The sequence below is a fragment of the Podarcis muralis genome, chromosome 7 (assembly GCF_964188315.1).
Source record: "Podarcis muralis chromosome 7, rPodMur119.hap1.1, whole genome shotgun sequence".
Taxonomy (NCBI): Eukaryota; Metazoa; Chordata; class Lepidosauria; order Squamata; family Lacertidae; genus Podarcis; species Podarcis muralis.
This window is the reverse complement of record NC_135661.1, coordinates 81,808-153,529: the sequence shown is the minus strand read 5'-3', so window position 1 is coordinate 153,529 and position 71,722 is coordinate 81,808. Positions and strand designations below refer to the sequence as shown.

Below are 71,722 nucleotides of genomic sequence, written 5' to 3'. Positions count from 1 at the left end.
GGAAATATGGGATAGACTAAAGTTGTCAATAAGTGGAAGAATGTCAGCGATTGAAATGAACATATTATCAAAGATGCTATTTTTATTTCAAACGATTCCTATAATTAGAGGCACAGGACAATTCAGAGAATGGCAGAAGGTTCTCTCACGTTTTACCGTATATGGCAAGGGAGAAAACCAAGGATTACATTTAAAATACTGACGGATAGAAAGGAAAGAGGTGGTTTTTCGATACCTGATTTAAAACTTTACCATGAAGTGGCTTGCTTATGTTGGATAAAATATTGGATAATTTTAGAAAACACAGACCTGTTAGATTTGGAGGCATACAATAACAGATATGGGTGGCACTCCTATCTCTGGTATGCTAAAGTGAAAGTGCACAGAGGATTTACAAACCATGTGATACGGAGTGCCTTGTATGAGGTATGGGATAGAAACAAGAATCTGTTAGAAAGGAAAACACCGAAGGTTGTTGAAAAACGCTGCTCTAATTGGTTCCAACCCAATTTCTTTTGCAGGCCAGAGATGCTGGATGCTGCAAGGAACAAAGCCCGAGTTAAGGCCTGTTACATTATGATTGCCCTGACAATCATGGCTTGCTTTGCTGTGATTGCCTCTGATAAAAGGGCTGTTGAATGCCATGAATCCTTCACAAGCTGGAACTTAGCAAAGAAAGCCAAGTGGCGTGAAGAGGCTGCAACAAGAGCAGAGGAAAAGGCAAAATAAGAGTAATCTGCTCTTGAAACTGGAGCTGTGCTGGGAACGAAGAAAACACACAAAATTAGCAAGTTAGCAAAAGAGATACCCTCCAGGGGAAAACACTGAAGTTGAACACAACTTTCATTTCTACTTGTGTAACAAATACTGTGAGAGAATTATTTTTTTCTGTCACAAGTGAATAAATAAATCAAGTTCAGTAAAAAAAAATTAAAAAAAGGAAAAGAAAGGAAATCACCGTGGTGGGTCTCACAGTTGAAATGTTAACAGTAAAGAAATTGAACATGGAGGGGAGGTGAGCCACATATGAGGAGATTCTGATGAAAACAGAGAAAGGATGGAAACTGAAGCCCTATAATTGCATTGAGGAGAAATTTACAGGATGGCTGCAATACCATCAAGTGAACGTGTTTAAGGATGATAAAAAATCAGGATTCGATGATAAAAAAAATTCTAAATTTCAAATTGATATACTAGAAAGTAGGACCAAATAACCTTTACAAATGTACAATTTCTTACTAGAATGGAACACAAAAGATGAACTGATAAAAGAGGCAATGATAAAATGGGCAATAGATTTTAGGCACAACATTGAATATGATGCATGGATGAAACTTTGGAATGAGAATTTAAAATTTACTGCATGCATTACTCTAAAAGAGAATGTAATGAAAATGATATATCGCTGGTATTTAACACCTGTCAAACTAGCAAAAATGTATAGGACGAGTAGTAAAATTTGTTGGAAATGCAAAGAAAAGGATGGTGATTTCTACCACATGTGGTGGACATGTGACAAAATGAAAAAAAAATGGGAACTGATCTATAACAAATTAAAAAAGATACCCGAAGCTTTTTTGCTAGGTTTGATGGAGGAGGATATCAAGAAGGCAGACCAAAGATTATGCAACGGCTGCTGCCAGTATCTTGATAGCCCAAAAATGGAAAACACAGGAATTACCAACTGGAGTGGCAGACGAAGATGTTCGAATATGCGGAATTAGCAAAACTGATCCATAGGATCCGCAATCAGGAGGAAACAAAGTACCAAAAAGAATGGAGTAAATTTATGGATTATATAAGTGAGAACTGTTGAAGTTTGAGGACGTTAGCAGGACTGAAATAAATCTTATGTCATGGTTCAGATACTACTCAGGAACTGTGGATTAGAGATTGGAATAAGAAAACCTGCAGAAGGGAAGGAGGGAAGTCAATGCTCTACGGGGAGTAAGGAAAGATATGAAATTGTGTATTTTGTTTGTGTATTTGAAATGAAAATGTAATAAAAAACATATTTTTTTTTAAAATCTGCTGATGAATCAGGAGACTAGTCACCTGCAGTTTCTGCTATGGCATTCTGCATGTCTCTGTGGTATGCAACACCTAGAGCCCAGCTCATGTAACATGTGGTAAGATGACATGCAAGAGGATGGGGATGGGGCAATGGACAGGCGAGCCAAAGATGCATAGTGACTGCTAAACACAGAAAAATGTCAATACTTAACTGAAAAGAGTTAGCAGAGCTGCAATTCTGGGCGTTGCATCTCCCATTTGTCCCTGGCCACTGAGCATGCTGGCTGAAGCTGATGGGAGTCCTAGTCCTGCGACTTTTGGAGGACCCCAGGTTCCCCACCCCAGCCAGCCAGAGCGAGGTGGCAGGTGCAGGTAGCTTGATTCTGGACTGTGTCACTTCCATGGGTAGGCATGACATCATATTTTTTGAATGCTCTAACAAAATACCTCCCTTCCTGTGTAAGCATATACAGTATGAGATGCGCAGAACTCTATGTGCACGCAGAGTCGCTCTCTCCTGCGAGGGAGAAGGCCGGCCCCCACCTTCGCGCGTGTTGCTGTTGTGGTCGCGCGTGAGGCAGGGGCGGCAAGCTGCAGTTCCTCGCCCACGAGAGGCTCCGTTTGGCTTCCGCAGCCCACCCGCACCATCCCTCCACAAAGGGGCACGAGAGGAAGGGGGAGAAAGGCAGGTGAGGGCGGGGCGGGGGGCAGGGCTGCCCCCTGGGGAGAGCGGGGTCGAGAGAGAGCGGCTGGGAGAAAGAGAGAGGGCCAGCCTGGCTCGGCACGTCTCTGCTGGCCCAGCGTCGCAGCGCCTCTCCCCCCCTTTCCCCTCCCCTTCCTTTCCGCTCGTCTCTCCTCTGGTTGGAACCTCCTTCCGGTATCCCTGCCCTCGCCCGTTTCCCTCCCCTTCCTGTCCTCTTGCCTCTCCTCCGCTGGCACCTCCTTCCGGTACTCCTGCCCTCGCCCAACATGGCGGCAGCACAGCCTCTTCCGCCCAGTTCCCTCTCCTTCCTGTCCTCTTGCCTCTCCTATGGCACCTCCTTCCGGTACCCCTGCCCTCGCCCAACATGGCGGCAGCACAGCCCAAAATGGCGGCACTAGAAGAAAGCCACTGGGGGAGAAAGGCAGGTGAGGGCGGGGCGGGGGGCAGGGCTGCCCCCTGGGGAGAGCGGGGTCGAGAGAGAGCGGCTGGGAGAAAGAGAGGGCCAGCCTGGCTCGGCACGTCTCTGCTGGCCCAGCGTCGCAGCGCCTCTTCCGCCCTTCCGAGCTAGGAGTGCAGAAAAAGGTGAAACTGCCATGAAAAGGAGGAGTGAGTGTGTGAGTGAGCGAGAGAGAGAGAGACAGGGAGCATCCTAGAATGGTAGCGATGGAATGGTAGAGATGGAAGGGAACCCAAGGGTCATCTAGTCCAACCCTCTGTAAAGAAGCTCAGAGCTACAATTCCCAGGTCTTCTTTGGGAATTCTATGGGAATTGAGAGTTTCTAAATTCATGAGTGTCAGAGCTGCATCCGCTCATGTTTTTACCTTTTATTGAAAGCGGCCACAAGTGACTTGGGAAACGCAGCCAGATGGGTGGAGTATAAATAATATAATTATATTGCTCCTGCTGCTGTTCTTCTCTTACTCAAACCCAACCCTATCCCAAACCTTAACCTTAATGCTCACCCTAACTCAAACCTAACCCTCACCCTAGCACTCACTAATATTAACTTAAACCCAACCCTATCCCGAACCTTAACCCTAACCCAAACTTAAGCCTAAACCTAAACCTAAACCTAAGCCAAATTTAACCCTATACCTAACCTTAACCCTAATTCTAATTTAAACCTCTTAACTTAACTCTTTGTCCCTCCTCTTAACTTAACTCTTAACTTAACCCTAACCCTGACCCTGGCCCTAACCCTAACTCAAACCCAACCCTAACCCTAAAGGTGCAAGAAGTATCTGTGGGTTAGGGGGTAAGGGGTGTCCTACGGTTTAGGAGTTAGGGTCAGGTTGTGGGTAGGGTTTAGGGTTACGGTATAAGGTTAGGGTGGACTGGGACATGGATGGTGCTGTGGTCTAAACCACAGGGTCTAGGGCTTGCCAATCAGAAGGTCCGTGGTTCATATCCCCACGACAGGGTGAGCTCCCGTTGCTCGGTCCCTGCTCCTGCCAACCTAGCAGTTTGAAAGCACGTCAAGTGCAAGTAGATAAATAGGTACCACTCCGGCAGGAAGGTAAATGGCGTTTCCATGTGCTGCTCTGGTTCGCCAGAAGCGGCTTTGTCATGCTGTCCACATGACTCGGAAGCTGTCTGCAGGCAAACGCTGGCTCCCTCAGCCAGTAAAGCGAGATGGGTGCCGCAACCCCAGAGTCAGGGGCCAGGGCCACAGCAAGGTCCTCCTATATGCTCAATTTGCAAACTAAATCAGGAACTCTGCATCTGCAGTTTGTGAAGGGATGAAGAAAAGAAACCTGCACAGAACTATGCAGTTAAGGTCAACTGTTATCTGGCCCTCAGTTGACTATTGGTATGGGATAGAGCATTCCATTCCGGTCACTGAATGGGCAAAGTGCTTTGATGGGCGTATGATGGGCTGCTTTGTGTGGAGGGAATTGGAGCTTAGATTTGTCATGGAACCCTTATCAGGGAAGGTAGATCTGTGCCTTGAACTGGTTTGATTGAGTTTGGGATTTGACCAAATTTGGTATGCAGCTCTACTGCATACTGCTAGCTATATCTATATATTTGCACTTTATTATTATAATAAAGTATTATTATACTTGGAACATTATCCTTTTTTAAATGAAAACATATTTTTATTAAGTTTTACATAACAAATTTAAATCCAGACATTAATCATCATTTAGGATTCCCTGAATCCTTCGACTCCCCTCCACCCTTCCATGGTTCCCATTATCAATCTCCCTCCCCAGCTGCTTCCCTTATTTTATTTCTTTTTTTAATATAAAAATAATCTTTCTACCATTTTTTTTGTACATTACAAGCATTTCTCAAATCCTGCTAAAGTTTTTAGTAGCTTATACAATATAATTTTTTCCTATTCTTTCTTAAATTTATTCTCTTCCTGGTTTCTGATTTTCCCAGTCAATTTCCAATTTCGCCATATCAACCATTCAAAGTCCTCTGCTCAGGACTTTATCTTCTTTGCAATAGTATCCACACTGCTGTCATCGCGTACATAAATAGTCATTTCTGCTCCTTTGGAATTTCTGCACCTAAAAAACCTGGTGTTATGTATTGAAGTTCTCACCCTGGCCACCCGGAGTATCGTGTATAGTATATAGTTTTCACACAGGTCCACATCAGTTACTTTAGGCGGGAAACCCTGGGTTGTTGTTGCTACAATGTTGACAGCCGGCTGCCTATAAAAGCAGGCCGGCTGAGCTGTTTGCTATTCTGTTCTGTTCCAGCTTACAAATAAAGAGCTGCTTTGGAGAAATTGCTGTGTTGTCTGCTATGTCTACCCACTATTTAACACCTAATAAAAGACTCTGGATTTTTTGCAAACATTACTTTAAACATTTTTTTCAATTCATTATAAATCATTTCTCAGAATGCTTTTGTCCACCACATTTCTTTCTCTTTGCATTTCCAACAAACATTTGAAGCAGTTCTAACCCTCCATAATTTTTCCCAAGATGAAAATTGGATATTATGCCCAATATCTTGTGCCAAATGTATCATTACTGTCAGAGCTGCCCTAGGTCCCAGCTCACAAAGGACCAACGCCAGTTCGTTGTTATATAAAACAGTCTTTATTGAAGCTCAGTTTCGCTTTCACAGCCGCGGCGCGCAGCTCTACATCTCAAACTCTAGACCGCTGAAGCTCCGTCTGAATCTCGGTTGACCCTCCCGGAAGGTTCCAGAATGCACCCGGTCTTTCATAGGTCGGTGCTCACGCCCTACAAGGCCCCACACAGATTTCAGGAGTCGGGGACGGCACCAGAACCACGCAGAGAGTCACCAAGGGGGAGGGAAGTCACCGAGGGCCACGCCACTCAACGAGGTCACAGAAATTCTGGACTCGAGATGGGGGGAAGAGGGAGTAGAATATCTTCTCGCCAGAGAAGGTACCCCGGCCAGCGCCAACAGTTGGGTGCCGGACTACGCTCTGGAGGAACCTCTTCTCAAAGACGAGTTCCATGCCCTTTTCCCACACAGGCCCATGCCAGCCGAGTATTTCGACGACTGGCTTTTTACGCCCACATTTTCAGCCAGCACTTTCCGGGGGTTCTCCTCCGCAGAGGAGACGACGCCAGAATCGAGCCCTCCAAGGGGATCGTGCTCGGGGGTGGACACCGACCCCTCTTACTGGTGGGACGATCAACCAGAAGAAGACTGGCGCAGGAGGTGGCTGAGGGGGCCTTGGCAAACAGCACCAGGGGGAGAGGAGGACGCGGACAAGTTGGGGGATGAACTCGAGTTCGAGCACACATACACTGAACTGGAAGCAGAGGAGATCGACGTCGACGACCAGTGCCCAGCATCTACCCCCGCAACGACGGAGCTCCCAGAACCTGCGCCCGAGCGGCGGGAGGGGGGAAGGGGGGGCTTCGAGGGGGGGATGGATGTCAGGGGTTCAGGGACAGAGGCACAGGTGAGGGGGGAGACGGAGAGCGAGGGGGAAGAATCCCAGGACAGCGAGGAAGAGGATGACAATGATTTGAGGGATTCCATGAGTCTTTCAAGTGAATCGGAGGATTCCCAGAAGGGGGCGCCTGTGGTAAGGCGAGTCACAGGGAGGACTCGTCAGGAGCAGGGGAGCAGCAGGGGAACCCAAAGTGGGAGCTGGGAGTCGGGACCGGTTTCTCCGCCAGAGCGCAGTGAAGGGGGTGGAGATTCCAGTGTGACAGGAGAAGCAGATCCGAAAGCAGAGAGGGAGGGAAGATCGGAGCAAGACATCCTCCCGGAAAGGGAGGGGAGTAGTGCAGGGAGTAGTGTAACTGTCAAGAGGAAGGTTGGAGGTTGCGAACGCACGCCAAGTTCAAATGTGGAGGCGCGCGGAAGAACAGGGAGCCCGGGGGAGGAGCCAGGTCCCAAAGCACGCAGGAGGGGGGAAGAGCTGTCTGAGGATTCAGCGTCAGGGGAATCCAGGAGGGGCGAAACCCCAGGGGGCAGGAAGACCCTGCGGAAAAGGAAAGAAAGGAAGAGGTGGAGCAGCACAGCCCTCTTAAACTGGTGCAGAGGAGGGACTGACTCAGAGGGGACTTCAGCGGTCTAAGCGTAACAGACGTGGGGCTGCGCGCCTCGGCTGTGGAGCGTACAATGAACTTCAATAAACATTTTTGTATATAAACTGGACCTGGCGTTGGTCTCTTGTGAGCTGGGACCTGAGGCAGCCCTGACAATAGGTGTTTTGGTTCCATCTCAAAAGAAAGAGGACGAATAAGCTTTGATTGTTCTTTCGGTATTCATTCACCCACATATAAAAGCGCTGTGTAATGAACCTAAACACAGCAAAACAGGTTGTTTTGGGTTCCATCTACTTAGAAAGAAGAATCTTGGATTGCGCTTATTTCAATTCGTGTTCTTTGGTGTTAATGCAACATTAACCCAGAAATGGCAAAGTGTATGTAATGAGACCAAAATAACAAAACACCATTTTTTCGCTTCCATATGTGTAGAAAGAGGACGAATAAGCTTTGATTGCACTTATTTCAATTCGCATGGTGTTTTTTGGATGTGCACCAGAATCACCCCCAACCAAAGCAAAAAGGAGTTTTGGGTTCCATCTACATAAAAAGATGATGATAAAGCTCTGATTGTGCTTATTTCCAATTGCTGTTTTAGGGGTTAGAATGCACTCTAACCCAAAACTCAAAATGAAATGTATGTTATCAGCCCAAATTAAGGATAGGTGTTTTGGTTCCATCTCAAAAGCAAGAGGACGAATAAGCTTTGATACCTCTTTGGTTGTTCATTCACTCAAATATAGCAAAGCGTAGTGTAATCAGTCTAAAGAAGGCAAAACAGGTTGTTTTGCGTTCCATCTACATAGAAAGAAGAATCTTGGATTGCGCTTATTTCAAATCGTGTTCCTTGGTGTAAATGCAATTGACCCTGAAATCGCAAAGTGTATTTAATGAGACCTAAATAACAAAGCACCGTCTTTTCGCTTCCATATGCGTAGAAAGAAGACGAATGAACTAGGATTGGGCTTATTTCAATTCCCATGGTGTTTTTTGGGTGTGCACCAGAATCACCCCTAAACAAATAAAATTGGCGTTTTGCGTTGTATCTGCATAAAAAGAAGATGATGAATCACCCCTAACCAAATAAAATTGGCGTTTTGCGTTCTATCTGCATAAAAAGAAGAAGATAAAGCTCTCGGTGGGCTTATTTCCAATTGTTGTTTTTCGGGTTAGAATGCACATTCACCCAAAAATCGCAGAGTGAAATGTTTGTTATCAGCCCAAATTAAGCATAGGTGTTTTGGTTCCATCTCAAAAGAAAGAGGACGAATAAGCTTTGATTGTTCTTTCGGTATTCATTAACCCACATATAAAAGCGATGTGTAATGAACCTAAACACAGCAAAACAGGTTGTTTTGGGTTCCATCTACCTAGAAAGAAGAATCTTGGATTGCCCTTATTTCAATTCGTGTTCTTTGGTGTTAATGCAACATTAACCCAGAAATGGCAAAGTGTATGTAATGAGACCAAAATAACAAAACACCATTTTTTCGCTTCCATATGCGTAGAAAGAAGACGAATAAGCTTTGATTGTTCTTTCGGTATTCATTCACCCACATATAAAAGCGATGTGTAATGAACCTAAACACAGCAAAACAGGTTGTTTTGGGTTCCATCTATTCGTCCTCTTTCTTTTGAGATGGAACCAAAACACCTATGCTTAATTTGGGCTGATAACAAACATTTCACTCTGCGATTTTTGGGTGAATGTGCATTCTAACCCGAAAAACAACAATTGGAAATAAGCCCACCGAGAGCTGTATCATCTTCTTTTTATGCAGATAGAACGCAAAACGCCAATTTTATTTGGTTAGGGGTGATTCTGGTGCACATCCAAAAACACCATGGGAATTGAACTAAGCCCAATCCAAGTTTATTCGTCTTCTTTCTACGCATATGGAAGCGAAAGGACGGTGCTTTGTTATTTAGGTCTCATTAAATACACTTTGCGATTTCAGGGTCAATTGCATTTACACCAAAGAACACGAATTGAAATAAGCGCAATCCAAGATTCTTCTTTCTATGTAGATGGAACGCAAAACAACCTGTTTTGCCTTCGTTAGACTGATTACACTATGCTTTGCTATATTTGAGTGAATGAACAACGAAAGAGGTATCAAAGCTTATTCGTCCTCTTTCTATTGAGATGGAACTAAAACACCTATGCTTGATTTGGGCTGATAACATACATTTCATTTTGAGTTTTGGGTTAGTGTGCATTCTAACCCCTAAAACAGCAATTGGAAATAAGCACAATCAGAGCTTTATCATCATCTTTTTATGTAGATGGAACCCAAAACTCCTTTTTGCTTTGGTTGGGGGTGATTCTGGTGCACATCCAAAAAACACCATGCGAATTGAAATAAGTGCAATCAAAGCTTATTCGTCCTCTTTCTACACATATGGAAGCGAAAAAATGGTGTTTTGTTATTTTGGTCTCATTACATACACTTTGCCATTTCTGGGTTAATGTTGCATTAACACCAAAGAACACGAATTGAAATAAGCGCAATCCAAGATTCTTCTTTCTAAGTAGATGGAACCCAAAACAACCTGCTTTGCTGTGTTTAGGTTCATTACACATCGCTTTTACATCTGGGTGAATGAATACCGAAAGAACAATCAAAGCTTATTCGTCCTCTTTCTTTTGAGATGGAACCAAAACACCTATGCTTAATTTGGGCGGATAACAAACATTTCACTCTGCGATTTTTGGGTGAATGTGCATTCTAACCCGAAAAACAACAATTGGAAATAAGCCCACCGAGAGCTTTATCTTCTTCTTTTTATGCAGATAGAACGCAAAACGCCAATTTTATTTGGTTAGGGGTGATTCATCATCTTTTTATGCAGATACAACGCAAAACGCCAATTTTATTTGGTTAGGGGTGATTCTGGTGCACACCCAAAAAACACCATGGGAATTGAAATAAGCCCAATCCTAGTTTATTCTTCTTTCTACGCATATGGAAGCGAAAAGACGGTGCTTTGTTATTTAGGTCTCATTAAATACACTTTGCGATTTCAGGGTCAATTGCATTTACACCAAAGAACACGAATTGAAATAAGCGCAATCCAAGATTCTTCTTTCTATGTAGATGGAACGCAAAACAACCTGTTTTGCCTTCTTTAGACTGATTACACTACGCTTTGCTATATTTGAGTGAATGAACAACGAAAGAGGTATCAAAGCTTATTCGTCCTCTTTCTATTGAGATGGAACTAAAACACCTATGCTTGATTTGGGCTGATAACATACATTTCATTTTGAGTTTTGGGTTCCTGTGCATTCTAACCGCTAAAACAGCAATTGGAAATAAGCACAATCAGAGCTTTATCATCATCTTTTTATGTAGATGGAACCCAAAACTCCTTTTTGCTTTGGTTGGGGGTGATTCTGGTGCACATCCAAAAAACACCATGCGAATTGAAATAAGTGCAATCAAAGCTTATTCGTCCTCTTTCTACACATATGGAAGCGAAAAAATGGTGTTTTGTTATTTTGGTCTCATTACATACACTTTGCCATTTCTGGGTTAATGTTGCATTAACACCAAGGAACACGAATTGAAATAAGCGCAATCCAAGATTCTTCTTTCTAAGTAGATGGAACCCAAAACAACCTGTTTTGCTGTGTTTAGGTTCATTACACATCGCTTTTATATGTGGGTGAATGAATACCGAAAGAACAATCAAAGCTTATTCGTCCTCTTTCTTTTGAGGAACCAAAACACCTATGCTTAATTTGGGCTGATGACAAACATTTCACTCTGCGATTTTTGGGTGAATGTGCATTCTAACCCGAAAAACAACAATTGGAAATAAGCCCACCGAGAGCTTTATCATCTTCTTTTTATGCAGATAGAACGCAAAACGCCAATTTTATTTGGTTAGGGATGATTCTGGTGCACACCCAAAAAACACCATGCGAATTGAACTAAGCCCAATCCAAGTTTATTCGTCTTCTTTCTAAGCATATGGAAGCGAAAAGACGGTGCTTTGTTATTTAGGTCTCATTAAATTCACTTTGCGATTTCAGGGTCAATTGCATTTACACCAAAGAACACGATTTGAAATAAGCGCAATCCAAGATTCTTCTTTCTATGTAGATGGAACGCAAAACAACCTGTTTTGCCTTCTTTAGACTGATTACACTACGCTTTGCTATATTTGAGTGAATGAACAACGAAAGAGGTATCAAAGCTTATTCGTCCTCTTTCTATTGAGATGGAACTAAAACACCTATGCTTGATTTGGGCTGATAACATACATTTCATTTTGAGTTTTGGGTTAGAGTGCATTCTAACCCCTAAAACAGCAATTGGAAATAAGCACAATCAGAGCTTTATCATCATCTTTTTATGTAGATGGAACCCAAAACTCCTTTTTGCTTTGGTTGGGGGTGATTCTGGTGCACATCCAAAAAACACCATGCGAATTGAAATAAGTGCAATCAAAGCTTATTCGTCCTCTTTCTACAGATATGGAAGCGAAAAAATGGTGTTTTGTTATTTTGGTCTCATTACATACACTTTGCCATTTCTGGGTTAATGTTGCATTAACACCAAAGAACACGAATTGAAATAAGCGCAATCCAAGATTCTTCTTTCTAAGTAGATGGAATCCAAAACAACCTGTTTTGCTGTGTTTAGGTTCATTACACATCGCTTATATATGTGGGTGAATGAATACCGAAAGAACAATCAAAGCTTATTCGTCCTCTTTCTTTTGAGATGGAACCAAAACACCTATGCTTAATTTGGGCTGATGACAAACATTTCACTCTGCGATTTTTGGGTGAATGTGCATTCTAACCCGAAAAACAACAATTGGAAATAAGCCCACCGAGAGCTTTATCATCTTCTTTTTATGCAGATAGAACGCAAAACGCCAATTTTATTTGGTTAGGGGTGATTCTGGTGCACACCCAAAAAACACCATGCGAATTGAACTAAGCCCAATCCAAGTTTATTCGTCTTCTTTCTAAGCATATGGAAGCGAAAAGACGGTGCTTTGTTATTTAGGTCTCATTAAATACACTTTGCGATTTCAGGGTCAATTGCATTTACACCAAAGAACACGATTTGAAATAAGCGCAATCCAAGATTCTTCTTTCTATGTAGATGGAACGCAAAACAACCTGTTTTGCCTTCTTTAGACTGATTACACTACGCTTTGCTATATTTGAGTGAATGAACAACGAAAGAGGTATCAAAGCTTATTCGTCCTCTTTCTATTGAGATGGAACTAAAACACCTATGCTTGATTTGGGCTGATAACATACATTTCATTTTGAGTTTTGGGTTAGAGTGCATTCTAACCCCTAAAACAGCAATTGGAAATAAGCACAATCAGAGCTTTATCATCATCTTTTTATGTAGATGGAACCCAAAACTCCTTTTTGCTTTGGTTGGGGGTGATTCTGGTGCACATCCAAAAAACACCATGCGAATTGAAATAAGTGCAATCAAAGCTTATTCGTCCTCTTTCTACAGATATGGAAGCGAAAAAATGGTGTTTTGTTATTTTGGTCTCATTACATACACTTTGCCATTTCTGGGTTAATGTTGCATTAACACCAAAGAACACGAATTGAAATAAGCGCAATCCAAGATTCTTCTTTCTAAGTAGATGGAATCCAAAACAACCTGTTTTGCTGTGTTTAGGTTCATTACACATCGCTTATATATGTGGGTGAATGAATACCGAAAGAACAATCAAAGCTTATTCGTCCTCTTTCTTTTGAGATGGAACCAAAACACCTATGCTTAATTTGGGCTGATGACAAACATTTCACTCTGCGATTTTTGGGTGAATGTGCATTCTAACCCGAAAAACAACAATTGGAAATAAGCCCACCGAGAGCTTTATCATCTTCTTTTTATGCAGATAGAACGCAAAACGCCAATTTTATTTGGTTAGGGATGATTCTGGTGCACACCCAAAAAAACACCATGCGAATTGAACTAAGCCCAATCCAAGTTTATTCGTCTTCTTTCTAAGCATATGGAAGCGAAAAGACGGTGCTTTGTTATTTAGGTCTCATTAAATACACTTTGCGATTTCAGGGTCAATTGCATTTACACCAAAGAACACGATTTGAAATAAGCGCAATCCAAGATTCTTCTTTCTATGTAGATGGAACGCAAAACAACCTGTTTTGCCTTCTTTAGACTGATTACACTACGCTTTGCTATATTTGAGTGAATGAACAACGAAAGAGGTATCAAAGCTTATTCGTCCTCTTTCTATTGAGATGGAACTAAAACACCTATGCTTGATTTGGGCTGATAACATACATTTCATTTTGAGTTTTGGGTTAGAGTGCATTCTAACCCCTAAAACAGCAATTGGAAATAAGCACAATCAGAGCTTTATCATCATCTTTTTATGTAGATGGAACCCAAAACTCCTTTTTGCTTCGGTTGGGGGTGATTCTGGTGCACATCCAAAAAACACCATGCGAATTGAAATAAGTGCAATCAAAGCTTATTCGTCCTCTTTCTACACATATGGAAGCGAAAAAATGGTGTTTTGTTATTTTGGTCTCATTACATACACTTTGCCATTTCTGGGTTAATGTTGCATTAACACCAAAGAACACGAATTGAAATAAGCGCAATCCAAGATTCTTCTTTCTAAGTAGATGGAATCCAAAACAACCTGTTTTGCTGTGTTTAGGTTCATTACACATCGCTTATATATGTGGGTGAATGAATACCGAAAGAACAATCAAAGCTTATTCGTCCTCTTTCTTTTGAGATGGAACCAAAACACCTATGCTTAATTTGGGCTGATAACAAACATTTCACTCTGCGATTTTTGGGTGAATGTGCATTCTAAGCCGAAAAACAACAATTGGAAATAAGCCCACCGAGAGCTTTATCATCTTCTTTTTATGCAGATAGAACGCAAAACGCCAATTTTATTTGGTTAGGGGTGATTCTGGTGCACACCCAAAAAACACCATGCGAATTGAACTAAGCCCAATCCAAGTTTATTCGTCTTCTTTCTAAGCATATGGAAGCGAAAAGACGGTGCTTTGTTATTTAGGTCTCATTAAATACACTTTGCGATTTCAGGGTCAATTGCATTTACACCAAAGAACACGATTTGAAATAAGCGCAATCCAAGATTCTTCTTTCTATGTAGATGGAACGCAAAACAACCTGTTTTGCCTTCTTTAGACTGATTACACTACGCTTTGCTATATTTGAGTGAATGAACAACGAAAGAGGTATCAAAGCTTATTCGTCCTCTTTCTATTGAGATGGAACTAAAACACCTATGCTTGATTTGGGCTGATAACATACATTTCATTTTGAGTTTTGGGTTAGAGTGCATTCTAACCCCTAAAACAGCAATTGGAAATAAGCACAATCAGAGCTTTATCATCATCTTTTTATGTAGATGGAACCCAAAACTCCTTTTTGCTTCGGTTGGGGGTGATTCTGGTGCACATCCAAAAAACACCATGCGAATTGAAATAAGTGCAATCAAAGCTTATTCGTCCTCTTTCTACACATATGGAAGCGAAAAAATGGTGTTTTGTTATTTTGGTCTCATTACATACACTTTGCCATTTCTGGGTTAATGTTGCATTAACACCAAAGAACACGAATTGAAATAAGCGCAATCCAAGATTCTTCTTTCTAAGTAGATGGAATCCAAAACAACCTGTTTTGCTGTGTTTAGGTTCATTACACATCGCTTATATATGTGGGTGAATGAATACCGAAAGAACAATCAAAGCTTATTCGTCCTCTTTCTTTTGAGATGGAACCAAAACACCTATGCTTAATTTGGGCTGATAACAAACATTTCACTCTGCGATTTTTGGGTGAATGTGCATTCTAACCCGAAAAACAACAATTGGAAATAAGCCCACCGAGAGCTTTATCATCTTCTTTTTATGCAGATAGAACGCAAAACGCCAATTTTATTTGGTTAGGGGTGATTCTGGTGCACACCCAAAAAACACCATGCGAATTGAACTAAGCCCAATCCAAGTTTATTCGTCTTCTTTCTAAGCATATGGAAGCGAAAAGACGGTGCTTTGTTATTTAGGTCTCATTAAATACACTTTGCGATTTCAGGGTCAATTGCCTTTACACCAAAGAACACGATTTGAAATAAGCGCAATCCAAGATTCTTCTTTCTATGTAGATGGAACGCAAAACAACCTGTTTTGCCTTCTTTAGACTGATTACACTACGCTTTGCTATATTTGAGTGAATGAACAACGAAAGAGGTATCAAAGCTTATTCGTCCTCTTTCTATTGAGATGGAACTAAAACACCTATGCTTGATTTGGGCTGATAACATACATTTCATTTTGAGTTTTGGGTTAGTGTGCATTCTAACCCCTAAAACAGCAATTGGAAATAAGCACAATCAGAGCTTTATCATCATCTTTTTATGTAGATGGAACCCAAAACTCCTTTTTGCTTTGGTTGGGGGTGATTCTGGTGCACATCCAAAAAACACCATGCGAATTGAAATAAGTGCAATCAAAGCTTATTCGTCATCTTTCTACACATATGGAAGCGAAAAAATGGTGTTTTGTTATTTTGGTCTCATTACATACACTTTGCCATTTCTGGGTTAATGTTGCATTAACACCAAAGAACACGAATTGAAATAAGCGCAATCCAAGATTCTTCTTTCTAAGTAGATGGAACCCAAAACAACCTGTTTTGCTGTGTTTAGGTTCATTACACATCGCTTTTATATGTGGGTGAATGAATACCGAAAGAACAATCAAAGCTTATTCGTCCTCTTTCTTTTGAGGAACCAAAACACCTATGCTTAATTTGGGCTGATGACAAACATTTCACTCTGCGATTTTTGGGTGAATGTGCATTCTAACCCGAAAAACAACAATTGGAAATAAGCCCACCGAGAGCTTTATCATCTTCTTTTTATGCAGATAGAACGCAAAACGCCAATTTTATTTGGTTAGGGGTGATTCTGGTGCACACCCAAAAAACACCATGCGAATTGAACTAAGCCCAATCCAAGTTTATTCGTCTTCTTTCTAAGCATATGGAAGCGAAAAGACGGTGCTTTGTTATTTAGGTCTCATTAAATACACTTTGCGATTTCAGGGTCAATTGCATTTACACCAAAGAACACGAATTGAAATAAGCGCAATCCAAGATTCTTCTTTCTATGTAGATGGAACGCAAAACAACCTGTTTTGCCTTCTTTAGACTGATTACACTACGCTTTGCTATATTTGAGTGAATGAACAACGAAAGAGGTATCAAAGCTTATTCGTCCTCTTTCTATTGAGATGGAACTAAAACACCTATGCTTGATTTGGGCTGATAACATACATTTCATTTTGAGTTTTGGGTTAGAGTGCATTCTAACCCCTAAAACAGCAATTGGAAATAAGCACAATCAGAGCTTTATCATCATCTTTTTATGTAGATGGAACCCAAAACTCCTTTTTGCTTTGGTTGGGGGTGATTCTGGTGCACATCCAAAAAACACCATGCGAATTGAAATAAGTGCAATCAAAGCTTATTCGTCCTCTTTCTACACATATGGAAGCGAAAAAATGGTGTTTTGTTATTTTGGTCTCATTACATACACTTTGCCATTTCTGGGTTAATGTTGCATTAACACCAAAGAACACGAATTGAAATAAGCGCAATCCAAGATTCTTCTTTCTAAGTAGATGGAATCCAAAACAACCTGTTTTGCTGTGTTTAGGTTCATTACACATCGCTTATATATGTGGGTGAATGAATACCGAAAGAACAATCAAAGCTTATTCGTCCTCTTTCTTTTGAGATGGAACCAAAACACCTATGCTTAATTTGGGCTGATAACAAACATTTCACTCTGCGATTTTTGGGTGAATGTGCATTCTAACCCGAAAAACAACAATTGGAAATAAGCCCACCGAGAGCTTTATCATCTTCTTTTTATGCAGATAGAACGCAAAACGCCAATTTTATTTGGTTAGGGGTGATTCTGGTGCACACCCAAAAAACACCATGCGAATTGAACTAAGCCCAATCCAAGTTTATTCGTCTTCTTTCTAAGCATATGGAAGCGAAAAGACGGTGCTTTGTTATTTAGGTCTCATTAAATACACTTTGCGATTTCAGGGTCAATTGCATTTACACCAAAGAACACGATTTGAAATAAGCGCAATCCAAGATTCTTCTTTCTATGTAGATGGAACGCAAAACAACCTGTTTTGCCTTCTTTAGACTGATTACACTACGCTTTGCTATATTTGAGTGAATGAACAACGAAAGAGGTATCAAAGCTTATTCGTCCTCTTTCTATTGAGATGGAACTAAAACACCTATGCTTGATTTGGGCTGATAACATACATTTCATTTTGAGTTTTGGGTTAGAGTGCATTCTAACCCCTAAAACAGCAATTGGAAATAAGCACAATGAGAGCTTTATCATCATCTTTTTATGTAGATGGAACCCAAAACTCCTTTTTGCTTTGGTTGGGGGTGATTCTGGTGCACATCCAAAAAACACCATGCGAATTGAAATAAGTGCAATCAAAGCTTATTCGTCCTCTTTCTACACATATGGAAGCGAAAAAATGGTGTTTTGTTATTTTGGTCTCATTACATACACTTTGCCATTTCTGGGTTAATGTTGCATTAACACCAAAGAACACGAATTGAAATAAGCGCAATCCAAGATTCTTCTTTCTAAGTAGATGGAACCCAAAACAACCTGTTTTGCTGTGTTTAGGTTCATTACACATCGCTTTTATATGTGGGTGAATGAATACCGAAAGAACAATCAAAGCTTATTCGTCCTCTTTCTTTTGAGGAACCAAAACACCTATGCTTAATTTGGGCTGATGACAAACATTTCACTCTGCGATTTTTGGGTGAATGTGCATTCTAACCCGAAAAACAACAATTGGAAATAAGCCCACCGAGAGCTTTATCATCTTCTTTTTATGCAGATAGAACGCAAAACGCCAATTTTATTTGGTTAGGGGTGATTCTGGTGCACACCCAAAAAACACCATGCGAATTGAACTAAGCCCAATCCAAGTTTATTCGTCTTCTTTCTAAGCATATGGAAGCGAAAAGACGGTGCTTTGTTATTTAGGTCTCATTAAATACACTTTGCGATTTCAGGGTCAATTGCATTTACACCAAAGAACACGAATTGAAATAAGCGCAATCCAAGATTCTTCTTTCTATGTAGATGGAACGCAAAACAACCTGTTTTGCCTTCTTTAGACTGATTACACTACGCTTTGCTATATTTGAGTGAATGAACAACGAAAGAGGTATCAAAGCTTATTCGTCCTCTTTCTATTGAGATGGAACTAAAACACCTATGCTTGATTTGGGCTGATAACATACATTTCATTTTGAGTTTTGGGTTAGAGTGCATTCTAACCCCTAAAACAGCAATTGGAAATAAGCACAATCAGAGCTTTATCATCATCTTTTTATGTAGATGGAACCCAAAACTCCTTTTTGCTTTGGTTGGGGGTGATTCTGGTGCACATCCAAAAAACACCATGCGAATTGAAATAAGTGCAATCAAAGCTTATTCGTCCTCTTTCTACACATATGGAAGCGAAAAAATGGTGTTTTGTTATTTTGGTCTCATTACATACACTTTGCCATTTCTGGGTTAATGTTGCATTAACACCAAAGAACACGAATTGAAATAAGCGCAATCCAAGATTCTTCTTTCTAAGTAGATGGAATCCAAAACAACCTGTTTTGCTGTGTTTAGGTTCATTACACTTCGCTTATATATGTGGGTGAATGAATACCGAAAGAACAATCAAAGCTTATTCGTCCTCTTTCGAGATGGAACCAAAACACCTATGCTTAATTTGGGCTGATAACAAACATTTCTCTCTGCGATTTTTGGGTGAATGTGCATTCTAACCCGAAAAACAACAATTGGAAATAAGCCCACTGATAGCTTTATCATCTTCTTTTTATGCAGGTGGAACCCAAAACGCTATTTTTATTTGGTTAGGGGTGATTCTGGTGCACACCCAAAAAACACCATGGGAATTGAAATAAGCCCAATCGAAGTTTATTCGTCTGCTTTCTATGCATATGGAAGCGAAAGGACGGTGCTTTGTTATTTAGGTCTCATTAAATACACTTTGCGATTTCATTAAATACACTTAGCGCAGTGCACAGGTGACTTGCCGAGCGGGCAGCTTGGTTTGCAGGCAGCTCGTGGGTCGGTAAAACCGCATCTGGCCCATGGGCTGCACGTTTCCAACCCCTAGGGTTTAAGGGTTTAATGTTTGCGGTTAGGGTTAGGATTTAGAGTTTAGAGTTAGGGGTCAGAGTCTAGGATAGGGGTGTAGGGTTAGGATTTAGGATTTAATGTTTGGGTTTCGGTTAGGGCTAGGGTTAAGGTGTAGGGGTTGAGGGTTAGGTTAGGGTTAGGCTCAGGGTCTAGGGTACATCTTTAGGGTTAGGAGTTAGGGCTCGGTTTAGGGCTAGGAATAGAGTTGGGGTTGGGTTAGGGTTTACAAGAGCGTGTGGCTGGAAAGCATTACCAGTGGTTACAGCGAGGGACTGGGAAGCTTTGCCTAATTGTTAGAGTGACTTAATGGGAAGCATTGTCCAGTGGTTAGAGCAAGTAGCTGTGCTTAAGAGTGAGTGGCTGGGAAGCAAGCAACACTTCCTCTGCTCCCAGTCAGTTAAGGGGGATTGCAAGGTGTCCTTCGTGGCATAATTGGATACCTAAATATCCCTTAATGTGCCATTTAAGAGTGCAACATCTAGCAATTAAATTCAATCAGCTTTGAGCACAAGGTTGTGACGTTGTTCTGTGTAAGGGACACCTGCATATTTCTGCCTTTCAGCGGGCTGGACTGGATGACCCTTGGGGTCCCTTTCAGCTATATTATACGATTCTTTGGAAAGTGCTTCAGAAAGAAAAAACGGTGGTGGGGGGGGATTTTTTAAGTTAGCTCACATGGCGAGGTGGTCCCTCTGAAACTTTATTATTTCTTGCATGGCAATTTGAGCTTGACATATGCTGTGCCTGTTTTTACACGGGGCTCCTCTTTCTGTTCTTGTGGGTGGGTGGGGGGGGGAATCGGTCCCACTGATATTTCTTAGGTTTGTATGGGCACTGCTGAATTCCTGCTCCGAAAAGGTGAAGGAGAAGGAGGGAGGGAGAAGAGGAGGTGGAGAAAAAGTCAGCAGCCGGACCTCAAGAGGCGCCCTCTGCAGCCATTCTAGGAGAGGCACGGAGGATGGAAAAAGAATGGCAAAAAAGGGCGGAAACAGAATAGCCAGGATGGGGGGGACTGCATGTGGAGAGGCTGCGGGTGCCATTTTTGAAGAGGGAAGTGGAAAAGGGCGGATAAATGTTACCGTAGCTATTTTGGATGAGAGAATTAATATCCGGAAGCGCCTCCATTTATGGCGGTTGTTGCCAGCGGCGCCATTTTGTGTGAGGGAAATAGATGCCGGAAGCGCCTCCATTTTGAAAGATGGGGGGGAGGGACATCGGCGGCAATAGGCGGAACTTCTCACAGATCTGGGCAAATCGCTGGGCGGATTAGCTAACCCTTTCTTCTCCGAGGAAGACAGAGCCGCGTGTTTGCCACCAGCCGGAGCTCGCGGTCCACGGGTAGCCGCTGGCCCCGGAGGGCGAGTCCTCTTTGCCCCTTTTCCTGCTTCGTTGAGAGGGGAAAATGCGCGGCCGGGGAACCCTTGGTCAAAATTCATTTTAAGGGCTGGGGGGGGGGGCAGAACCGAATTAACGGCGACGTGTTATTTAATATAGTGGATTTATCTGGCGGTTCACAGGATAAAAAGACGGGGTAGAAATATCTGCAAATAGTTTTTTAAAACACCAATAACCTTCCCTCCCAGAAGCGTTTAAAGGCTGTAGAATATTAATTAGCCCTTTAAAAATGCCTAAAAAGAACATTTGGGGCTTGGTCTCATCCCCCCTAACCCTTAACGGTAGAGTTTTTTTTTAATTTATTCTATTTTGGGGAGAAACACCCCCTGGCCCTGTCTCCTTTCCCCATTTCTCAGCAACTCCCAAGAAATTGCCTTGATATCTCTATTGCATTTAACCCTTAGCTTTTGTGAGCCTAATCAAGCAATGTGCTGAAAATTTAATTTGCTCAAATGAACCATTGCTTCCATCAGTGGTTTTGGAACCAGGTAATTCCTCAAGATTTATCCACACTAGCCAAGTAAAGTCAAAACACATACTTTTAATTGAATGCCACAAGAATAAATGGGGATCAGCCCCTGCTATAGTGGCCAGCCCCAAAAGCCATTTGTGTTGTTAAGATTTTCAAAAGCAGAAATAAGATTTACAAAACAGCAACTTCAGACCAGTTTTGGACACTTGCAGCACGTTGCAATGTTAAGAGGTGCTCTAAAGAAAAGCACTTTCTACATTCATGAGCCTCATTTTTCCCCCTTTTGCTGCAGGTATAAATGTTGTTAGCAATGTGCAATCACCCTGAAGGCTTCAGGCCTGCTCCTGACTGTTGAAATGCTCCTGGGGAGGCTGTAAGTCAGTCAGTAAACTCTGCTTCCAGTCAGTAAACTGATTGCAAGGTGTCCTTCATGGCATAACTTGCAGCTGCAGGAGAAGGTGTGGATCCTATACCTACATATCCCTGAAAGTGTCATTTAAAAGTGCAACATCTAGCAATTAAATTCAATCACCTTTGAACAGAAGGTTGTGACACCTGCATATTCCTGGGTTGCAGCGAGCTGGACAGGATTCTTTGGAAAGTGCTTCAGAAATAATAAACAGAAATAGCATTCATTTAAGTTAGTCGTATGATGGCACTGTAGTCTCACTTCCCTGTAAACTACCGTATTTTTCACCCCATAGGGCGCACCTAGGTTTTTTTTGGGGGGGGAATAAAGGGGGGGAAATTATTTTCTCCCCCAGGCTGCACTCCCCGGGTTTCGGGCTGCAGGCTGCTGTCCGCAAGCCTTGGGAGCGCAGCGGAAACTTGGGAGCCCCGCAGGAAGTCGCGCCATTCTCCCCAGGCTTGCGGATATCCGCACTGCTCAGCGCGCCTCCGGCTTCGGGATGCAGGCTGCTATCCGCAAGCCTAGGGTGAGAAGTCGCGCTGGTCTCCCAAGGCTTGCAGAGAGCTGCCTGAAGCCCGGGGTGCACTCCGCTGCGCTCCCCAGGTTTTGAGCTGCAGGCTGCTGTCCGCAAGCCTAGGGAGCCCAGCGGAAACTCCCACGGAGCTTCCTGAAGCCTGGAGAGCAAGAGGGGTCGGTTCGCACCGACCCCTCTCGCTCTCCAGGTTTCAGCGAAAGCCTGCATTTGCCCCATAGGACGCACACACATTTCCCCTTCATTTTTGGAGGGGAAAAGGTGCGTCCTATACGGCGAAAAATATGGTACTTTATTACTCCTTGCACTGCAATTTGAGCTTGAAACATGGACCCCCTCTTTCAGTTTTTATGAAAGAAACCTGTCCTACTGATATTTCTCAGGTCTGTATGGACACTGCTGAATTCCTGCTCCAAAAAAGTGGAAACACTATGACAAGCTTAAAAAAATGTTTTAGTATAACTTTATGAAAAATACAGAAGCTTTTCTACTAGGGATAACGGACACAGGTATAGCAAGAGAAGATCAGAAAATATTCCTCTATGCCACAGGAGTGGCAAGGATCCTAATTGCTAAAAACTGGAAAAAAGAAACTGTGCCAACAAAAACGGAATGGCAAGACAAACTGTTAAGAGTATATTGAACTAGCTAGATTAACAGAGGCAATTAGAGATCACACTAGACAAAGAGTTTCAAAAAGCATGGGGGAAAAGCAGAAAATACTTCACAAAACAGTGCCCTAAAATACATATGAGCTTCCTTGCAGTGGGTTGGACTAGATGCCCCTTGATGCCCCCTTCATGTCTCCCATTCTCCCTATCTCTCTTCCTCTCCTTTTAATGACACTTCCCCCGTTTTTTTCCTAGCTGGGCCTCCCATTTCTTAGCTGGGCCGCCTCCGGGAACCCAAGTGCTGGCACCTGCAACTTCGCCTGCTGGCATTGCTCTGACGAGATCCATTGACACCAGTTTTGGCGTCACCAAAGGAATCAGCGAGATGTGCTTCAATTCCCCTCGCACATAGTATTTAACCCACCACGGCATCTCTCAAAGCATAGGAACTGTAGTTTCCTATGGGGGGGAGAGAATATTCTGTGCAACCTTTCCCAAGGGAACTCTGGGAGTTATGGCTCTGAGAGGGTCTCTTTGGGAAACAGAACAAACTAGTTCCCACGATGTCCCCCCAAAGCACCCTGGGAACTATTGCTTGCTCTGGGTGTTGAGGGTTGTGGCATCTGAACAGTAAACAATCTGTCCTTGCATTCCACAGTATACAACTCCTTGCCGTCCCAAGCCCATTTCTCTTCCTAGGGAACTCTGGGAACTGTAGCTTATGGGAGGAACAGCACTTGGTGCCCTGAACTCTGGGAACCAATGGGCTGGCACCGCTGAGTGTCGCCTTGGCCTGCGACTTTGAAGGCACCACCTTCAGAAATCCAACAGGCAGAGCCATGTACTTGGCCTTTTTCCCTGTGTGGGGGAAATGCCACCAGGCACAGTTGTCATAATTCCATATTGATATCACATATTACATTTCTAAGCTGCAGGACATATTGTGGTGATATCATATGTCAGGGGTTCAGGAGCAGAGGGACAGGATAGGGAGGAATTAGAGACCGAGGGAGAGGAATCCGAGGGAGAGGTCAGCGATGATAGCCATCCGAGGTCTCTAAGTCTCTCCAGCGAATCAGAGGATTCACAGAAAGGGGCTCCCGTGGTCAGAGCTAGGGGGTTGCCAGAGGGAACACCCCAGGAAGGAGGGGCCAGAGGGGACTCAGAGAGCAGCAGCTGGAAATCGGGACCAGCTTCCCCACCGGAGAGCAGTAAGGGGGAGGAGTCCCAAACATCGGCATCAGGCAGCTTTCCGTCAGCGGAAGGACATGAGTCAGGGTTAGCCACGCCTGCATCAGAGAGCGAGGAAACGGTCAAAAGGAAGGTCGGGGGCAGCGCGCACGCGCCAAGTTCAAATGTACAAGAGGGAGGCGCAATGAGCAGCCCGGAGAGGGAGCCGGGTCCCAAAGCACGCCGAAGAGAGGGGGAGGAGTCCGAAGGGTCCGCTTCCGAGGCGTCCAGGAAGGAAGGCACCCAGGGGGGTAGTAGGACCCAGAGGAGGAAGGAGAAACGTAGGAGGTGGAGTAAGGCTAGAGTCTTAAGCTGGTGTACAGGGGGCGGAGACTCAGACGAGGCTTCGCTGGTCTAGGGTCTAGACGTAGAGACGCACGCTAGGGTTTGAAAATGGGAACTAAACTTCAATAAAGACTTTGTACAGTTCTGCTGGCTAGCGTTGGTCTTCTGTGAGCTGGGACCTGGAGGCCGTCTCTGACATCATATAATTATTATTTATTGATTTCCAGACTACTGACCGCCTGGTAGGGCCGGCATAATGAAATACCATTCTTATCATGAAATTTACTGATGCCCTGCTTCCCGTCCCCCTTTGGGATTCCTGGCAGCTGACCGATAAAAATGAGAGCGGTTGAGACTAGATGTCATTCTGCAATTCTTGCAGGGTCCCATCTCCTCTGTTTATATATCTATGGTTCCCATCTGCAAGGGTCAGGCTAGATGGCCCCTGGTTCATCACCCCTCCGCCCTTCCCCTGCAGGACTCAACGGGAGCTTCCCAGTGGAGCTGAGCCATGGAAGCCAGATTGTCCCCTGTGGCGAAGCCCTGCGTCACCCTTAGGCGCCCGGCGCCCCCTTCTGGCCTACACCGGAAGAATCCGCAGTGCTTTCCAGGTGGGTCTTGGGCTCCTCACCCTCCCCGGCCGCTCCTTATCTGGAGCATGTCAAGAGCGCAGGTGACCTTCTCGGTGATGAGTGTGGCACTGGACAACGTGTAGTTCAGGAACTGTCGCCCCCAAAGTAAAGCTTTATTTTCCGCCTCCCCAAAACCTGACCAACCAGATAGATTGCTTGGAGGCAACCCATTAATCATCCCAACATTTCCAGGTCCCCGGACCGGCGCCCCAGGTGAGCCGTGCCTGCCAAGCAGCTGCGTGGCCCCTGCCTACACCAAGGACTGTGGTGACGGTGGAGATGAATGGGGTTGCGGTGAGCGGTCAAGGGGGCATTTGAGGCCAGGGGAACATTGGCGCCACCAGAAGGGAGGGGGTTACCAGTGTCGCAGGAACCCCCCCCCCAATCATTCAGTTTTTACAAACTTCACTCACACTCACACACTACATACGCTACACTTCTGTTATAAATTCATAGAAAATCAACCATACATCGGATTTGCACTGTTCCACTTTGTAACCACGTTTTTGCACCACTGCGGCCCCAGGCAACAGTGGGTGCGTGATTTTTTTTGGTGCAAGCTGTAGCCATGGACATGCTATGTGATCTGATGGTGAATTTGGGGTGACCCAGTGCAAAAATCCTGAGGATCCATGTGGATCCGTGCTTTGTAACCACGTGAATGAAGGAACTGTCAGTAATGTATGGTATCTCCAATACAGTGATGAAGGAAGAGGGGGGGGGAGCTCACACTTATCCTAGGCAAAGCAGCCAACTCCTATAGGCCTAGGTGCCTTCACCCCCTCCATTAAATATTTGAGGGAGTCATCCTCCCCCCATGCTGATGGGCATTGCCATTCATATAAGGTACCAGTGTGCATGCACTTTGTCTTGAGATCATTGCAGTCTGTGAGATGGGGCTTACCTGTACCTGCCCCCCCCCCCAATATTTTATTGAAATTGGAAGAGGGAGGGAGGGAGGGAAGAGAGATGGAGAGCTCACATTTGTCCTAGGCAAAGCAGCCAACTCCTATGGGCCTAGGTGCCTTCACCCCCCCCCATTAAATATTTGAGGGAGTCATCCCCCACCCCCCATTGTGGTATGTGAGTGGGGCTTACCTGGCTGTCCCCCCAATATTTTCTGAAGTTGGAAGAGGGAGGGAGGGAGGGAAGAAAGAGAGAGGGGGAGCTCACATTTGTGCAGCTGCCTTGCCTCTAACCGAAGCAAAAAGAGGAGGAGACGCAGGGACACGAGCCTTGTAAGCCGCTTTGTTTGAATTTACCGGTGAGGTGCTGGGGGAGGGACGGAAGGGGATGCCCTCTTTGTCCCTCCTTCCAGCTCATTGTAAAGAAAGCAGAGTAAGAGCCACTTACATGTGTGTAAGGGAGAGCCATAGAGCAGGCAGACAGGAGGGAGAGAGGCTGTCTCCCTTCTCCCACCTTGGCTTTTACACGCTGCAGGCAGCTCTTGCCGGCTTCCAAGCTGCCTCCCTTCTCCCACCTCGCCAAAAAGCCATAGAGCAGGCAGACAGGAGGGAGAGAGGCTGTCTCCCTTCTCCCACCTTGGTTTTTACACACTGCAGGCAGCTCTTGCCGGCTTCCAAGCTGCCTCCCTTCTCCCACCTCCCCAAAAAGCCATAGAGCAGGCAGACGGGAGGGAGAGAGGCTGTCTCCCTTCTCCCACCTTGGCTTTTACACGCTGCAGGCAGCTCTTGCCGGCTTCCAAGCTGCCTCCCTTCTCCCACCTCGCCAAAAAGCCATAGAGCAGGCAGACAGGAGGGAGAGAGGCTGTCTCCCTTCTCCCACCTTGGCTTTTACACACTGCAGGCAGCTCTTGCCGGCTTCCAAGCTGCCTCCCTTCTCCCACCTCGCCAAAAAGCCATAGAGCAGGCAGACAGGAGGAAGAGAGGCTGTCTCCCTTCTCCCACCTTGGCTTTTACACGCTGCAGGCAGCTCTTGCCGGCTTCCAAGCTGCCTCCCTTCTCCCACCTCGCCAAAAAGCCATAGAGCAGGCAGACAGGAGGAAGAGAGGCTGTCTCCCTTCTCCCACCTTGGCTTTTACACGCTGCAGGCAGCTCTTGCCGGCTTCCAAGCTGCCTCCCTTCTCCCACCTCGCCAAAAAGCCATAGAGCAGGCAGACAGGAGGAAGAGAGGCTGCCTCCCTTCTCCCACCTCGCCAAAAAGCCATAGAGCAGGCAGATAGGAGGGAGAGAGGCTGTCTCCCTTTTCCCACCTTGGCTTTTACATACTGCAGGCAGCTCTTGCCGGCTTCCAAGCTGCCTCCCTTCTCCCACCTCGCCAAAAAGCCATAGAGCAGGCAGACAGGAGGGAGAGAGGCTGTCTCCCGACACTCAGCTGTTGCTCAGCTGTTGCCGGCTTCTCAGCGAGCCAAGCGGAGGAAGAGAGGCTGCTGAACAGCCAGCAAGAGCGGCTCCTCCTGCCTGCATTCGCTCCATAACACGCACACACATTTCCCTTTACCTTTTAGGGGGGGAAAACTGAGTGTTATGGTGCGAAAAGTACGGTAGCATTTCTGGTGATCATCCCTTCTGCACACAGAGTTTCCAAGCCCCTAATACTTGGAAAACTCTCACATCCACAGGTGAAGAAACAGGTGAAGAAACCGACCTGAGGGGCTCATCTTCCAGCGTCATAACTTTTATATGCCTGTTGTCTTTGTCCATGGAGTTTTCTTGGCAGGGGTACTGGAGTGGCTTGCCGGTTCCTGCTCCAGGTGGATCACATTTGGTCAAAACTCTCCACTATGACCTGTCCATCTTGGGTTTCCTGCTCGGCACAGTTCATAGCTTATCTGAGTTATTCAAGCCCCTTCGCCATGGCAAGGTTGTGATCCATGAAGGGGAATCAAAGTATTACAAAACTCTTAATGAACAGCTGATACTGGTACTCTGTGAGGTGATGAACTCAATTCTACAAGGAGGTAAGATACCAAATTCCTGGAAAGAGGCTTATATAACGCTGATCCCTAAACAGGATACAGATTATTTGAACGTCAGTAATTTCAGACCAATATCACTGTTAAACAATGATTATAAATTATTTGCGGACATTATGGAGAACAGATTAAAAATAATACTAAATGAACTGATCCATAAAGACCAAGTAGATTTTTTACCAGGCAGACAACTAAAAGATAATGTAAGACACATTGTTAATATTCTGGAATACTTAGAGGTTAGAAATAATAAATCAGCTATATTAATGTTTATTGACGCTGAAAAAGCATTTGACAACCTGTCTTGGTTATTTATGAAGAAAAGTATGGGGATGATGGGTAAGTGGCTCTTTTCTGAGAGGAATTGAGGCAATCTATTCAGAACAGAGAGCAAAGTTAATAGTTGTCAGAGCTGCCCTAGGTCCCAGCTCACAAAGGACCAACGCCAGTTCGTTGTTATATAAAACAGTCTTTATTGAAGCTCAGTTTCGCTTTCACAGCCGCGGCGCGCAGCTCTACGTCTCAAACTCTAGACTGCCGAAGCTCCGTCTGAGTCTCCTCCCCCAGACACCAGTTTAAGACTCTAGCCTTGCTCCACCTCTTCCTTTGCTCTTTCCTCCTCTGGGTCCGCCTGTCCGCTGGGGTCTTTCCCTTCCTAGACTCTTCTGACGCTGAGTCCCCTGAGTCTTCCCCCTGCCTCCGGCGGGCTTTAGGACCTGGTTCCCCATCCGGGTTTTCTGCTGTCCCGCGCGCCTGTACATTCGAACTTGGCGCGCCCGCCCAGCCGGTCACCTTCCTCCTGACCGTTACACTGCTCCTGTCACTGCTTCCCCCTTCGGGGAGGCTAGCTGGACCTGACCTCCCCTCCGTTCCCCCACTCTCCGATAGAGGCGTGGTCAGCCCTGACTCATCTTCTCTCCCTGCTGGAGGAGACGCTGGCCCTGACACATGGGACTCTTCCCCCCCGCTACGCTCTGGTGGGAAAGCTGGTCGTGATCTCCCGCTGCTGCTTTGGGAGTCCCCGCTGGCCCCTTGCTTCTGGTGCATCCCCCCTGGGACCCCCCTTGCCCTGACCATCGGCGCCCCCTTCTGGGAATCTTCTGATTCGCTGGAGAGGCTCATGGAATCTCTCGGGTCACTGTCATTCTCCCCTCCGCTGCCCTCAGATTCTTCCCCTTCGCTCTCCATTTCCTCTCTCCCCTGTGCCTCTGCTCCTGAGCCCCTGACAATAGTGAATAATGTATTGACAGAATCATTTGACATCACAAAGGAAACCAGACAGGGGTGCCCACTGTCTCCACTATTATTTATAATGGTATTAGAGGTATTAGAAAATTATATGAGAGAAACATCAGAGGTAAAAGGAGTTAAAATAGGTGCCAAAGAAATTAAGCTTAATTTAAGAGTATTAACTCTAGAAGAACCCCAAATGAGTGTCAAAAAAGCAATGGAAGAAATTGAGAAGTTTTAGCAACTGGCAGGATTCAAATTGAATAAGACAAAGACGAAAATGGTGATTAAAAATATGGAAAAGAACGAGATAGAAATATTGGAACAAGAAAGTAGAATCAAGGTGGTTAAGAAAGTCAAATACTTTGGAGTCTGGATGACGGCAAAGAATATAAATGACAATTATCAACCAGTGTAGAAAGAGATTAAAAGAGACTTGGAAATATGGGATAGACTAAAGTTGTCAATAAGTGGAAGAATGTCAGCGATTGAAATGAACATATTATCAAAGATGCTATTTTTATTTCAAACGATTCCTATAATTAGAGGCACAGGACAATTCAGAGAATGGCAGAAGGTTCTCTCACGTTTTACCGTATATGGCAAGGGAGAAAACCAAGGATTACATTTAAAATACTGACGGATAGAAAGGAAAGAGGTGGTTTTTCGATACCTGATTTAAAACTTTACCATGAAGTGGCTTGCTTATGTTGGATAAAATATTGGATAATTTTAGAAAACACAGACCTGTTAGATTTGGAGGCATACAATAACAGATATGGGTGGCACTCCTATCTCTGGTATGCTAAAGTGAAAGTGCACAGAGGATTTACAAACCATGTGATACGGAGTGCCTTGTATGAGGTATGGGATAGAAACAAGAATCTGTTAGAAAGGAAAACACCGAAGGTTGTTGAAAAACGCTGCTCTAATTGGTTCCAACCCAATTTCTTTTGCAGGCCAGAGATGCTGGATGCTGCAAGGAACAAAGCCCGAGTTAAGGCCTGTTACATTATGATTGCCCTGACAATCATGGCTTGCTTTGCTGTGATTGCCTCTGATAAAAGGGCTGTTGAATGCCATGAATCCTTCACAAGCTGGAACTTAGCAAAGAAAGCCAAGTGGCGTGAAGAGGCTGCAACAAGAGCAGAGGAAAAGGCAAAATAAGAGTAATCTGCTCTTGAAACTGGAGCTGTGCTGGGAACGAAGAAAACACACAAAATTAGCAAGTTAGCAAAAGAGATACCCTCCAGGGGAAAACACTGAAGTTGAACACAACTTTCATTTCTACTTGTGTAACAAATACTGTGAGAGAATTATTTTTTTCTGTCACAAGTGAATAAATAAATCAAGTTCAGTAAAAAAAAATTAAAAAAAGGAAAAGAAAGGAAATCACCGTGGTGGGTCTCACAGTTGAAATGTTAACAGTAAAGAAATTGAACATGGAGGGGAGGTGAGCCACATATGAGGAGATTCTGATGAAAACAGAGAAAGGATGGAAACTGAAGCCCTATAATTGCATTGAGGAGAAATTTACAGGATGGCTGCAATACCATCAAGTGAACGTGTTTAAGGATGATAAAAAATCAGGATTCGATGATAAAAAAAATTCTAAATTTCAAATTGATATACTAGAAAGTAGGACCAAATAACCTTTACAAATGTACAATTTCTTACTAGAATGGAACACAAAAGATGAACTGATAAAAGAGGCAATGATAAAATGGGCAATAGATTTTAGGCACAACATTGAATATGATGCATGGATGAAACTTTGGAATGAGAATTTAAAATTTACTGCATGCATTACTCTAAAAGAGAATGTAATGAAAATGATATATCGCTGGTATTTAACACCTGTCAAACTAGCAAAAATGTATAGGACGAGTAGTAAAATTTGTTGGAAATGCAAAGAAAAGGATGGTGATTTCTACCACATGTGGTGGACATGTGACAAAATGAAAAAAAAATGGGAACTGATCTATAACAAATTAAAAAAGATACCCGAAGCTTTTTTGCTAGGTTTGATGGAGGAGGATATCAAGAAGGCAGACCAAAGATTATGCAACGGCTGCTGCCAGTATCTTGATAGCCCAAAAATGGAAAACACAGGAATTACCAACTGGAGTGGCAGACGAAGATGTTCGAATATGCGGAATTAGCAAAACTGATCCATAGGATCCGCAATCAGGAGGAAACAAAGTACCAAAAAGAATGGAGTAAATTTATGGATTATATAAGTGAGAACTGTTGAAGTTTGAGGACGTTAGCAGGACTGAAATAAATCTTATGTCATGGTTCAGATACTACTCAGGAACTGTGGATTAGAGATTGGAATAAGAAAACCTGCAGAAGGGAAGGAGGGAAGTCAATGCTCTACGGGGAGTAAGGAAAGATATGAAATTGTGTATTTTGTTTGTGTATTTGAAATGAAAATGTAATAAAAAACATATTTTTTTTTAAAATCTGCTGATGAATCAGGAGACTAGTCACCTGCAGTTTCTGCTATGGCATTCTGCATGTCTCTGTGGTATGCAACACCTAGAGCCCAGCTCATGTAACATGTGGTAAGATGACATGCAAGAGGATGGGGATGGGGCAATGGACAGGCGAGCCAAAGATGCATAGTGACTGCTAAACACAGAAAAATGTCAATACTTAACTGAAAAGAGTTAGCAGAGCTGCAATTCTGGGCGTTGCATCTCCCATTTGTCCCTGGCCACTGAGCATGCTGGCTGAAGCTGATGGGAGTCCTAGTCCTGCGACTTTTGGAGGACCCCAGGTTCCCCACCCCAGCCAGCCAGAGCGAGGTGGCAGGTGCAGGTAGCTTGATTCTGGACTGTGTCACTTCCATGGGTAGGCATGACATCATATTTTTTGAATGCTCTAACAAAATACCTCCCTTCCTGTGTAAGCATATACAGTATGAGATGCGCAGAACTCTATGTGCACGCAGAGTCGCTCTCTCCTGCGAGGGAGAAGGCCGGCCCCCACCTTCGCGCGTGTTGCTGTTGTGGTCGCGCGTGAGGCAGGGGCGGCAAGCTGCAGTTCCTCGCCCACGAGAGGCTCCGTTTGGCTTCCGCAGCCCACCCGCACCATCCCTCCACAAAGGGGCACGAGAGGAAGGGGGAGAAAGGCAGGTGAGGGCGGGGCGGGGGGCAGGGCTGCCCCCTGGGGAGAGCGGGGTCGAGAGAGAGCGGCTGGGAGAAAGAGAGAGGGCCAGCCTGGCTCGGCACGTCTCTGCTGGCCCAGCGTCGCAGCGCCTCTCCCCCCCTTTCCCCTCCCCTTCCTTTCCGCTCGTCTCTCCTCTGGTTGGAACCTCCTTCCGGTATCCCTGCCCTCGCCCGTTTCCCTCCCCTTCCTGTCCTCTTGCCTCTCCTCCGCTGGCACCTCCTTCCGGTACTCCTGCCCTCGCCCAACATGGCGGCAGCACAGCCTCTTCCGCCCAGTTCCCTCTCCTTCCTGTCCTCTTGCCTCTCCTATGGCACCTCCTTCCGGTACCCCTGCCCTCGCCCAACATGGCGGCAGCACAGCCCAAAATGGCGGCACTAGAAGAAAGCCACTGGGGGAGAAAGGCAGGTGAGGGCGGGGCGGGGGGCAGGGCTGCCCCCTGGGGAGAGCGGGGTCGAGAGAGAGCGGCTGGGAGAAAGAGAGGGCCAGCCTGGCTCGGCACGTCTCTGCTGGCCCAGCGTCGCAGCGCCTCTTCCGCCCTTCCGAGCTAGGAGTGCAGAAAAAGGTGAAACTGCCATGAAAAGGAGGAGTGAGTGTGTGAGTGAGCGAGAGAGAGAGAGACAGGGAGCATCCTAGAATGGTAGCGATGGAATGGTAGAGATGGAAGGGAACCCAAGGGTCATCTAGTCCAACCCTCTGTAAAGAAGCTCAGAGCTACAATTCCCAGGTCTTCTTTGGGAATTCTATGGGAATTGAGAGTTTCTAAATTCATGAGTGTCAGAGCTGCATCCGCTCATGTTTTTACCTTTTATTGAAAGCGGCCACAAGTGACTTGGGAAACGCAGCCAGATGGGTGGAGTATAAATAATATAATTATATTGCTCCTGCTGCTGTTCTTCTCTTACTCAAACCCAACCCTATCCCAAACCTTAACCTTAATGCTCACCCTAACTCAAACCTAACCCTCACCCTAGCACTCACTAATATTAACTTAAACCCAACCCTATCCCGAACCTTAACCCTAACCCAAACTTAAGCCTAAACCTAAACCTAAACCTAAGCCAAATTTAACCCTATACCTAACCTTAACCCTAATTCTAATTTAAACCTCTTAACTTAACTCTTTGTCCCTCCTCTTAACTTAACTCTTAACTTAACCCTAACCCTGACCCTGGCCCTAACCCTAACTCAAACCCAACCCTAACCCTAAAGGTGCAAGAAGTATCTGTGGGTTAGGGGGTAAGGGGTGTCCTACGGTTTAGGAGTTAGGGTCAGGTTGTGGGTAGGGTTTAGGGTTACGGTATAAGGTTAGGGTGGACTGGGACATGGATGGTGCTGTGGTCTAAACCACAGGGTCTAGGGCTTGCCAATCAGAAGGTCCGTGGTTCATATCCCCACGACAGGGTGAGCTCCCGTTGCTCGGTCCCTGCTCCTGCCAACCTAGCAGTTTGAAAGCACGTCAAGTGCAAGTAGATAAATAGGTACCACTCCGGCAGGAAGGTAAATGGCGTTTCCATGTGCTGCTCTGGTTCGCCAGAAGCGGCTTTGTCATGCTGTCCACATGACTCGGAAGCTGTCTGCAGGCAAACGCTGGCTCCCTCAGCCAGTAAAGCGAGATGGGTGCCGCAACCCCAGAGTCAGGGGCCAGGGCCACAGCAAGGTCCTCCTATATGCTCAATTTGCAAACTAAATCAGGAACTCTGCATCTGCAGTTTGTGAAGGGATGAAGAAAAGAAACCTGCACAGAACTATGCAGTTAAGGTCAACTGTTATCTGGCCCTCAGTTGACTATTGGTATGGGATAGAGCATTCCATTCCGGTCACTGAATGGGCAAAGTGCTTTGATGGGCGTATGATGGGCTGCTTTGTGTGGAGGGAATTGGAGCTTAGATTTGTCATGGAACCCTTATCAGGGAAGGTAGATCTGTGCCTTGAACTGGTTTGATTGAGTTTGGGATTTGACCAAATTTGGTATGCAGCTCTACTGCATACTGCTAGCTATATCTATATATTTGCACTTTATTATTATAATAAAGTATTATTATACTTGGAACATTATCCTTTTTTAAATGAAAACATATTTTTATTAAGTTTTACATAACAAATTTAAATCCAGACATTAATCATCATTTAGGATTCCCTGAATCCTTCGACTCCCCTCCACCCTTCCATGGTTCCCATTATCAATCTCCCTCCCCAGCTGCTTCCCTTATTTTATTTCTTTTTTTAATATAAAAATAATCTTTCTACCATTTTTTTTGTACATTACAAGCATTTCTCAAATCCTGCTAAAGTTTTTAGTAGCTTATACAATATAATTTTTTCCTATTCTTTCTTAAATTTATTCTCTTCCTGGTTTCTGATTTTCCCAGTCAATTTCCAATTTCGCCATATCAACCATTCAAAGTCCTCTGCTCAGGACTTTATCTTCTTTGCAATAGTATCCACACTGCTGTCATCGCGTACATAAATAGTCATTTCTGCTCCTTTGGAATTTCTGCACCTAAAAAACCTGGTGTTATGTATTGAAGTTCTCACCCTGGCCACCCGGAGTATCGTGTATAGTATATAGTTTTCACACAGGTCCACATCAGTTACTTTAGGCGGGAAACCCTGGGTTGTTGTTGCTACAATGTTGACAGCCGGCTGCCTATAAAAGCAGGCCGGCTGAGCTGTTTGCTATTCTGTTCTGTTCCAGCTTACAAATAAAGAGCTGCTTTGGAGAAATTGCTGTGTTGTCTGCTATGTCTACCCACTATTTAACACCTAATAAAAGACTCTGGATTTTTTGCAAACATTACTTTAAACATTTTTTTCAATTCATTATAAATCATTTCTCAGAATGCTTTTGTCCACCACATTTCTTTCTCTTTGCATTTCCAACAAACATTTGAAGCAGTTCTAACCCTCCATAATTTTTCCCAAGATGAAAATTGGATATTATGCCCAATATCTTGTGCCAAATGTATCATTACTGTCAGAGCTGCCCTAGGTCCCAGCTCACAAAGGACCAACGCCAGTTCGTTGTTATATAAAACAGTCTTTATTGAAGCTCAGTTTCGCTTTCACAGCCGCGGCGCGCAGCTCTACATCTCAAACTCTAGACCGCTGAAGCTCCGTCTGAATCTCGGTTGACCCTCCCGGAAGGTTCCAGAATGCACCCGGTTTTTCATAGGTCGGTGCTCACGCCCTACAAGGCCCCACACAGATTTCAGGAGTCGGGGACGGCACCAGAACCACGCAGAGAGTCACCAAGGGGGAGGGAAGTCACCGAGGGCCACGCCACTCAACGAGGTCACAGAAATTCTGGACTCGAGATGGGGGGAAGAGGGAGTAGAATATCTTCTCGCCAGAGAAGGTACCCCGGCCAGCGCCAACAGTTGGGTGCCGGACTACGCTCTGGAGGAACCTCTTCTCAAAGACGAGTTCCATGCCCTTTTCCCACACAGGCCCATGCCAGCCGAGTATTTCGACGACTGGCTTTTTACGCCCACATTTTCAGCCAGCACTTTCCGGGGGTTCTCCTCCGCAGAGGAGACGACGCCAGAATCGAGCCCTCCAAGGGGATCGTGCTCGGGGGTGGACACCGACCCCTCTTACTGGTGGGACGATCAACCAGAAGAAGACTGGCGCAGGAGGTGGCTGAGGGGGCCTTGGCAAACAGCACCAGGGGGAGAGGAGGACGTGGACAAGTTGGGGGACGAACTCGAGTTCGAGCACACATACACTGAACTGGAAGCAGAGGAGATCGACGTCGACGACCAGTGCCCAGCATCTACCCCCGCAACGGACGGAGCTCCCAGAACCTGCGCCCGAGCGGCGGGAGGGGGGAAGGGGGGGCTTCGAGGGGGGGATGGATGTCAGGGGTTCAGGGACAGAGGCACAGGTGAGGGGGGAGACGGAGAGCGAGGGGGAAGAATCCCAGGACAGCGAGGAAGAGGATGACAATGATTTGAGGGATTCCATGAGTCAAGTGAATCGGAGGATTCCCAGAAGGGGGCGCCTGTGGTAAGGCGAGTCACAGGGAGGACTCGTCAGGAGCAGGGGAGCAGCAGGGGAACCCAAAGTGGGAGCTGGGAGTCGGGACCGGTTTCTCCGCCAGAGCGCAGTGAAGGGGGTGGAGATTCCAGTGTGACAGGAGAAGCAGATCCGAAAGCAGAGAGGGAGGGAAGATCGGAGCAAGACATCCTCCCGGAAAGGGAGGGGAGTAGTGCAGGGAGTAGTGTAACTGTCAAGAGGAAGGTTGGAGGTTGCGAACGCACGCCAAGTTCAAATGTGGAGGCGCGCGGAAGAACAGGGAGCCCGGGGGAGGAGCCAGGTCCCAAAGCACGCAGGAGGGGGGAAGAGCTGTCTGAGGATTCAGCGTCAGGGGAATCCAGGAGGGGCGAAACCCCAGGGGGCAGGAAGACCCTGCGGAAAAGGAAAGAAAGGAAGAGGTGGAGCAGCACAGCCCTCTTAAACTGGTGCAGAGGAGGGACTGACTCAGAGGGGACTTCAGCGGTCTAAGCGTAACAGACGTGGGGCTGCGCGCCTCGGCTGTGGAGCGTACAATGAACTTCAATAAACATTTTTGTATATAAACTGGACCTGGCGTTGGTCTCTTGTGAGCTGGGACCTGAGGCAGCCCTGACAATAGGTGTTTTGGTTCCATCTCAAAAGAAAGAGGACGAATAAGCTTTGATTGTTCTTTCGGTATTCATTCACCCACATATAAAAGCGATGTGTAATGAACCTAAACACAGCAAAACAGGTTGTTTTGGGTTCCATCTACTTAGAAAGAAGAATCTTGGATTGCGCTTATTTCAATTCGTGTTCTTTGGTGTTAATGAAAAATTAACCCAGAAATGGCAAAGTGTATGTAATGAGACCAAAATAACAAAACACCATTTTTTCGCTTCCATATGTGTAGAAAGAGGACGAATAAGCTTTGATTGCACTTATTTCAATTCGCATGGTGTTTTTTGGATGTGCACCAGAATCACCCCCAACCAAAGCAAAAAGGAGTTTTGGGTTCCATCTACATAAAAAGATGATGATAAAGCTCTGATTGTGCTTATTTCCAATTGCTGTTTTAGGGGTTAGAATGCACTCTAACCCAAAACTCAAAATGAAATGTATGTTATCAGCCCAAATTAAGGATAGGTGTTTTGGTTCCATCTCAAAAGCAAGAGGACGAATAAGCTTTGATACCTCTTTGGTTGTTCATTCACTCAAATATAGCAAAGCGTAGTGTAATCAGTCTAAAGAAGGCAAAACAGGTTGTTTTGCGTTCCATCTACATAGAAAGAAGAATCTTGGATTGCGCTTATTTCAAATCGTGTTCCTTGGTGTAAATGCAATTGACCCTGAAATCGCAAAGTGTATTTAATGAGACCTAAATAACAAAGCACCGTCTTTTCGCTTCCTTATGCGTAGAAAGAAGACGAATGAACTAGGATTGGGCTTATTTCAATTCCCATGGTGTTTTTTGGGTGTGCACCAGAATCACCCCTAACCAAATAAAATTGGCGTTTTGCGTTGTATCTGCATAAAAAGAAGATGATGAATCACCCCTAACCAAATAAAATTGGCGTTTTGCGTTCTATCTGCATAAAAAGAAGAAGATAAAGCTCTCGGTGGGCTTATTTCCAATTGTTGTTTTTCGGGTTAGAATGCACATTCACCCAAAAATCGCAGAGTGAAATGTTTGTTATCAGCCCAAATTAAGCATAGGTGTTTTGGTTTCATCTCAAAAGAAAGAGGACGAATAAGCTTTGATTGTTCTTTCGGTATTCATTAACCCACATATAAAAGCGATGTGTAATGAACCTAAACACAGCAAAACAGGTTGTTTTGGGTTCCATCTACCTAGAAAGAAGAATCTTGGATTGCCCTTATTTCAATTCGTGTTCTTTGGTGTTAATGCAACATTAACCCAGAAATGGCAAAGTTTATGTAATGAGACCAAAATAACAAAACACCATTTTTTCGCTTCCATATGCGTAGAAAGAAGACGAATAAGCTTTGATTGTTCTTTCGGTATTCATTCACCCACATATAAAAGCGATGTGTAATGAACCTAAACACAGCAAAACAGGTTGTTTTGCGTTCCATCTATTCGTCCTCTTTCTTTTGAGATGGAACCAAAACACCTATGCTTAATTTGGGTTGATAACAAACATTTCACTCTGCGATTTTTGGGTGAATGTGCATTCTAACCCGAAAAACAACAATTGGAAATAAGCCCACTGAGAGCTTTATCATCTTCTTTTTATGCAGCTGGAACCCAAAACGCTATTTCTATTTGGTTAGGGGTGATTCGGGTGCACACCCAAAAAACACCATGCGAATTGAAATAAGCTCAATCCAGGTTTATTCGTCTTCTTTCTACGCATATGGAAGCGAAAGGACGGTGCTTTGTTATTTAGGTCTCATTAAATACACTTTGCGATTTCAGGGTCAATTGCATTTACACCAAAGAACACGAATTGAAATAAGCGCAATCCAAGATTCTCCTTTCTATGTAGATGGAAGCCAAAACAACCTGTTTTGCCTTCTTTAGACTGATTACACTTTGCTTTGCTATATTTGAGTGAATGAACAACGAAGGAAGTATCAAAACTTATTCGTCCTCTTTCTATTGAGATGGATCTAAAACACCTATGCTCGATTTGGGCTGATAACATACATTTCATTTTGAGTTTTGGGTTCCTGTGCATTCTAACCGCTAAAACAGCAATTGGAAATCAGCACAATCAGAGCTTTATCATCATCTTTTTATGTAGATGGAACCCAAAACTCCTTTTTTCTTTGGTTGGGGGTGATTCTGGTGCACATCCAAAAAACACCATGCGAATTGAAATAAGTGCAATCAAAGCTTATTCGTCCTCTTTCTACACATATGGAAGCGAAAAAATGGTGTTTTGTTATTTTGGTCTCATTACATACACTTTGCCATTTCTGGGTTAATGTTGCATTAACACCAAAGAACACGAATTGAAATAAGCGCAATCCAAGATTCTTCTTTCTAAGTAGATGGAACCCAAAACAACCTGTTTTGCTGTGTTTAGGTTCATTACACACCGCTTTTATATGTGGGTGAATGAATACCGAAAGAACAATCAAAGCTTATTCGTCCTCTTTCTTTTGAGATGGAACCAAAACACCTATGCTTAATTTGGGCTGATAACAAACATTTCACTCTGCGATTTTTGGGTGAATGTGCATTCTAACCCGAAAAACAACAATTGGAAATAAGCCCACCGAGAGCTGTATCATCTTCTTTTTATGCAGATAGAACGCAAAACGCCAATTTTATTTGGTTAGGGGTGATTCTGGTGCACATCCAAAAACACCATGGGAATTGAACTAAGCCCAATCCAAGTTTATTCGTCTTCTTTCTACGCATATGGAAGCGAAAGGACGGTGCTTTGTTATTTAGGTCTCATTAAATACACTTTGCGATTTCAGGGTCAATTGCATTTACACCAAAGAACACGAATTGAAATAAGCGCAATCCAAGATTCTTCTTTTTATGTAGATGGAACGCAAAACAACCTGTTTTGCCTTCCTTTAGACTGATTACACTACGCTTTGCTATATTTGAGTGAATGAACAACCAAAGAGGTATCAAAGCTTATTCGTCCTCTTTCTATTCAGATGGAACTAAAACACCTATGCTTGATTTGGACTGATAACATACATTTCATTTTGAGTTTTGGGTTAGTGTGCATTCTAACCCCTAAAACAGCAATTGGAAATCAGCACAATCAGAGCTTTATCATCATCTTTTTATGTAGATGGAACCCAAAACTCCTTTTTGCTTTGGTTGGGGGTGATTCTGGTGCACATCCAAAAAACACCATGCGAATTGAAATAAGTGCAATCAAAGCTTATTCGTCCTCTTTCTACACATATGGAAGCGAAAAAATGGTGTTTTGTTATTTTGGTCTCATTACATACACTTTGCCATTTCTGGGTTAATGTTGCATTAACACCAAAGAACACGAATTGAAATAAGCGCAATCCAAGATTCTTCTTTCTAAGTAGATGGAACCCAAAACAACCTGTTTTGCTGTGTTTAGGTTCATTACACACCGCTTTTATATGTGGGTGAATGAATACCGAAAGAACAATCAAAGCTTATTCGTCCTCTTTCTTTTGAGATGGAACCAAAACACCTATGCTTAATTTGGGCTGATAACAAACATTTCACTCTGCGATTTTTGGGTGAATGTGCATTCTAACCCGAAAAACAACAATTGGAAATAAGCCCACTGAGAGCTTTATCATCTTCTTTTTATGCAGCTGGAACCCAAAACGCTATTTCTATTTGGTTAGGGGTGATTCGGGTGCACACCCAAAAAACACCATGCGAATTGAAATAAGCTCAATCCAGGTTTATTCGTCTTCTTTCTACGCATATGGAAGCGAAAGGACGGTGCTTTGTTATTTAGGTCTCATTAAATACACTTTGCGATTTCAGGGTCAATGTGCATTTACACCAAAGAACACGAATTGAAATAAGCGCAATCCAAGATTCTCCTTTCTATGTAGATGGAAGCCAAAACAACCTGTTTTGCCTTCTTTAGACTGATTACACTTTGCTTTGCTATATTTGAGTGAATGAACAACGAAGGAAGTATCAAAGCTTATTCGTCCTCTTTCTATTGAGATGGATCTAAAACACCTATGCTCGATTTGGGCTGATAACATACATTTCATTTTGAGTTTTGGGTTCCTGTGCATTCTAACCGCTAAAACAGCAATTGGAAATAAGCACAATCAGAGCTTTATCATCATCTTTTTATGTAGCTGGAACCCAAAACTCCTTTTTGCTTTGGTTGGGGGTGATTCTGGTGCACATCCAAAAAACACCATGCGAATTGAAATGTGCAATCAAAGCTTATTCGTCCTCTTTCTACACATATGGAAGCGAAAAATGGTGTTTTGTTATTTTGGTCTCATTACATACACTTTGCGATTTCTGGGTTAATGTTGCATGAACACCAAAGAACACGAATTGAAATGAGCACAATCCAAGATTCTTCTTTCTAAGTAGATGGAACCCAAAACAACCTGTTTTGCTGTGTTTAGGTTCATTACACACCGCTTTTATATGTGGGTGAATGAATACCGAAAGAACAATCAAAGCTTATTCGTCCTCTTTCTTTTGAGATGGAACCAAAACACCTATGCTTAATTTGGGCTGATAACAAACATTTCACTCTGCGATTTTTGGGTGAATGTGCATTCTAACCCGAAAAACAACAATTGGAAATAAGCCCACCGAGAGCTTTATCATCTTCTTTTTATGCAGATAGAACGCAAAACGCCAATTTTATTTGGTTAGGGGTGATTCTGGTGCACACCCAAAAAACACCATGGGAATTGAAATAAGCCCAATCCAAGTTTATTCGTCTTCTTTCTACGCATATGGAAGCGAAAGGACGGTGCTTTGTTATTTAGGTCTCATTAAATACACTTTGCGATTTCAGGGTCAATTGCATTTACACCAAAGAACACGAATTGAAATAAGCGCAATCCAAGATTCTTCTTTTTATGTAGATGGAACGCAAAACAACCTGTTTTGCCTTCCTTTAGACTGATTACACTACGCTTTGCTATATTTGAGTGAATGAACAACCAAAGAGGTATCAAAGCTTATTCGTCCTCTTTCTATTCAGATGGAACTAAAACACCTATGCTTGATTTGGGCTGATAACATACATTTCATTTTGAGTTTTGGGTTAGTGTGCATTCTAACCCCTAAAACAGCAATTGGAAATCAGCACAATCAGAGCTTTATCATCATCTTTTTATGTAGATGGAACCCAAAACTCCTTTTTGCTTTGGTTGGGGGTGATTCTGGTGCACATCCAAAAAACACCATGCGAATTGAAATAAGTGCAATCAAAGCTTATTCGTCCTCTTTCTACACATATGGAAGCGAAAAAATGGTGTTTTGTTATTTTGGTCTCATTACATACACTTTGCCATTTCTGGGTTAATGTTGCATTAACACCAAAGAACACGAATTGAAATAAGCGCAATCCAAGATTCTTCTTTCTAAGTAGATGGAACCCAAAACAACCTGTTTTGCTGTGTTTAGGTTCATTACACACCGCTTTTATATGTGGGTGAATGAATACCGAAAGAACAATCAAAGCTTATTCGTCCTCTTTCTTTTGAGATGGAACCAAAACACCTATGCTTAATTTGGGCTGATAACAAACATTTCACTCTGCGATTTTTGGGTGAATGTGCATTCTAACCCGAAAAACAACAATTGGAAATAAGCCCACTGAGAGCTTTATCATCTTCTTTTTATGCAGCTGGAACCCAAAACGCTATTTCTATTTGGTTAGGGGTGATTCGGGTGCACACCCAAAAAACACCATGCGAATTGAAATAAGCTCAATCCAGGTTTATTCGTCTTCTTTCTACGCATATGGAAGCGAAAGGACGGTGCTTTGTTATTTAGGTCTCATTAAATACACTTTGCGATTTCAGGGTCAATGTGCATTTACACCAAAGAACACGAATTGAAATAAGCGCAATCCAAGATTCTTCTTTCTATGTATATGGAATGCAAAACAACCTGTTTTGCCTTCTTTAGACTGATTACACTACGCTTTGCTATATTTGAGTGAATGAACAACCAAAGAGGTATCAAAGCTTATTCGTCCTCTTTCTATTGAGATGGAACTAAAACACCTATGCTTGATTTGGGCTGATTACATTTCATTTTGAGTTTTGGGTTAGTGTGCATTCTAACCCATAAAACAGCAATTGGAAATAAGCACAATCAGAGCTTTATCATCATCTTTTTATGTAGATGGAACCCAAACATCCTTTTTGCTTCGGTTGGGGGTGATTCTGGTGCACATCCAAAAAACACCATGCGAATTGAAATAAGTTCAATCAAAGCTTATTCGTCCTCTTTCTACACATATGGAAGCGAAAAAATGGTGTTTTGTTATTTTGGTCTCATTACATACACTTTGCCATTTCTGGGTTAATGTTGCATTAACACCAAAGAACACGAATTGAAATAAGCGCAATCCAAGATTCTTCTTTCTAAGTAGATGGAACCCAAAACAACCTGTTTTGCTGTGTTTAGGTTCATTACACATCGCTTTTACATGTGGGTGAATGAATACCGAAAGAACAATCAAAGCTTATTCGTCCTCTTTCTTTTGAGATGGAACCAAAACACCTATGCTTAATTTGGGCGGATAACAAACATTTCACTCTGCGATTTTTGGGTGAATGTGCATTCTAACCCGAAAAACAACAATTGGAAATAAGCCCACCGAGAGCTTTATCATCTTCTTTTTATGCAGATAGAACGCAAAACGCCAATTTTATTTGGTTAGGGGTGATTCTGGTGCACACCCAAAAAACACCATGCGAATTGAACTAAGCCCAATCCAAGTTTATTCGTCTTCTTTCTAAGCATATGGAAGCGAAAAGACGGTGCTTTGTTATTTAGGTCTCATTAAATACACTTTGCGATTTCAGGGTCAATTGCATTTACACCAAAGAACAGGAATTGAAATAAGCGCAATCCAAGATTCTTCTTTTTATGTAGATGGAACGCAAAACAACCTGTTTTGCCTTCCTTTAGACTGATTACACTACGCTTTGCTATATTTGAGTGAATGAACAACCAAAGAGGTATCAAAGCTTATTCGTCCTCTTTCTATTCAGATGGAACTAAAACACCTATGCTTGATTTGGGCTGATAACATACATTTCATTTTGAGTTTTGGGTTAGTGTGCATTCTAACCCCTAAAACAGCAATTGGAAATCAGCACAATCAGAGCTTTATCATCATCTTTTTATGTAGATGGAACCCAAAACTCCTTTTTTCTTTGGTTGGGGGTGATTCTGGTGCACATCCAAAAAACACCATGCGAATTGAAATAAGTGCAATCAAAGCTTATTCGTCCTCTTTCTACACATATGGAAGCGAAAAAATGGTGTTTTGTTATTTTGGTCTCATTACATACACTTTGCCATTTCTGGGTTAATGTTGCATTAACACCAAAGAACACGAATTGAAATAAGCGCAATCCAAGATTCTTCTTTCTAAGTAGATGGAACCCAAAACAACCTGTTTTGCTGTGTTTAGGTTCATTACACACCGCTTTTATATGTGGGTGAATGAATACCGAAAGAACAATCAAAGCTTATTCGTCCTCTTTCTTTTGAGATGGAACCAAAACACCTATGCTTAATTTGGGCTGATAACAAACATTTCACTCTGCGATTTTTGGGTGAATGTGCATTCTAACCCGAAAAACAACAATTGGAAATAAGCCCACCGAGAGCTGTATCATCTTACTTTTATGCAGATAGAACGCAAAACGCCAATTTTATTTGGTTAGGGGTGATTCTGGTGCACATCCAAAAAACACCATGGGAATTGAACTAAGCCCAATCCAAGTTTATTCGTCTTCTTTCTACGCATATGGAAGCGAAAGGACGGTGCTTTGTTATTTAGGTCTCATTAAATACACTTTGCGATTTCAGGGTCAATTGCATTTACACCAAAGAACACGAATTGAAATAAGCGCAATCCAAGATTCTTCTTTTTATGTAGATGGAACGCAAAACAACCTGTTTTGCCTTCGTTAGACTGATTACACTACGCTTTGCTATATTTGAGTGAATGAACAACGAAAGAGGTATCAAAGCTTATTCGTCCTCTTTCTATTGAGATGGAACTAAAACACCTATGCTTGATTTGGGCTGATTACATTTCATTTTGAGTTTTGGGTTAGTGTGCATTCTAACCCCTAAAACAGCAATTGGAAATAAGCACAATCAGAGCTTTATCATCATCTTTTTATGTAGATGGAACCCAAACATCCTTTTTGCTTCGGTTGGGGGTGATTCTGGTGCACATCCAAAAAACACCATGCGAATTGAAATAAGTGCAATCAAAGCTTATTCGTCCTCTTTCTACACATATGGAAGCGAAAAAATGGTGTTTTGTTATTTTGGTCTCATTACATACACTTTGCCATTTCTGGGTTAATGTTGCATTAACACCAAAGAACACGAATTGAAATAAGCGCAATCCAAGATTCTTCTTTCTAAGTAGATGGAACCCAAAACAACCTGTTTTGCTGTGTTTAGGTTCATTACACATCGCTTTTACATGTGGGTGAATGAATACCGAAAGAACAATCAAAGCTTATTCGTCCTCTTTCTTTTGAGATGGAACCAAAACAACTATTCTTAATTTGGGCGGATAACAAACATTTCACTCTGCGATTTTTGGGTGAATGTGCATTCTAACCCGAAAAACAACAATTGGAAATAAGCCCACCGAGAGCTTTATCATCTTCTTTTTATGCAGATAGAACGCAAAACGCCAATTTTATTTGGTTAGGGGTGATTCTGGTGCACACCCAAAAAACACCATGCGAATTGAACTAAGCCCAATCCAAGTTTATTCGTCTTCTTTCTAAGCATATGGAAGCGAAAAGACGGTGCTTTGTTATTTAGGTCTCATTAAATACACTTTGCGATTTCAGGGTCAATTGCATTTACACCAAAGAACAGGAATTGAAATAAGCGCAATCCAAGATTCTTCTTTCTATGTAGATGGAACGCAAAACAACCTGTTTTGCCTTCTTTAGACTGATTACACTACGCTTTGCTATATTTGAGTGAATGAACAACGAAAGAGGTATCAAAGCTTATTCGTCCTCTTTCTATTGAGATGGAACTAAAACACCTATGCTTGATTTGGGCTGATAACATACATTTCATTTTGAGTTTTGGGTTAGAGTGCATTCTAACCCCTAAAACAGCAATTGGAAATAAGCACAATCAGAGCTTTATCATCATCTTTTTATGTAGATGGAACCCAAAACTCCTTTTTGCTTTGGTTGGGGGTGATTCTGGTGCACATCCAAAAAACACCATGCGAATTGAAATAAGTGCAATCAAAGCTTATTCGTCCTCTTTCTACACATATGGAAGCGAAAAAATGGTGTTTTGTTATTTTGGTCTCATTACATACACTTTGCCATTTCTGGGTTAATGTTGCATTAACACCAAAGAACACGAATTGAAATAAGCGCAATCCAAGATTCTTCTTTCTAAGTAGATGGAATCCAAAACAACCTGTTTTGCTGTGTTTAGGTTCATTACACTTCGCTTATATATGTGGGTGAATGAATACCGAAAGAACAATCAAAGCTTATTCGTCCTCTTTCGAGATGGAACCAAAACACCTAGGCTTAATTTGGGCTGATAACAAACATTTCTCTCTGCGATTTTTGGGTGAATGTGCATTCTAACCCGAAAAACAACAATTGGAAATAAGCCCACTGAGAGCTTTATCATCTTCTTTTTATGCAGGTGGAACCCAAAACGCTATTTTTATTTGGTTAGGGGTGATTCTGGTGCACACCCAAAAAACACCATGGGAATTGAAATAAGCCCAATCGAAGTTTATTCGTCTTCTTTCTATGCATATGGAAGCGAAAGGACGGTTGTCAGAGACTGCCTCCCGGTCTCAGCTCACAGAAGACCAACGCTAGCCATTAGAACTGTACAGAAGTCTTTATTGGCATTTAGTTTCCATTTCCAAACACTAGCGTGCGTCTCTACGTCTAAACCCTAGACCAGCGAAGCCTCGTCTGAGTCTCCGCCCCCTGTACACCAGCTTAAGACTCTAGCCTTACTCCACCTTCTACGTTTCTCCTTCCTCCTCTGGGTCCTACTACCCCCCTGGGTGCCTTCTTTCCGGGATGCCTCGGAAGCGGACCCTTCGGACTCCTCCCCTTCTCTCCGGCGGGCTTTGGGACCCGGCTCTCTCTCCGGACTGCCCATTGCGCCCCCCTCCTGTACATTTGAACTTGGCGCGCGCGCGCTGCCCCTGACCTTCCTTTTGACCGTTACCTCGCTCTCTGATGCAGGCGTGGCTAACCCTGACTCATGTCCTTCCGCTGACGGAAGGCTGCCTGCTGCCGATGTTTGGGACTCCTCCCCCTTACTGCTCTCCGGTGGGAAAGTTGGTCCCGATTTCCAGCTGCTGCTCTCTGAGTCCCCTCTGGCCCCTCCTTCCTGGGGTGTTCCCTCTGGCAACCCCCTGGCTCTGACCACTGGGGCCCCTTTCTGTGAATCCTCTGATTCACTGGAGAGACTTAGAGACCTCGGATGGCTACCCTCGCTGACTTCTCCCTCAGATTCCTCTCCCTCGGTCTCTACTTCCTCCCTCTCCTGTCCCTCTGCTCCTGAACCCCTGACATCCATCCCCCCCTCGAAGCCCCCCCTTCCCCCCTCCCCTCCTTCCGGTGCGGGTACTGGGTGCTCCGTCGTCGCGGGGGTGCTTGCCGGATACAGTTCATCCCCCATGTACTCGTCAACGTCGCTCTCCTCTGCTTCCATCTCTCTGTCTTCATGCTCGAACCCCACGTTGTCCCCCAACACGTCCATGTCCGTCTCGCCCCTCTCCCCCTCTTCGGGTGGTCCCATCCAAGGACCCCTCAGCCACTTCCTGCGCCACTGCTCCTCTGGTTGATCGTCCCACCAATACGAGTGGTCTGAGGCAGACCCCGGTGGCGAACCCACCTGAGAGCTGGGGACTGGTGGCTGTTCCTCGTCCGAGTCGAACCCCAGGAATGTGCTGGCTGAAAGAGTGGGTGTGAAAAGCCAGTCATCGAAATACTCTGCTGGCATGGGCCTGTGCGGGAAGAGGGCATGAAACTCCTCTTTGAGCAGCGGTTCCTCCAAGGCATAGTCCGGTACCCAGCTGTTGGCACTGGCCGGGGTACCCTCTCTGGCTAGGAAATATTCTACTCCCTCTTCCCCCCATCTGGAGTCCAAAATCTCTGTGACCTCATTGATGTGTCCCTTCCTAGGCGGCCCCCTCACTCTGGGCCCTTCACTGCTCTGGTCTGGTGCGGTGTCTGGCTCCTGAAACCTATGAGGTGCTTTGTAGGGCGTGAGCACCGATCTATGGAACACCGGATGCATTCTGGAACCCTCCGGAAGAGCCAACCGGAAGGCCACTGGATTGACCTGCGCCTGGACTTGGTAAGGTCCTAGCTGCTTATGTCCTAGCTTCTTCTTAGCTAATGATCTGGTCGGCACTGCTTGCGCTGCTAGCCAGACCCAGTCACCCACCTGTATGTCTTCCCCAACTCTTCTGTGTCTGTCGGCCTGCACCTTGTATGCGTGCTTTGCTAGTTCTAACTGCCTCCTGAGCTGTTCGTGGACTTCCTGCAACTCTGACGCTAAGGCTTCCGCTGCCTGTGGCTCCCCCTCCCCCACTCTCTCTAAACCCGGGAAGGTTCTGGGATGCCTCCCGTTGTTGGCGAAGAACGGCGTCACCCCCGTCGACACGTGCTTCGTATTGTTGTAAGCGAACTCGGCGAGCGGCAGGTAGTCCACCCATGTCGTGGGCTGCTGGTTGGCGTAGCATCTTAGGTACTGCTGCATGACGGCGTTGACCCTCTCCGCTTGTCCGTTGGTCTGCGGGTGTCTCGCCGACGCCAAATTGACTTTGACGTTCAGAATGCCCATCAGCTTCTGCCAGAAGTTCGAGATGAACTGTCGCCCCCGGTCGGAAAGAATAGACCGTGGCAGACCGTGGACCTTGAACACGTGGTCTATGAACAGTTTGGCGGTCTGCTCTGCCGTGGCTACCTTCGCACACGGAATGAAGTGTGCCATCTTAGTAAACATGTCCACCACCACTAGCACTGCTGTCTTTCCCCTCGAGCTGGGCAGATCCGTGACGAAGTCCAGGGCCACCCTCTCCCACGGTTCAGACGGTGTCTGCAGCGGTTCCAGCAATCCCGCCGGCGGTCTGTGAACTGACTTGGCCCTTTGGCAGGTGTCACATCTCGAGACGTAATCCGCTACTTCCCCCCGCATCTTGGGCCACCAAAAGTCTCTGGCTACGAGTTCGACAGTCTTTTCTTTGCCAAAGTGCCCTGCGGTGGGAGCGTCGTGTAGCTGCTGCAGGACCCTTGCGCGGAGGTCATCTCCCGGCACGTAGAGTGCTCCCTTGTGGAGGAGCAACCCATCGCGAATCTGGAACTCGTCGGCCCTCGCTGTGCCCCTGTGCACCTCCTCCATCTTAGCCCGTGCGAAGGGGTCTTCCCGCAGCGCGCGACGTACGGCGTCCAGGTCCACGGTTGCCGACGCGCATGCCCACGCTTCCGGTGCGAAAATGTGCTTGGCCGCCGACGGTGCCGCCTCCTCCAGGTATTGCGGCTTTCTGGACAATGCATCCGCCATCACGTTGCTGTCGCCTGGGATGTACTCTATCTTGAAGTCGAAGTCCGCGAAGAACTCTGCCCATCTAATGTGTCTCTGGTTGAGGAACCTAGCCGTGCGCCAGTACTCCAGATTCTTGTGGTCCGTGTGGACCTGCACTGTATGTCTGGCTCCGATGAGGAAGTGCCTCCATGCCTTGAATGCTGCATGTATGGCTAGCAACTCCCTGTCCCAGATAGTGTAATTCTGCTCCGACTTGCTGAGCTTCCTCGAGTAGAAGGCGCACGGCCTCCAGTCCCCCTGCTGGTCTTGTTGCAACAGGACAGCTCCCACGGCTCTGTCTGAGGCGTCTGTCTCCACCCTCATGGGTCTGCTGGGATTCACATGCAGCAGCTGCTCTTCGGACGCGAAGAGACGCTTGAGTTTCTGAAAGGACTGCTCCGCTTGCTCCGTCCAGATGAATTTCTTCTTCTTGGAGCTGAGCGTGTCGGTGATGGCCGCTGTCTGCATGGCAAATCCCTTGATGAACTTGCGGTAAAAGTTGGCAAAGCCGACAAACCGCTGGACTTCCTTCCGATTGCGTGGGCTCTTCCAGTCCAAAACTGCGCGAACCTTGTCGCTGTCCATGGCGAGCCCCTTGTCCGACAACTTGTAGCCCAGGAAATCCACCTCCGTCACGTCGAACTGGCACTTCTCCAGTTTGGCGTACAGCCTGTGCTCCTTCAGTCTCTGCAGAACTTCCCTGACATCCCTCTCGTGCGCCTCTCGCGATTCTGAAAAAATCAGGATGTCGTCCAGGAAGCATACGCACTTCTTGTAAAGGAGCCCCGCCAGCACGTGATGCATAAAGGCTTGGAAAGTGTGAGAGCCATTTTGTAATCCGAAGGGCATAACTCTGTATTCGTAGGTGCCCAGTGGCGTGAACATGGCCGTCTTCCACTCGTCTCCGTCGCGCATGCGAATCAGGTTGTACGCGCCACGTAGATCCAGCTTGGTGAAAACGCGTCCTTTCCGCACCGTCGCGAGCAGGTCGTCTATCTTGGGCATGGGGAAAGCTGAGGGCTTGGTTTTGGAATTCAAGATTCTGAAGTCCACCACCAGTCTTTTTTGGGGCGTATCCCGCTTCTTCACAAAGAATACGGGACTGCCTCCCACCGCTTTCGACTCCCGGATGAACCCACGCTTCAAATTGTGATCTATGAACTCCCTGAGTTCCTGCAGTTCATCCTCAGACATGGAGTACAGTTTCCCAGTTGGCAGCGTCGCCCCCGGCAGGAGGTCAATCTTGCAATCATAGGGTCTGTGAGGGGGTAGCTTGTCCGCCTCCTTCTCGCAGAATACCTCCAAAAACTCCGCATACTTGTGGGGTACTGCTTGCAGCGTGCCCAACTGCAACTGCGGGTCCTCCTCTTCCCCTTCCGGGCTGGGTATAATGCAGTGTTCTGCACAGTAGGAGGAGCCAAAAGTCAGGTGGCGCTGGTACCACGCCAATGCTGGGCTGTGCCTGTGCAGCCAACTCATGCCTAACACTATAGGCGTGTCGGACAGCTGGGTGACATTGAAACTGATGACTTCCCGGTGATTCCCAATTTGCATCACCATAGGCGGCGTCTGCTGCACCACCTGCCCCCCTAGCAGTTCCCTGCCATCCACCGTGACAACCTTCAGGGGCAGTGTGGCTGGCAGTAATGCTACGTTGTGTTGTTGAATGAACTCCAATCCTATAAAGTCCGCGTTACTGCCAGAGTCAATTGTAATAGGCACTTCTAAGGTGAGTCCATTGGGCAGCTGAAGCGATGCGGTTAGCTGCACCACTGGCTTGGGCGGGAGGGGGTCTGTGGGCTGCAAAATCTCTGGGGACTTCCTCACTGACTCGTCTGGCTGGGCCCCAGTGCCTCCTCTTCCAGCCAGACCTGGTCGTTTCCCTGCTGTGGTGCTCTCTGCTGAGTTGTTTCCAATACTGTCACTGAAGCTGCAGTGTGCTTGAAACTCCTCTGGGGACACTCTTTCGCCATGTGCTCTGCACTCTCACATATATAACACTTCCTGTTCCTTCTAGGCAGCTTCGATTTTACTGCTCCCGGCGTTAAGGCTCTGGTAGCTGAGTGAGCCCTAGCACCGCCAATCTCCATCTGCTCCTCGCCCCCTCCCTGTGGAGGCGTGGACTGCGCACGCGCTGCCTCTCTGGGCAAGAGGGAGGGCACTCTCGCTGGTGAACGTCCCCAACGCCCTTCTTCTTTGCTCCACGGACGTTCTTCCTGCCTCACCCCAATAGACAACGCTCTTTCAACCACTTGCTGAGTGGTGGTGGGTCTCTCTCCCCTTGCCATCTCATCCTTGATCTGTGCATTCAGACCCTCCCAAAAAAGGTCTCTAACCGGCGGAGAATCCTTATCCCAATTCAGCGCGTTGACCAATGCAAAAAACCGGGAATGATACTGCCTTACGCTGGCTTTCCCTTGTCTTAGCCCAAATATGTCCCTCCGGGCAATGTCCAGGTCTATTTTGGATAAGAAACAGGAGTCCATCGCCTTAATGAACGCATCTGCGCTTTGGAGCGCTGCATCCTTATCTCTCCACAGGTTGCGCAGCCATGATTTCGCGTCCCCATGCAAATGAGACAAAATAAACCCCACTTTTTCCCTCTCATCTCTAAAGTCTCTTTCCAGCAGCTGCAGCGCAAACAGCACATCTGCTCGGAAATTGGGGTACTGCTGCAAATTCCCATCAAAATGAGATACAATGTTGCCTCCTCTCTTCCCCAAACCGATCCCCTCGGACCTGGGTGCTGGGATCCCCTGCTTTACAAGCCCTTCCAACCTGGCTTGAAGATCTCTGCATGCAGCTGCCGCTTCTTCCTCTCTCTTCCTGGATGCGATTATTTCAGCGTTGAGTAACGTCACCGCTTCTTGCAGGGAAGCTATTTTCTGTTCTGTAGTCATCTTGCCTGACTCTTGTGAGCTCGCAAGGCACCAGTCTTCCACCCTCCCTGCCTCGCTTCCTTAGCGATGCTTGAGGCGAAGAAAACCGATGATAACTAGAGACGAGGCTTACTGTCAGAGACTGCCTCCCGGTCTCAGCTCACAGAAGACCAACGCTAGCCATTAGAACTGTACAGAAGTCTTTATTGGCATTTAGTTTCCATTTCCAAACACTAGCGTGCGTCTCTACGTCTAAACCCTAGACCAGCGAAGCCTCGTCTGAGTCTCCGCCCCCTGTACACCAGCTTAAGACTCTAGCCTTACTCCACCTTCTACGTTTCTCCTTCCTCCTCTGGGTCCTACTACCCCCCTGGGTGCCTTCTTTCCGGGATGCCTCGGAAGCGGACCCTTCGGACTCCTCCCCTTCTCTCCGGCGGGCTTTGGGACCCGGCTCTCTCTCCGGACTGCCCATTGCGCCCCCCTCCTGTACATTTGAACTTGGCGCGCGCGCGCTGCCCCTGACCTTCCTTTTGACCGTTACCTCGCTCTCTGATGCAGGCGTGGCTAACCCTGACTCATGTCCTTCCGCTGACGGAAGGCTGCCTGCTGCCGATGTTTGGGACTCCTCCCCCTTACTGCTCTCCGGTGGGAAAGTTGGTCCCGATTTCCAGCTGCTGCTCTCTGAGTCCCCTCTGGCCCCTCCTTCCTGGGGTGTTCCCTCTGGCAACCCCCTGGCTCTGACCACTGGGGCCCCTTTCTGTGAATCCTCTGATTCACTGGAGAGACTTAGAGACCTCGGATGGCTACCCTCGCTGACTTCTCCCTCAGATTCCTCTCCCTCGGTCTCTACTTCCTCCCTCTCCTGTCCCTCTGCTCCTGAACCCCTGACAACGGTGCTTTGTTATTTAGGTCTCATTAAATACACTTTGCGATTTCATTAAATACACTTAGCGCAGTGCACAGGTGACTTGCCGAGCGGGCAGCTTGGTTTGCAGGCAGCTCGTGGGTCGGTAAAACCGCATCTGGCCCATGGGCTGCACGTTTCCAACCCCTAGGGTTTAAGGGTTTAATGTTTGCGGTTAGGGTTAGTGTCAGGGTTGCTTCAAGATCCTAGCTCACAGAGGATCACGCTAGCCCACGGTCATTAAGTAAAAGTCTTTATTGAGTTACAGTTTCCATTCTCAAGCTGCTGCGTGCAACCCTACGTCTAGTAGCTAGATCGGCGAAGCTCCGTCTGAATCTCCGCCCCTTGTACACCAACTTAATATCCTAGCCCTGCTCCACCTTTTCCGCCTGACTGTTCTTCTCTGGGTCCCTCTGCCCCCCTGGGTCTCTTCCTTCCGGGATTCTTCGGACGCTGACCCCCCGGACTCTCCTGTCTCCTTGCGCCGGGCTTTAGGACCCGGCTCTCTTTCCGGGCTGCCTACTGCGCCTCCTTCCTGTGCATTTGAACTTGGCGCGCGCGCCCAACCTTCCACCTTCCGTCTAACCGTTTCTTCGCTCCCAGATGGAGGTGTGGCCACCCCTGACTCGTGCCCTCCCTCCTGCTGTGAGCTGCCCGCGCTTGCCCCCTGGCTCCTTTCCTCTTCCCTGTTCTCTGGCGGTGACGCTGGACCCGATCTCCAACTGCTCTCCTCTGATTCCCCTCTGGCTCTATCTCCCTGGGGTGCCCCCCTAAACTCCCCCCTTGCCTTGGCCACTGGTGCTCCTTTCTGTGAATCCTCCGACTCACTGGAGAGACTCGGAGATCTCGGGTCGTCGTCATCGCTCATCCTTTCTTCTGCCTCCTCCCCTTCGCTCTCTGTTTCCTTCCTTGCCCTTGCCTCTGCTCCTGAACCCCTGACAGTTAGGATTTAGAGTTTAGAGTTAGGGGTCAGAGTCTAGGATAGGGGTGTAGGGTTAGGATTTAGGATTTAATGTTTGGGTTTCGGTTAGGGCTAGGGTTAAGGTGTAGGGGTTGAGGGTTAGGGTTAGGTTAGGGTTAGGGTACAGGTTTAGGGTTAGGAGTTAGGGCTCGGTTTAGGGCTAGGAATAGAGTTGGGGTTGGGTTAGGGTTTAGGGTTTACAAGAGCGTGTGGCTGGAAAGCATTACCAGTGGTTACAGCGAGGGACTGGGAAGCTTTGCCTAATTGTTAGAGTGACTTAATGGGAAGCATTGTCCAGTGGTTAGAGCAAGTAGCTGTGCTTAAGAGTGAGTGGCTGGGAAGCAAGCAACACTTCCTCTGCTCCCAGTCAGTTAAGGGGGATTGCAAGGTGTCCTTCGTGGCATAATTGGATACCTAAATATCCCTTAACGTGCCTGTCAGAGACTGCCTCCAGGTCTCAGCTCACAGAAGACCAACGCTAGCCAGCAGAACTGTACAAAAGTCTTTATTGAAGTTTAGTTCCCATTTTCAGACTCTAGCGTGCGTCTCTACGTCTAGACCCTAGACCAGCTGTCAGGGTTGCTTCAAGATCCTAGCTCACAGAGGATCACGCTAGCCAACGGTCATTAAGTAAAAGTCTTTATTGAGTTACAGTTTCCATTCTCAAGCTGCTGCGTGCAACCCTACGTCTAGTAGCTAGATCGGCGAAGCTCCGTCTGAATCTCCGCCCCTCGTACACCAACTTAATATCCTAGCCCTGCTCCACCTTTTCCGCCTGACTGTTCTTCTCTGGGTCCCTCTGCCCCCCTGGGTCTCTTCCTTCCGGGATTCTTCGGACGCTGACCCCCCGGACTCTCCTGTCTCCTTGCGCCGGGCTTTAGGACCCGGCTCTCTTTCCGGGCTGCCTACTGCGCCTCCTTCCTGTGCATTTGAACTTGGCGCGCGCGCCCAACCTTCCACCTTCCGTCTAACCGTTTCTTCGCTCCCAGATGGAGGTGTGGCCACCCCTGACTCGTGCCCTCCCTCCTGCTGTGAGCTGCCAGCGCTTGCCCCCTGGCTCCTTTCCTCTTCCCTGCTCTCTGGCGGTGACGCTGGACCCGATCTCCAACTGCTCTCCTCTGATTCCCCTCTGGCTCTATCTCCCTGGGGTGCCCCCCTAAACTCCCCCCTTGCTTTGGCCACTGGTGCTCCTTTCTGTGAATCCTCCGACTCACTGGAGAGACTCGGAGATCTCGGGTCGTCGTCATCGCTCATCCTTTCTTCTGCCTCCTCCCCTTCGCTCTCTGTTTCCTCCCTTGCCCTTGCCTCTGCTCCTGAACCCCTGACATCCATCCCCCCCTCGAAGCCCCCCACTCCCCCTTCCCCTCCTTCCGGTGCTGGAGCTGGGTGCTGCTGCGTCAAGGAGACGAATGTCGTGTACCGTTCGGTTCCCGTAGCGGGCCTCCCTCCGAAGTCTTCCGGTTCTTCCTCCCTTCTCTCGTCGACGACGGTCACCTCTGCTTCCATCTCTGTGCCGCCGTGCTCGAAACCTGGATCGTCCCCGAAAATGTCCATGTCCGTCTCTCCCTCGCTTCCTCCAGGCGGCGTTGCTCGGCCTGGACCTTCTTGCCACTTCCTGCGCCACTGTTCCTCTGGTTTGTCGTCCCACCAATACGAGGGTTCTGAGGCAGATCCCGAGGGCGACCCCTCCGGGGAACGGACGTCTCGTATCGGGTCCTCGTCAGAGTCGAACCCCCGGAACGTGCTGCCCGAAAGCGTGGGTGTGAAAAGCCAGTCGTCGAAAAAGTCTGCTGGCATCGGTCTATGTGGGAAGAGGGCATGAAACTCGTCTTTGAGCAGAGGTTCGTCCAAGGCGTAGTCCGGCACCCAACTGTTCGCACTGGCCGGGGTGCCCTCCCTGGCGAGAAAGTATTCTACCCCTTCTTCCCCCCATCTGGAATCCAAAATCTCTGTGACTTCGTTGATGCGCTCCTTCCGTGCCACTCTTGCGTGCCCTGTTCTGTCTCTGGCCGGACTCTGCGCCGTTCCGGGTTCCTGAAACCTGTGCGGTGCCTTGTAGGGAGTGAGCACCGATCTGTGGAATACCGGATGCATTCTGGAACCCTCCGGAAGCGCCAGCCTGAAGGCCACCGGGTTGACCTGCTCTTCGACTTGATAGGGCCCCAGTTGCTTATGCCCTAGTTTCTTCTTGGCCAACGACCTGGCCGGCACTGCGTGGGCTGCTAACCAGACCCAGTCCCCCACGTGTAGCTCTTCGCCAACCCTTCTGCGTTTGTCCGCTTGTACCTTGTATGCGTGCTTGGCCAGCTCCAGGTGGCGCCTCAGCTGATCGTGGACTTCCTGCAGTTCCGACGCGAACGCATCTGCCGTCTGCGGCTCCCCTTCCCCCAGCCTTTCCAGTCCCGGGAAGGTTCTGGGGTGCCTCCCGTTGTTGGCGAAGAACGGTGTGACCCCCGTGGACACGTGCTTCGTGTTGTTGTAAGCGAACTCGGCGAGCGGCAGGTAATCCACCCACGTCGCAGGCTGTTGATTTGCATAGCACCTCAAGTACTGCTGCATGATGGCATTGACCCGTTCTGCTTGCCCGTTGGTTTGCGGGTGTCTCGCCGACGCCAGGTTGATCTTGACGTTCAGGAAGCCCATCAGCCGCTGCCAGAAATTTGAGATGAACTGCCGCCCCCGGTCGGACAGAATAGACCGTGGCAGACCGTGAACCTTGAACACGTGGTCTATGAACAGTTTGGCGGTTTGTTCCGCCGTGGCCACCTTCGCACACGGAATGAAATGTGCCATCTTGGAGAACAAGTCCACCACCACCAGCACTGCCGTCTTGCCCCTCGAGCTGGGCAGATCCGTGACAAAGTCCAGGGCCACCCTCTCCCAAGGTTCGGCCGGAGTTTGCAGCGGTTCCAACAGTCCGGCTGGCGGTCTAAGCACTGGCTTCGCCCTCTGGCAGGTGTCACACCTCGCCACGTAGTCCGCGACCTCCCTTCTCATTCCAGGCCACCAGAAATCCCTGGCTACTAGTTCCACTGTCTTCTCCTTGCCGAAGTGCCCTGCAGTGGGCGCGTCGTGCAGTTGCTGCAGCACCTTGGCGCGAAGTTCGTCTCCCGGCACGTAGATGGCCCCTTTACGGATGAGCAATCCATCTCTTAGCTGGAAACCGTCGGCCGCTGCTTTGCCCCTTTGCACCTCTGAGATCTTTGCTTGCGCGAAGGAGTCCCCTTGCAACGCTCGTCGCACCGCCTCCAGATCCACGGTTGCCGCGGCGCACGCCCACACTGTTGGTGCGAAGATGTGCATGGCGGCCGCTGGCGTTGCTTCCTCCAGATACTGTGGCTTGCGGGAGAGAGCGTCCGCCATGATGTTGGTGTCCCCCGGGACATACTCTATTCGGAAGTCGAAGTTCGCAAAGAACTCAGCCCAACGTATCTGCCTCTGGTTCAGGAACTGTGCTGTGCGCCAGTGCTCTAGGTTCTTGTGGTCCGTGCAAACCTGCACCGTGTGTTTGGCGCCGATCAGAAAGTGCCTCCACGCCTTGAACGCTGCATGAATGGCCAGCAACTCCCTGTCCCATATGGTGTAGTTCTGCTCGGACTTGCTGAGCTTCCTGGAGTAAAACGCTCCCGGTCGCCACACCCCCTGCGGGTCTTTCTGCAGCAGGACCGCCCCCACGGCTCTGTCCGAGGCGTCAGTCTCCACCCTCATCGGCTTGCTGGGGTTGACATGAAGCAGCTGCTCTTCCGACGCGAAGAGACGCTTGAGTGCCTGAAAGGACTGTTCCGCCTGCTCTGTCCAAATGAACTTCTTCTTCTTGGAGCTAAGCGTGTCAGTGATGGCCGCCGTCTGCATAGCGAAGCCCTTGATAAACTTGCGATAGAAGTTCGCAAAGCCGACAAACCGTTGGACCTCCTTCCGGTTGCGCGGGCTCTTCCAATCCAACACCGCTCGAACCTTGGCGCTGTCCATGGCGAGCCCCTTGTCAGACAGCTTGTAGCCCAGAAAATCCACCTCCGTCACGTCAAATTGGCACTTCTCCAGCTTGGCGTAGAGCCTATGGTGCTTCAGCCTGTTCAGTACTTCCTTGACGTGTTTGTCATGCTCCTGTTGCGACTCCGAAAAGATCAGGATGTCATCTAAGAAACAGACGCACGTCTTGTAGAGGAGTCCCGCCAACACGTGATGCATGAATGCTTGAAAAACGTGGGAGCCATTTTGCAATCCAAAAGGCATAACTCTATATTCGTAGGTCCCCAGTGGCGTGAACATGGCTGTTTTCCACTCGTCTCCCTCCCGCATGCGAATGAGGTTGTACGCACCTCGCAGATCCAATTTGGTGAACACTCTGCCCTTCCGCACCTTTGCGAGGAGGTCGTCAATTCGGGGCATGGGGAAGTCCGACGGCTTAGTCACACTGTTCAAGATCCTGTAATCCACTACGAGCCTCTTTTGGGGCGTATCCCGCTTCTTAACGAAGAACACCGGGCTGCCTCCCACCGCCTTGGACTCTCGAATGAAACCGCGCTCCAAATTATGATCTATGAACTCCTTGAGTTCTTGCAGCTCGTCCTCTGACATGGAATACAGTCTCCCCTTAGGCAGCGCCGCCCCTGGCAGTAGGTCAATCTTGCAGTCATATGGCCTGTGAGGGGGTAGCCTGTCTGCCTCCTTCTCGCAGAAAACTTCCAAAAATTCTGCGTACTTGTGGGGAATCGCTTGCAGCGTGCCTAGCAGTAGCTGTGACTCCTCTTCCTCTCCTTCCTGCCTGGGCACGATGCAGTGTTCAGCACAAAAGGAAGAGCCGAAGGTCAGCTGCCTCTGGTACCAAGCCAGCGTTGGGCTGTGTTTGTCCAGCCAACTCATGCCCAACACAATGGGCGTGTCCGACAATTGAGTGACGTTAAAGCTGATGACTTCTTGGTGATTCCCAAGTCGCATCACCATCGGTGGCGTCTGCTGCACCACTTGCCCTCCTAGCAGCTCCCTGCCATCCACCGTGACCACCTGCAGGGGCAGTGTGGCCGGCAGCAACTGTATAGCATGCTGGTTGACGAAGTCCTGCCCCATAAAGTCCGCATTGCTGCCTGAGTCAATGGTGATTGGCACGTCCATGGTGATGCCATTGGGCAGCTGGAGCGACGCGGTGAGCCTCACCACTGGTTTGGGCGGGAGGGGGTTCACGGGCTGTAAAATCTCTGGGGACTGCATCATTAATACGTCTGGCTGGGCCCCAGTGCCTCTTCCTCCAGCCAGACAGCGTCGTTTCCCTGCTGTGGTTCTCCTTGCTGCGTTGCTGCAGTCGCCATTGCTGAGGCTGCAGTGAGCTTGTGGAGCCTCTGGGGACACTCTTTCGCCATATGCCCTGGCTCCTCACAGACGTAACACTTCCTGTTCCCTCTAGGAGGCTTCGCTTTCACTGCTGCTGGTGCTAGGGCTCTGGTTGCTGACTGAGCCCTGGCACCTCCAACCTCCATCGGTTCAGCTCCTCCCCCTGGCGGAGGCGTGGATTGCGTACGTGCTGCTTCTCTGGGAAAGAAGGAGGAGCCCCTGGCTGGTTCGCGCCCTCCACGCCCTTCGTCCCTGCTCCACGGACGTCCTTCCAGCCGTACCCCCACTGCCAGCGCCCTCTGCACGACCTCCTGGGTGGTCCGGGGTCTCTCCCCCCTCGCAATCTCATCTTTTACAGAGCTGTTTAGTCCCTCCCAGAAAAGGTCTCTTACAGGGGTCGCATCTCTGTCCCATTCTAGGGCACTGGCCAAGGCGAAAAAGCGGGCATGGTACTGCCGTACGCTGGCCCTTCCCTGCTTCAGTCCATGAATCTGTTGCCGAGCAAGATCCACGTCAATGCTTGATAAAAAACACGCATCCATCGCTTTAATAAAGGCATTCGCATTTTGGAGCGCCGGATCGTTATCCCTCCATAAATTGCGCAGCCATGCTCTGGCATCCCCATGCAAATAAGACATGATGAACCCCACTTTCTCTTGCTCATCTCTAAAATCTTTACTCAGCAGTTGCAGTGCACACAGTACGTCTGCTTTAAAATTGGGATACTGTTGCAGGTTCCCATCGAAGTGAGAGACCAGACCGCCTGTGCGTCTCCCCAACCCAAACCCCTCTGGTTTGGGTGTCTGTTGCCCTTGCTTCGTAAGCACTTCCAACCTGACCTGGAGATCCCTGTAGGCGGCAGCTGCGTCCTCCTCTCTCTTCCTGGATGCGAGAGCCTCGGCATTCAGCTGTGACACTGCTTCTCTGAGTTCCGCTATCTGCTGTTCAGCCGTCATGTCGGCTGCCGTTCGTGAGCTCACTAGTAGGCACCTGCTTCTCTCCTCTCCTCGAGGCTGTAGATGCCCACAATACAGGAGACGGAGCTTACTGTCAGGGTTGCTTCAAGATCCTAGCTCACAGAGGATCACGCTAGCCAACGGTCATTAAGTAAAAGTCTTTATTGAGTTACAGTTTCCATTCTCAAGCTGCTGCGTGCAACCCTACGTCTAGTAGCTAGATCGGCGAAGCTCCGTCTGAATCTCCGCCCCTCGTACACCAACTTAATATCCTAGCCCTGCTCCACCTTTTCCGCCTGACTGTTCTTCTCTGGGTCCCTCTGCCCCCCTGGGTCTCTTCCTTCCGGGATTCTTCGGACGCTGACCCCCCGGACTCTCCTGTCTCCTTGCGCCGGGCTTTAGGACCCGGCTCTCTTTCCGGGCTGCCTACTGCGCCTCCTTCCTGTGCATTTGAACTTGGCGCGTGCGCCCAACCTTCCACCTTCCGTCTAACCGTTTCTTCGCTCCCAGATGGAGGTGTGGCCACCCCTGACTCGTGCCCTCCCTCCTGCTGTGAGCTGCCAGCGCTTGCCCCCTGGCTCCTTTCCTCTTCCCTGCTCTCTGGCGGTGACGCTGGACCCGATCTCCAACTGCTCTCCTCTGATTCCCCTCTGGCTCTATCTCCCTGGGGTGCCCCCCTAAACTCCCCCCTTGCCTTGGCCACTGGTGCTCCTTTCTGTGAATCCTCCGACTCACTGGAGAGACTCGGAGATCTCGGGTCGTCGTCATCGCTCATCCTTTCTTCTGCCTCCTCCCCTTCGCTCTCTGTTTCCTTCCTTGCCCTTGCCTCTGCTCCTGAACCCCTGACAGTTAGGATTTAGAGTTTAGAGTTAGGGGTCAGAGTCTAGGATAGGGGTGTAGGGTTAGGATTTAGGATTTAATGTTTGGGTTTCGGTTAGGGCTAGGGTTAAGGTGTAGGGGTTGAGGGTTAGGGTTAGGTTAGGGTTAGGGTACAGGTTTAGGGTTAGGAGTTAGGGCTCGGTTTAGGGCTAGGAATAGAGTTGGGGTTGGGTTAGGGTTTAGGGTTTACAAGAGCGTGTGGCTGGAAAGCATTACCAGTGGTTACAGCGAGGGACTGGGAAGCTTTGCCTAATTGTTAGAGTGACTTAATGGGAAGCATTGTCCAGTGGTTAGAGCAAGTAGCTGTGCTTAAGAGTGAGTGGCTGGGAAGCAAGCAACACTTCCTCTGCTCCCAGTCAGTTAAGGGGGATTGCAAGGTGTCCTTCGTGGCATAATTGGATACCTAAATATCCCTTAACGTGCCTGTCAGAGACTGCCTCCAGGTCTCAGCTCACAGAAGACCAACGCTAGCCAGCAGAACTGTACAAAAGTCTTTATTGAAGTTTAGTTCCCATTTTCAGACTCTAGCGTGCGTCTCTACGTCTAGACCCTAGACCAGCGAAGCCTCGTCTGAGTCTCCACCCCCTGTACACCAGCTTAAGACTCTAGCCTTACTCCACCTTCTACGTTTCTCCTTCCTCCTCTGGGTCCTACTACCCCCCTGGGTGCCTTCCTTCCTGGATGCCTCGGAAGCGGACCCTTCGGACTCCTCCCCTTCTCTCCGGCGGGCTTTGGGACCCGGCTCTCTCTCCGGACTGCCCATTGCGCCCCCCTCTTGTACATTTGAACTTGGCGCGCGCGCGCTGCCCCTGACCTTCCTTTTGACCGTTACCTCGCTCTCTGATGCAGGCGTGGCTAACCCTGACTCCTGTCCTTCCGCTGACGGAAGGCTGCCTGCTGCCGATGTTTGGGACTCCTCCCCCTTACTGCTCTCCGGTGGAGAAGCTGGTCCCGATTTCCAGCTGCTGCTCTCTGAGTCCCCTCTGGCCCCTCCTTCCTGGGGTGTTCCCTCTGGCAACCCCCTGGCTCTGACCACTGGAGCCCCTTTCTGTGAATCCTCTGATTCACTGGAGAGACTTAGAGACCTCGGATGGCTATCATCGCTGACTTCCCCCTCAGAATCCTCTCCCTCGGTCTCTAATTCCTCCCTTTCCTGTCCCTCTGCTCCTGAACCCCTGACATCCATCCCCCCCTCGAAGCCCCCCCTTCCCCCCTCCCCTCCTTCCGGTGCGGGTACTGGGTGCTCCGTCGTAGCGGGGGTGCTTGCAGGATACAGTTCGTCCCCCATGTACTCTTCAACGTCGCTCTCCTCTGCTTCCATCTCTCTGTCTTCGTGCTCGAACCCCACGTTGTCCCCCAACACGTCCATGTCCGTCTCGCCCCTCTCCCCCTCTTCGGGTGGTCCCATCCAAGGACCCCTCAGCCACTTCCTGCGCCACTGCTCCTCTGGTTGATCGTCCCACCAATACGAGTGGTCTGAGGCAGACCCCGGTGGCGAACCCACCTGGGAGCTGGGGACTGGTGCCTGTTCCTCGTCCGAGTCGATCCCCAGGAATGTGCTGGCTGAAAGAGTGGGTGTGAAAAGCCAGTCGTCGAAATACTCTGCTGGCATGGGCCTGTGCGGGAAGAGGGCATGAAACTCCTCTTTGAGCAGCGGTTCCTCCAAGGCATAGTCCGGTACCCAGCTGTTGGCACTGGCCGGGGTACCCTCTCTGGCTAGGAAATATTCTACTCCCTCTTCCCCCCATCTGGAGTCCAAAATCTCTGTGACCTCATTGATGTGTCCCCTCCTAGGCGACCCCCTCTCTCTGGGCCCTTCTCTGCGCTGGTCTGGTGCTGTGTCTGGCTCCTGAAACCTATGAGGTGCTTTGTAGGGCGTGAGCACCGATCTATGGAACACCGGATGCATTCTGGAACCCTCCGGAAGAGCCAACCGGAAAGCCACTGGATTGACCTGCGCCTGGACTTGGTAAGGTCCTAGCTGCTTATGTCCTAACTTCTTCTTAGCTAATGATCTGGTCGGCACTGCTTGCGCTGCTAACCAGACCCAGTCTCCCACCTGTATGTCTTCCCCAACTCTTCTGTGTCTGTCGGCCTGCACCTTGTATGCGTGCTTTGCTAGTTCTAACTGCCTCCTGAGCTGTTCGTGGACCTCCTGCAACTCCGACGCTAAGGCTTCCGCTGCCTGTGGCTCCCCCTCCCCCACTCTCTCTAACCCCGGGAAGGTTCTGGGATGCCTCCCGTTGTTGGCGAAGAATGGCGTCACCCCCGTCGACACGTGCTTCGTATTGTTGTAAGCGAACTCGGCGAGCGGCAGGTAGTCCACCCATGTCGTGGGCTGCTGGTTGGCGTAGCATCTTAGGTACTGCTGCATGATGGCGTTGACCCTCTCTGCTTGTCCGTTGGTCTGCGGGTGTCTCGCCGACGCCAAATTGACTTTGACGTTCAGAATGCCCATCAGCTTCCGCCAAACGTTCGAGATGAACTGTCGCCCCCGGTCGGAGAGAATAGACCGTGGCAGACCGTGGACTTTGAACACGTGGTCTATGAACAGTTTGGCGGTCTGCTCTGCCGTGGCTACCTTCGCACACGGAATGAAGTGTGCCATCTTAGTAAACATGTCCACCACCACTAGCACTGCTGTCTTTCCCCTCGAGCTGGGCAGATCCGTGACGAAGTCCAGGGCCACCCTCTCCCACGGTTCAGACGGTGTCTGCAGCGGTTCCAGCAGTCCCGCCGGCGGTCTGTGAACTGACTTGGCCCTTTGGCAGGTGTCACATCTCGAGACGTAATCCGCTACCTCCCCCCGCATCTTGGGCCACCAAAAGTCTCTGGCGACCAGTTCGACAGTCTTTTCCTTGCCGAAGTGCCCGGCGGTGGGAGCGTCGTGTAGCTGCTGCAGGACCTTTGCTCGGAGGTTGTCTCCCGGCACGTAGAGTGCTCCCTTGTGGAGGAGTAACCCATCGCGTATCTGGAACTCGTCGGCCCTCGCTGTGCCCCTCTGCACCTCCTCCATCTTGGCCTGTGCGAAGGGGTCTTCCCGCAGCGCACTACGTACGGCGTCCAGATCCACAGTTGCCGACGCGCATGCCCACGCCTCTGGTGCGAAAATGTGCTTGGCCGCCGCCGGTGCCGCCTCCTCAAGGTATTGCGGCTTTCTGGACAATGCGTCTGCCATCACGTTGTTGTCGCCTGGAATGTACTCAATCCTGAAGTCGAAGTCCGCGAAGAACTCCGCCCATCTGATGTGTCTCTGGTTGAGGAACCTAGCCGTGCGCCAGTACTCCAGATTCTTGTGGTCCGTGTGGACCTGCACTGTATGTCGGGCTCCGATGAGGAAGTGCCTCCACGCTTTGAATGCTGCATGTATGGCAAGCAACTCCCTGTCCCAGATCGTGTAATTCTGCTCCGACTTGCTGAGCTTCCTCGAGTAGAAAGCGCACGGCCTCCAGTTCCCCTGCTGGTCTTGTTGCAACAGGACCGCTCCCACGGCCCTGTCTGAGGCGTCTGTCTCCACCCTCATGGGCCTGCTAGGATTCACATGCAGCAGCTGCTCTTCTGACGCGAAGAGACGCTTGAGTTTCTGAAAGGACTGCTCCGCTTGCTCCGTCCAGATGAATTTCTTCTTCTTGGAGCTGAGCGTATCGGTGATGGCCGCTGTCTGCATGGCAAATCCCTTGATGAACTTGCGGTAAAAGTTGGCAAAGCCGACAAACCGTTGGACTTCCTTCCGATTGCGTGGGCTTTTCCAGTCCAAAACTGCGCGAACCTTGGCGCTGTCCATGGCGAGCCCCTTGTCCGACAACTTGTAGCCCAGGAAATCCACCTCCGTCACGTCGAACTGGCACTTCTCCAGCTTGGCGTACAGCCTGTGCTCCTTCAGTCTCTGCAGTACTTCCCTGACATCCCTCTCGTGCTCCTCTCGCGATTCTGAAAAAACCAGGATGTCGTCCAGGAAGCATACGCACTTCTTGTAAAGGAGCCCCGCCAGCACGTGATGCATAAAGGCTTGGAAGGTGTGAGAGCCATTTTGTAATCCAAAAGGCATAACTCTGTATTCGTAGGTGCCCAGTGGCGTGAACATGGCCGTCTTCCACTCGTCGCCTTCGCGCATGCGAATCAGGTTGTACGCCCCACGTAGATCCAACTTGGTGAAAACGCGTCCTTTCCGCACCGTCGCTAGCAGGTCGTCTATCTTGGGCATGGGGAAGGCTGAGGGCTTGGTCTTCGAGTTTAAGATTCTAAAATCCACCACCAGCCTCCTTTGGGGCGTGTCCCGCTTCTTCACAAAGAAAACCGGACTGCCTCCCACCGCTTTTGACTCCCGGATGAACCCACGCTTCAAATTGTGGTCTATAAACTCCCTGAGTTCCTGCAGTTCATCCTCCGACATGGAGTACAGTCTCCCGGTTGGCAGCGTCGCTCCCGGCAGGAGGTCAATCTTGCAGTCATAGGGTCTGTGCGGAGGTAGCTTGTCCGCCTCCTTCTCGCAGAACACCTCTAAAAATTCCGCATACTTGTGGGGTACCGCTTGCAGCGTGCCCAACTGTAACTGCGGGTCTTCCTCTTCCCCTTCCAAGCTGGGTATAATGCAGTGTTCCGCACAGTAGGAAGATCCAAAGGTCAGTTGGCGCTGGTACCAAGCCAATGCTGGGCTGTGCCTGTGCAGCCAACTCATGCCTAATACTATAGGCGTGTCGGACAGTTGGGTGACATTGAAACTGATGACTTCCCGGTGATTCCCAATTTGCATCACCATAGGCGGCGTCTGCTGCACCACCTGCCCCCCTAGCAGTTCCCTGCCATCCACCGTGACAACCTTCAGGGGCAGTGTGGCTGGCAGTAATGCTACGTTGTGTTGTTGAATGAACTCCAATCCTATAAAGTCTGCGTTACTGCCAGAGTCAATTGTAATAGGCACTTCTAAGGTGAGTCCATTGGGCAGCTGAAGCGATGCGGTTAGCTGCACCACTGGCTTGGGCGGGAGGGGGTCTGTGGGCTGCAAAATCTCTGGGGACTTCCTCACTGACTCGTCTGGCTGGGCCCCAGTGCCTCCTATTCCAGCCAGACTTCGTCGTTTCCCTGCTGTGGGTCTCTCTGCTGAGTTGTTTCCAATACTGTCACTGAAGCTGCAGTGTGCTTGAGGATCCTCTGGGGACACTCTTTCGCCATGTGCTCTGCACTCTCACATATATAACACTTCCTGTTCCTTCTAGGCAGCTTCGATTTTACTGCTCCCGGTGTTAAGGCTCTGGTAGCTGAGTGAGCCCTAGCACCGCCAATCTCCATCTGCTCCTCGCCCCCTCCCTGTGGAGGCGTGGACTGCGCACGCGCTGCCTCTCTGGGCAAGAGGGAGGGCACTCTCGCTGGTGAGCGTCCCCAACGCCCTTCTTCTTTGCTCCACGGGCGTTCTTCCTGCCTCACCCCAATAGACAACGCTCTTTCAACCACTTGTTGAGTGGTTGTGGGTCTCTCTCCCCTTGCCATCTCATCCTTGATCTGTGCATTCAGACCCTCCCAAAAAAGGTCTCTAACTGGCGGAGAATCCTTATCCCAATTCATCGCGTTGACCAATGCAAAAAACCGGGAATGATACTGCCTTACGCTGGCTTTCCCTTGTCTTAGCCCAAATATGTCTCTCCGAGCAATGTCAAGGTCTATGTTAGATAAGAAACAGGAGTCCATCGCCTTAATGAATGCATCTGCACTTTGGAGCGCTGGATCCTTATCCCTCCACAGATTGCGCAGCCATGCTTTCGCGTCCCCATGCAGATGAGACAAAATAAACCCCACTTTCTCCCGCTCATCTCTAAAGTCTCTTTCCAGCAGCTGCAGCGCAAACAGCACATCTGCTCGGAAATTGGGGTACTGCTGCAAATTCCCATCAAAATGAGATACAATGCTGCCTCCTCTCTTCCCCAAACCGATCCCCTCGGATCTGGGTACTGGTATCCCCTGCTTTACAAGCCCTTCCAACCTGGCTTGAAGATCTCTGCAGGCAGCTGCCGCTTCTTCCTCTCTCTTCCTGGATGCGATTATTTCAGCGTTGAGTAGTGTCACCGCTTCTTGCAGGGAAGCTATTTTCTGTTCTGTAGTCATCTTGCCTGACTCTTGTGAGCTCGCAAGGCACCAGTCTTCTACCCTCCCTGCCTCGCTTCCTTAGCGATGCTTGAGGCGAAGAAAACCGATGAAACGAGAGACGAGGCTTACTGTCAGAGACTGCCTCCAGGTCTCAGCTCACAGAAGACCAACGCTAGCCAGCAGAACTGTACAAAAGTCTTTATTGAAGTTTAGTTCCCATTTTCAGACTCTAGCGTGCGTCTCTACGTCTAGACCCTAGACCAGCGAAGCCTCGTCTGAGTCTCCGCCCCCTGTACACCAGCTTAAGACTCTAGCCTTACTCCACCTTCTACGTTTCTCCTTCCTCCTCTGGGTCCTACTACCCCCCTGGGTGCCTTCCTTCCTGGATGCCTCGGAAGCGGACCCTTCGGACTCCTCCCCTTCTCTCCGGCGGGCTTTGGGACCCGGCTCTCTCTCCGGACTGCCCATTGCGCCCCCCTCTTGTACATTTGAACTTGGCGCGCGCGCGCTGCCCCTGACCTTCCTTTTGACCGTTACCTCGCTCTCTGATGCAGGCGTGGCTAACCCTGACTCCTGTCCTTCCGCTGACGGAAGGCTGCCTGCTGCCGATGTTTGGGACTCCTCCCCCTTACTGCTCTCCGGTGGAGAAGCTGGTCCCGATTTCCAGCTGCTGCTCTCTGAGTCCCCTCTGGCCCCTCCTTCCTGGGGTGTTCCCTCTGGCAACCCCCTGGCTCTGACCACTGGAGCCCCTTTCTGTGAATCCTCTGATTCACTGGAGAGACTTAGAGACCTCGGATGGCTATCATCGCTGACTTCCCCCTCAGAATCCTCTCCCTCGGTCTCTAATTCCTCCCTTTCCTGTCCCTCTGCTCCTGAACCCCTGACAGTGCCTGTCAGAGTTGCTTCTAGATCCTAGCTCACAGAGGATCACGCTAGCCAACGGTCATTAAGTAAAAGTCTTTATTGAGTTACAGTTTCCATTCTCAAGCTGCTGCGTGCAACTCTACGTCTAGTAGCTAGATCGGCGAAGCTCCGTCTGAATCTCCACCCCTTGTACACCAACTTAATATCCTAGCCCTGCTCCACCTTTTCCGCCTGACTGTTCTTCTCTGGGTCCCTCTGCCCCCCTGGGTCTCTTCCTTCCGGGATTCTTCTGACGCTGACCCCCCGGACCCTCCTGTCTCCTTGCGCCGGGCTTTAGGACCTGGCTCTCTTTCCGGGCTGCCTACTGCGCCGCCTTCCTGTGCATTTGAACTTGGCGCGCGCGCCCAACCTTCCACCTTCCGTCTAACCGTCTCTTCGCTCCCAGATGGAGGTGTGGCCACCCCTGACTCGTGCCCTCCCTCCTGTTGTGAGCTGCCAGCGCTTGCCCCCTGGCTCCCTTCCTCTTCCCTGTTCTCTGGCGGTGACGCTGGTCCCGATCTCCAACTGCTCTCCTCTGAGTCCCCTCTGGCTCTATCTTCCTGGGGTGCCCCCCTAAACTCCCCCCTTGCCTTGGCCACTGGTGCTCCTTTCTGTGAATCCTCCGATTCACTGGAAAGACTCGGAGATCTCGGGTCGTCGTCATCACTCATCTTTTCTTCTGCCTCCTCCCCTTCGCTCTCTGTTTCCTCCCTTGCCCTTGCCTCTGCTCCTGAACCCCTGACATCCATCCCCCCCTCGAAGCCCCCCACTCCCCCTTCCCCTCCTTCCGGTGCTGGAGCTGGGTGCTGCTGTGTCAAGGGGACGAATGTCGGGTACCGTTCGCTTCCCGTAGCGGGCCTCCATCCGAAGTCTTCCGGTTCTTCCTCCCTGCTCTCGTCGACGACGTTCACCTCTGCTTCCATCTCTGTGCCGCCGTGCTCGAAACCTGGGTCGTCCCCGAAAACGTCCATGTCCGTCTCTCCCTCACTTCCTCCTGGCGGCGTTGCTTGTCCTGGACCTTCTTGCCACTTCCTGCGCCACTGCTCCTCTGGTCTGTCGTCCCACCAATACGAGGGTTCTGAGGCAGATCCCGAGGGTGACCCCTCCGGGGAACGGACGTCTCGTGTCGGGTCCTCGTCCGAGTCGAACCCCCGGAACGTGCTGGCCGAAAGCGTGGGCGTGAAAAGCCAGTCGTCGAAAAAGTCTGCTGGCATCGGTCTATGTGGGAAGAGGGCATGAAACTCGTCTTTGAGCAGAGGTTCGTCCAAGGCGTAGCCCGGCACCCAGCTGTTCGCACTGGCCGGGGTGCCCTCCTTGGCGAGAAAGTATTCTACCCCTTCTTCCCCCCATCTGGAATCCAAAATTTCTGTGACTTCGTTGATGCGCTCCTTCCGTGCCACTCCTGCGTGCCCTGTTCTGTCTCTGACCGGACTCGGCGCCGTTCCGGGTTCCTGAAACCTGTGCGGTGCCTTGTAGGGAGTGAGCACCGATCTGTGGAACACCGGATGCATTCTGGAACCCTCCGGAAGCGCCAGCCTGAAGGCCACCGGGTTGACCTGCTCTTCGACTTGATAGGGCCCCAGTTGCTTATGCCCTAGTTTCTTCTTGGCCAACGACCTGGCCGGCACTGCGTGGGCTGCTAACCAGACCCAGTCTCCCACGTGGAGCTCTTCGCCAACCCTTCTGCGTTTGTCCGCTTGTACCTTGTATGCGTGCTTGGCCAGCTCCAGGTGGCGCCTCAGCTGATCGTGGACTTCCTGCAGTTCCGACGCGAACGCATCTGCCGTCTGCGGCTCCCCCTCCCCCAGCCTTTCCAGTCCCGGGAAGGTTCTGGGGTGCCTCCCGTTGTTGGCGAAGAACGGCGTGACCCCCGTGGACACGTGCTTCGTGTTGTTGTAGGCGAACTCGGCGAGCGGCAGGTAATCCACCCACGTCGCAGGCTGTTGATTTGCATAACACCTCAAGTACTGCTGCATGATGGCATTGACCCGCTCCGCTTGCCCGTTGGTCTGCGGGTGTCTCGCCGACGCCAGGTTGATCTTGACGTTCAGGAAGCCCATCAGCCTCTGCCAGAAATTCGAGATGAACTGCCGCCCCCGGTCGGACAGAATAGACCGTGGCAGACCGTGAACCTTGAACACGTGGTCTATGAACAGTTTGGCGGTTTGTTCCGCCGTGGCCACCTTCGCACACGGAATGAAATGTGCCATCTTGGAGAACAAGTCCACCACCACCAGCACTGCCGTCTTGCCCCTCGAGCTGGGCAGATCCGTGACAAAGTCCAGGGCCACTCTCTCCCAAGGTTCGACCGGAGTTTGCAGCGGTTCCAACAGTCCGGCCGGCGGTCTAAGCACTGGCTTCGCCCTCTGGCAGGTGTCACACCTCGCCACGTAGTCCGCGACCTCCCCTCTCATTCCAGGCCACCAGAAATCCCTGGCGACTAATTCCACCGTCTTCTCCTTGCCGAAGTGCCCTGCAGTGGGCGCGTCGTGCAGCTGCTGCAGCACCTTGGCGCGAAGTTCGTCTCCCGGCACGTAGATGGCCCCTTTACGGATGAGCAATCCATCTCTTAGCTGGAAACCGTCGGCCGCTGCCTTGCCCCTTTGCACCTCTGCCATCTTTGCTTGCGCGAAGGAGTCCCCCTGCAACGCTCGTCGCACCGCCTCCAGATCCACGGTTGCCGCGGCGCACGCCCACACTGTTGGTGCGAAGATGTGCATGGCGGCCGCTGGCGTTGCGTCCTCCAGATACTGTGGCTTGCGAGAGAGAGCGTCCGCCATGATGTTGGTGTCCCCCGGGACATACTCTATTCGGAAGTCGAAGTTCGCAAAGAACTCAGCCCAACGTATCTGCCTTTGGTTCAGGAACTGTGCCGTGCGCCAGTGCTCTAGGTTCTTGTGGTCCGTGCAAACCTGCACCGTGTGCTTGGCGCCGATCAGAAAGTGCCTCCACGCCTTGAACGCTGCATGAATGGCCAGCAACTCCCTGTCCCATATGGTGTAGTTCTGCTCGGACTTGCTGAGCTTCCTGGAGTAAAACGCTCCCGGTCGCCACACCCCCTGCGGGTCTTTCTGCAGCAGGACCGCCCCCACGGCTCTGTCCGAGGCGTCTGTCTCCACCCTCATCGGCTTGCTGGGGTTGACATGAAGCAGCTGCTCTTCCGAC

General features: G+C 48.1%; 2 long non-coding RNA genes across 2 annotated transcripts in view; both read right to left on the bottom strand.

Moving 5' to 3' along the window:
* The window catches only part of LOC144328303 (uncharacterized), a 5,016-nt gene extending 1,982 nt beyond the window's left edge, over positions 1-3,034 (bottom strand). The window contains exon 1 of the long non-coding RNA XR_013393490.1: positions 2,226-3,034. This is a non-coding gene — a long non-coding RNA (uncharacterized LOC144328303). The remainder of the gene's footprint in view (positions 1-2,225) is intronic.
* A 24,648-nt stretch (positions 3,035-27,682) lies between these two features.
* Positions 27,683-32,698, bottom strand: LOC144328302 (uncharacterized). The gene is made up of 2 exons (XR_013393489.1): positions 31,890-32,698; positions 27,683-28,026 (listed from the first exon to the last, which is right to left on the bottom strand). It is a non-coding gene; the product is annotated as an uncharacterized LOC144328302 (long non-coding RNA).
* Positions 32,699-71,722: the final 39,024 nt, after the last annotated feature.